Source organism: Phaseolus vulgaris, chromosome 2 (genome assembly GCF_000499845.2).
Source record: "Phaseolus vulgaris cultivar G19833 chromosome 2, P. vulgaris v2.0, whole genome shotgun sequence".
Lineage (NCBI taxonomy): Eukaryota > Viridiplantae > Streptophyta > Magnoliopsida > Fabales > Fabaceae > Phaseolus > Phaseolus vulgaris.
This window is the reverse complement of record NC_023758.2, coordinates 40,111,433-40,183,521: the sequence shown is the minus strand read 5'-3', so window position 1 is coordinate 40,183,521 and position 72,089 is coordinate 40,111,433. Positions and strand designations below refer to the sequence as shown.

The 72,089-nt window shown below is 29.6% G+C and overlaps 4 protein-coding genes and 1 non-coding gene across 9 annotated transcripts; 1 reads left to right on the top strand and 4 right to left on the bottom strand.

Annotated features, from left to right (window-relative positions):
- Positions 1-14,412: 14,412 nt before the first annotated feature.
- LOC137812056 (non-classical arabinogalactan protein 31) lies at positions 14,413-16,276 on the bottom strand. Of its 2 annotated transcripts, XM_068613944.1 has the most exons (3): positions 15,895-16,276; positions 15,682-15,864; positions 14,413-14,872 (listed from the first exon to the last, which is right to left on the bottom strand). In XM_068613944.1, the coding sequence occupies exons 1-3, from the start codon at positions 16,274-16,276 to the stop codon at positions 14,574-14,576; spliced, it is 864 nt and encodes a 287-aa protein (XP_068470045.1). In that variant the 3' UTR covers positions 14,413-14,573. The 2 variants fall into 2 exon arrangements, with proteins under 2 accessions (XP_068470045.1, XP_068470044.1); XM_068613943.1 differs by having other exon boundaries at positions 15,682-16,276.
- Positions 16,277-31,683: 15,407 nt separating this feature from the next.
- On the bottom strand, positions 31,684-32,818 carry LOC137809768 (transcription factor bHLH162-like). The gene is made up of 3 exons (XM_068610852.1): positions 32,607-32,818; positions 32,170-32,496; positions 31,684-31,952 (listed from the first exon to the last, which is right to left on the bottom strand). The coding sequence occupies exons 1-3, from the start codon at positions 32,724-32,726 to the stop codon at positions 31,884-31,886; spliced, it is 516 nt and encodes a 171-aa protein (XP_068466953.1). The 5' UTR covers positions 32,727-32,818; the 3' UTR covers positions 31,684-31,883.
- Positions 32,819-48,407: 15,589 nt separating this feature from the next.
- LOC137812049 (serine/threonine/tyrosine-protein kinase HT1-like) lies at positions 48,408-53,032 on the bottom strand. Of its 3 annotated transcripts, none has more exons than XM_068613928.1 (4): positions 52,624-53,032; positions 51,008-52,200; positions 50,055-50,510; positions 48,408-49,020 (listed from the first exon to the last, which is right to left on the bottom strand). In XM_068613928.1, the coding sequence occupies exons 2-4, from the start codon at positions 51,788-51,790 to the stop codon at positions 48,748-48,750; spliced, it is 1,512 nt and encodes a 503-aa protein (XP_068470029.1). In that variant the 5' UTR covers positions 51,791-52,200; positions 52,624-53,032; the 3' UTR covers positions 48,408-48,747. The 3 variants fall into 3 exon arrangements, with proteins under 3 accessions (XP_068470029.1, XP_068470028.1, XP_068470030.1); XM_068613927.1 differs by having other exon boundaries at positions 51,008-52,232; positions 52,624-52,853; XM_068613929.1 differs by lacking the exon at positions 52,624-53,032 and adding an exon at positions 52,288-52,446.
- A 2,507-nt stretch (positions 53,033-55,539) lies between these two features.
- On the bottom strand, positions 55,540-55,610 carry TRNAG-GCC (transfer RNA glycine (anticodon GCC)). The gene has a single exon. It is a non-coding gene; the product is annotated as a tRNA-Gly (tRNA).
- A 10,123-nt stretch (positions 55,611-65,733) lies between these two features.
- Positions 65,734-71,777, top strand: LOC137812048 (probable hexosyltransferase MUCI70). Of its 2 annotated transcripts, none has more exons than XM_068613925.1 (10): positions 65,734-65,877; positions 65,986-66,590; positions 66,993-67,223; positions 67,414-67,627; positions 67,797-67,906; positions 67,985-68,184; positions 68,535-68,638; positions 70,379-70,566; positions 70,673-70,872; positions 71,319-71,777. In XM_068613925.1, the coding sequence occupies exons 2-10, from the start codon at positions 66,365-66,367 to the stop codon at positions 71,544-71,546; spliced, it is 1,701 nt and encodes a 566-aa protein (XP_068470026.1). In that variant the 5' UTR covers positions 65,734-65,877; positions 65,986-66,364; the 3' UTR covers positions 71,547-71,777. The 2 variants fall into 2 exon arrangements, with proteins under 2 accessions (XP_068470026.1, XP_068470027.1); XM_068613926.1 differs by having other exon boundaries at positions 65,759-65,877; positions 66,126-66,590.
- The last annotated feature ends 312 nt before the right edge of the window (positions 71,778-72,089 follow it).

Genomic DNA, 72,089 nt, shown 5'->3' with positions numbered 1-72,089 from the left:
GTGAAGATATTAAGAATTAGTCAAATACTATATTAGTAGGTATGATCAAGTAAATATTAGATTGTCTACCCAGCATCAGATGGTCTAATCAAGTAAACATTAGATTGTTCACTCAACATCAGATGGTCCGATATAATAATGATTATTCTAAGAGTCTCCACAAGTTGAGAATATATGTTAAACATGCCCAACTTGAAACAAATATTATTGAATTATAAAGGAGTAAAAGCTTTGATGAGCATATAAGCTTTTTGAAGATTGAAGCGATATAGAAAAGTTTTATCAAGTCAACATCTAGTTTTTCCAAATTGGCAGTCAATGTCAATATACTTGGTACGTTCACGAAAGACTTGATTAGAAGCAATGTGTGTAATGTCTTTTTATTTGATTTTTTATTTATTATTTATTATATATATATGTGTGTGTAAATTTATATAAGCTTATGTAAATTTATTTAAAACGCATCACTTAATTTATTATTAAATATTTACATATTTTAAGTACATATTGTAAAACATGTGCATACAAGATTGGATTTGAAGTTGTCCAATTCATCCCACATAACATGAAGTTTAGTGAAAAATTCAACAATAATAAAATCACCTTGTATTAATGAAGAGGATTCAATTTGAAGATAAGAAATTCTCAATAGATTGCCTTGAAAGTATCTGGACTTCATATTTTCTCAACTTCATCCATCCATAAGATGCTTTGACAAATTGAGTCTGAAACACGGTGAATGAAACAAAATATCACCATATTATTACATTGCTTACGAGAATGATAAGAAGAATCTATCTTATTGGGTTCTTTCCTAGTTCCATCAATGAATTCAAACTATTTTTTAGTGCTCAAAGTTATAATCATAAAATGACTCAAAGAATCATAATTGGTTAGGTCAAACACCAAAGAGACAAGAGTAATGTTGATATTCTCACTAGGATGAAGGTAAAGATAATCATGAACCCAAAGATTCTCTAATTTTTCTTTATTCATGAAGAAAAACAAGAAAGAAGAAGAAAACAAACATAAAACAAAGAGGTGAAAAATAGATATGCACAACAACAAAAACTCTTAAAAAAATTTCAAATACCATCTTAAAATTTTGTTTGAATTACAAATTGATTTCAAAAACAAATATCATGTTAACCATTATTAAAAAAAAGAATAAAGCAAAAATATGAAACATCTAGATTGTTTATCCTAAAACACACTAATCTCTACCTAATATTAGAGAGAGTTTGATAAAATAATAATTATTTTGAGAAAATAATAATAATAAAATTGTGATTAAGTTTACAATTTTATTCTGTATGTATTTTTTTTTAAATAAGAAAATTTATATAAAAAATAATTAAAAAAATTGATGAGCTTCTAAAATAAAAAATATTTAAGTTTAAGATATGAGATTTAGCATTTAATTCAGAAAATGTCATACATCTCTATATGGAAGAATACTTGTGACCATCATTAATGTGATTGAATTAGATCATCATCATTATACAATTTACACCTATCTAACTAAGCAATCCTGTTATAGATCAATGATAGTAGTATCAATTCAAGTATCATTTATAACTCAGGTCACTGATGTTCATATCCACAATAAAAAATTCCTATTAAGAGGCACTCATAAAAGCTAAGCTAAGGTCTTTTACACACATAAATTCTTAGTTACATTTATAATATCAATCATTTTACCATATTATATCCACCTGATATAAAATGTCGGATTTCATGAAAAAAATAATTAAATACCTTTATTTATATATATATATATATATTATTATATGAATTGTATGATAATGAATATCATAAATCAATATAAAAGATCTTATGAAATAGTTAAAGTTTATCACCATGTTATTTTCTGTATCCTGCGTTAAATAATCAATGTAGGTATTTTCTTCCCTCAAACTTTGTACACTTCTATACCATGGTTGCATCCTTATTCTTTTCTCTCACTCTTCCCAAGCTATCAATGTGTTTTTCTTTCCCTTTCTTCTGACCTCTATATTATGGATCTCTTCCCCAATTCCAAAAATTCTTTTCTTTTTCTCTGTGTTCTTCTTAATATGTTGGTTTGTTTTATATGTCAAATAACAAAGGCCCAAGATCCAAAAATCAAATTGCATTCATTCTCTACCCCAAAATGAACTGTATTTGAATATTCATTACCTCAATCAAAATTCAAAAATGTATTTGGTTTTAACTGTATTTCCAGATTTAGAGAGATGACAAACTAAGTTGAGATTTTTGTACGGTAATATGCTGCATTGTGGTGATCACCTTATAAGTGAAGAAGGTTGAAACACAGAATATGAAGGTCAAGTTAATGTCAATTAATTTCACTTAGTAACTTTTAAAAAATAATTGAACCACCGTACATATAATTTATTTTAAAACTATTTATTTTTTATCAATAATTAATGAATAAATAAATTAAAATAAGAAAATATCAAAAATATTTTAACCTTTATACTAATCAAAAAAATCTTATCATCTAAAATACATTAGACTTTTTTTTAACATTTCATCTCATCTAAACATAATATTCCTACTACCTATCATGAATAGGACACCTACTTGCAAGAGTAGATATTAGTTAACTGCATAACAAACTCTTGAAAACTAATTTCTATTGTCACTTTATATTAGACAACAATAAATATCAATTAATTAAATATTTTAACTGATTCAAAAAGTTTATAAATATAATTATAAAAATGTTTAATTTAACTTTTAATATTTGTTTACTTAAATATTTATATATATTAAAATTTCTAATCAAATGGTATTTATAAGTAGATAACTATTTCATTTTCGTATTCAACAACCGATAGCTTTTAAAGAAAAGATCAATCACTGGAATAACTCAAACTTCTCGTAATTAAAATAAAAAAATTATAAACCAATTTTGATTTGTTTAATGCATATAGTATGTTATGTTGACACTAACAGTTGTCGCTTAGAAAATGAAGATTTGAGATTATGATTATATTAAAAAATTATTTATCTGATAGTTGTAAATGTTAGGTTCCTTTATTTTAAAGTACTCATTTCTTGTATAAATGCTGCTGACCAGATCTTATTTAAAGAAGCTTTTAAATTAAAAATTAAAATATTCGTATCGTCAAATTTGAAGTACATTTTAAAATTATCCTCTAGAAGAGTTGATATTTTTGAAAGTTGAATTTATTTAAAACCTGACATACAATGTATATACATTGATTTAGATTTATAAAGAAGATAAAAAAAATGAATAAAAAATGGTAGAAGTGATAAGCACGCGCGAAGAACAGAAGGTGGGAGTTGAAGTGAAGGTTCCAATCCAAGTGGTAATGGTTGGATTGTTGATAGATAAAATTATGGTGAAACATGAATAAGGAGGGTTCTTGTGTTGTGACAAAGAAAACAGAAAGAGTCAAAAACAGTTTAATATATGCCATTGACTTTCTCTCACCCTTTGCCATAGCTTACCCAATCACATACATTAATATACTAAATAAGAATCTACCAAATTAATATTTAACAAATTCAATGAAATTTATTTTTTTTATCTAAAATGCTCCAAAGCTTCAAGTTGTATGTAATTATGAAAATTTTAAAAAACAAATATGTTCCATTTTGTTCATGATCTAACAAATTGGTCCTTAGACTTAACAAATTGATCACATACTTAGCAAATCCATCCACTAACCTAACTCCATATACCTATCCCTATTGGTATATATTTAGATAAAAGGTTATGTGATTCCTAATGATTTTACTGAGCTCTCATGAATAATAATACATAGGATTTTTTAAAAGAAAGAAAACACTTCTAAATCTGTAATACTACATTTACCCCTGACAACAACTGCTGATATATATATGTCCCACTGACTCACTGCAAACATACATGCATACATATTATCACAGGTTGTTCAGTGTAAAAATTTATTTGGTACCATGTCAGCTAAAGATTCTTGGAATTTATTGTCCCCACCCTCTTCTATGAATTGTAGATCATAATTTAGTTGCTAAAGTTTCTAGACAAAGCTACATCTGGTTTTGTCTGCTAAAGATGAAAAATGTTATGAATTAGGATATAAATTTCACTTTTTCCTAATCAACATTCATAAAGATCAGATTACACAAATCTTTTGGTTCATCCTTCCATGTTAATCTCTCCCAGAGGAGAGGTTCCAATTTGTGCTTAAATGTTAAAATCTTAATGCTGCTACCATTCACTTTCATAGTCTTGCAACAGTATTAGAAGTATTTTTCTTTTCACCATTCTTCATCTTTAAGATGAAACAATTCACTATTTCTTAAACTTAAAGGGGGCAAATTCCATTACTAGTATCTCATCAAGAGTTTAGTTTGGGGTGTGCAAAACAAAATGTTTAGAAATGTGGAACAAAAAGAAAATTGATCAATGGTGGGGTTATTAAAATATGACTGTAGCAGAGACATAAATTTTTCTGAAGTTCAAATCCCAAGTTTGGTTAAATCATTAATGGGCTTGAGGGTGGTGGGGTGTTGAGAGTTTGAGGACATTCTTTTGAAATACCTTTGCTTTTCTACAAGTCAGAGACAATGATGCCCTCATTGAAGTTGATACTTAATTCCCAAATCCAGAATCCTAAGCTACATTTGGTTGCAAGAAAAAGTGAAAGTGAGTGGTGAATCCAATTCCCCCATTTTACATTAAAATAAAAGCTAAAGACTACAAATGCTGCAAAATGATGGAAGGAAAAGGAAGGGACCACACCACAACACAACATAGCAGAGTCTAAGTGCAACATTTAGCACAATATCGAGGTGCTCTAATCATAGAATAAAAGAGTCAATTTATGTTTGGACAGTGCTACATGTAGCCACAAAACACGTTTTACCACAATATTGAAGCCAATGAATTGACAAGTTCGCACGCATTATCAAAACGTAAAGTTCTTTATTGCTGCACATGGTCGTACTTTTCATACTACATTTATATGTTGAAATTTCAAGTCTAAGGAGTAAGGATAACAAACAATGTTAATGGATAAACTAGAAAACTTGTTGGACATGTTGTAGGGCATTACCAACTTTGTCAACATCCACTATTAATGTAACAATATAAAGTCAAAACATTGAATATTACACTTTTTGAATCACAACTCAATCATTCCCAATACAAACTCTTTCAAAGACTAATTGCCTAACACATAAACCATAATCAATTCATTTAAATTGAACTATGCCACTATGCTACACCCAAAACTCACTTTAAATTAAGAAAAGTTTTGAATATTTTAAACCCTAAAAATAAGAGTTAAAAGGCAAACCAAACACTTGAAATTATGTTTAGTTATTATTTCTAGTGAGAAAATTCGATCCTTGAAATTGGAAGGATAGATATGTTTAATAATTGAAGTATATTAAACAACCTCATAAATTTTCGACATATGTTCATTTTTTAAAATCTTTTTATAAGATCACTACTAAAAAATTATTAAATAAAAATCAATTTTAGAGATTAAAAATAATTAGTTGTTATATTGACTAATTAGATACTATTTTAAAGATTAAAAATATCATTGGTTTCTAAATTAGTTTATATTATTTATAAATAGTTTCTAATTTAGTATTTAATTAACTATCAAGATTTTAACTATCAATTATTTATATTCTAAATTTGGTAAAAAAACTTTGATAGCTAATTAAATATCAATTTAAAAACTATTTATCAATAATATAAATTAATTTAAAAATCAATAAATTTTTTAGTATCTGAAATAGTATTTAATTTAGTAAATATAGTAATTAATTATTTTTTGTCTTTAAAATTAGTTTTTATTTAATAATTTTTTCAAGTTTTTATTTAATAATTTTTTTTAGTGAATAGAATTCTTGGATGTGATTTATAATCCCTATTACTTGGTTTTGCTGTGACAAAAAGCAATAATCCTAGGAATTGGTAGGAAATATAATTGGACATAACAAAACTCTACTTGTGTTTTAGGGATTCATTTACAAAATTAAATTAAGTTATATATGTTAAAAAAGTACATTTTTTAAACTTAATTAGAGTTTAAGATGAATTTTATTTACAACTAGAGAAAATAAATTTGTTAAACATATCAGTACATTGTTGAATAGAAATTTAAAACTGATTTGAGGGTTCTAACTAAAATCCAAACCAAACATATCCTATATTTAAATGAACTTGTAATATGTTTCTCTTTTCTGTTATAACTTTCCTAAACTTTAAAAGAAAAAAAAATCCTTTATCACTTTTTAAATTGCTCCAAATTACATCTTTCACATTATAAAGGTTATGAGATGTGAAAGAATATTTCTATCAATTAAAAAGGTGTAATTTAGAGTAAAGGGTGTCAAGTACAGTACGATTGTTATTTAAAAAATTACCGTACATGCATGCAGTAATTGATGAGAGGGTTACTCTTCCTTGTTTTAAGCTTGAACCCAAGTTTTTATTTTTTTTGCTATAAGAACTGTGCTCAGATAATAAACAGTGTTTTTTTCCAGCAATAATACGAGAGACATGTTTCGAATTTCAAGGGATATAGGCAATGATTCCCTGAAAGACAATCATAAAGGATTTCTCCATCCCTAGGTAAAATAACCTTTATCATATCATATTGCATCCACATGTACATATATATATATGTATATGTACATATATATATGTACATATATATATATATAAATACAATATTTATATGTACCTATTTATATATTAAAAAATTATTAAATAAAAATTAATTTTAAATATTAAAATAATTAATTATTATATTATTTAAATTAAAAATTAATATCTAATTTAATCAATATAATTAATTATTTTTTGTTTTTAAAATTAATTACTATTTAGTAATTTTCTTATCATATATTATAAAAAATCTAAAAATAAAGGAGCAGATTATTAATCACGTTTTGAAATCTCCAGGGGCTCTTGTGTCAAATTTTCCAGGTTTCATCTTGATATTCATTACTGAACAAAAAAGCATAGGGCCTTTACTTCCTCCACCCCATTATTACCAACTGGCACTCCCTACAAGTAGAAAAAAATAAATATATATCACTGCACCACGCTGCCAAAGAAGAACAGAAAACTTGTTCGGAAAGCTATCATATTCTCTGAAAAGCTCGTTTCAAAATATATTTTATGTATATATTCCAGAAGGTTCAGTATATATTTCAGAAAAATTATTCTTAAAATCATGTTCCAGAAAGTTTGATCTGAAAATTCTATTTCTAAAAATTCGTTCTAAAATGTGTTTAATGTATTTTAGAAAGTATGTTGTAGAAATTCTATTATGGAAACCATGTTTCAGAAATTTTATTGGTATATTTTCAAACAGATAATTCAAAAATCACTTTTATAAAATGCAAAATTATCATTTTAAAAATTATAGGGTGCAAAGAAAAATTTGAAGCCGAAAGAACACATGTTTTGTTCATTTACGGACACTTTACACTATGCTCAATGGCAGTTTCTTCCTGCATGTCTATATTTTTCTTCTTGCACCTCCACAATGTTTTGTAAAGACAAAACTGTCTTTATATAAAAAAACTGTACATTTACTTTTTTTTATTCCAAATTATGAAATCCAAAATTTTTTGGATTGGCATTTCTGGTGAAATTTCAAATTGGCATGTACGGTAACCTCCTGGATTGGTGTTTCTGGTAACCTTCTAAAATGGTGTTACCGGTAGTACATAAATGACAATGTTAAAAAATATGCATTCTGGATCTGCCAATCCGTAAGTCAAAATATGCATTACGGATTCCAAAATCCATAATTGAAAAAAAATCATTCCGGATCCACCAATCCATAATTGAAATTAGACTTCCGAATTCAGCAATTGAGAAATCAACAATTTATGCAAACTTTGCTTTTTGGAACACCCCCTCATCCGGAAAGCAACATGATTCACTTTCAGATTGATGAATCCGTAGCACACTCTTAGATTCAATTTCAAATAAAATGTGAAGGTCAGTTTCGGGATTTACAAAATTATGAGGGTGCAGGAAGAAATATGTAGGGGTACAGGGAGAAACTGCCAAGCTCAATTTGCTTCCATATAAAAGGCCTGATCCTATCCGGGCCTTCTGAGGCTCAAACTAAACGAAGGCAAATTCTTCCTGCACCATATCAATTTTAACCTTCAACATATCAATTTTAACCTCCACCAAATCAATTTTTTAAATTTCCAAAATTACCCTTATTCCAAATTAAAAAATACAAAATAATAATTATAATTGAGAAATAAATAAAAAACATGCTGGAAAAAAAATTCTGAACACAAAACTAAAAATACATTCTGGATTAAAAAATTTCAGAATTCAAAAATATGTTTCGAAAATTGAAATCCAAAATATTTCAGATAGAAGTTTCAAAAATAATTTTTCCATTTTTGTGTAAGGTTATTTTCGTCATTTAAGAGAAGTATTTTTGTCATTTTCTAAAATGATTGGGTGCATGCTGAAATTGATATGGTGGAGGGAGAAATTGCCCTAAACGAAATAGGGAGTTTGTTGATAATGGGCGTGATCGGCCCAATATGCATAAATAAGTCTATTTCTTTTTTACAATTTTAAATATTTTAGTCAACTTTTTTTTTTTTAATAGCTAAATAAGTCGTAGGTAGGTGGAATGGTTCAAATAAGGGTGTGAGAATCACTATTTATATCTATTTATAAATTATGAAATATTCTGTTTTAATTGACGTTTACATATCAATTTTAACGTATTTTTTTATAATAAAATATATATAAGCATCATTAAACCTCTCATATTAACAACAGTATTTGCTGGAAAAGCATGCAAATGGTATCTACATGGTATCTACATGATGATAATGATAAACCACGTTTAAAATTAAGGTTATGTTATGAGGCTCAAGGTCATACATGTAGTAGAAAAGCTAATAATTTGAATGGTAACTTCCATATAATAGAAGTTATCTTAATTCAAAACTAATTCTGAGTTACGAGGTGTTCTAAGAATACTCGATACAAAATAATGGATTTGATTAATCTAATCTAAAACATATCATGCAAGAAAAAAAATCAATGCATAAACTAAACTAAAAGAAGTTATGTGGAGACTTATACCAAGTTCAAGCAGAAATGCTATGCATAAATGTAATTTATATTTTCATTTAAACATGAAGGTCATTTATTGGCATGGATGTGTCTGATTTAATTCACTTTATAATGTGTAAATGGCAACAATGGAATATTTCTTATAAGTATGAAACATCATTTGAAAAAGGGAAAAATTAATGTTATAGTAATGCCACGTAAAATTAAGAAGACAACTTAAAAAAATGTGTTCTTAAAAGATTTTATGATCCCTTGATTGTAGTACTCAAAATTTCTTCTCTCATTCAATATTTTTTCCTTGAGTTTTTTACATTTTTTTACCTTCTTGATTCTTTTCTTCTTTTTTTTCACGTACCACTTCACTATACCTGAGTAGTTGGATAATCTAGATTCTATATTTTCTATTGTAAGCGACGCTTTTTGTGTTAGGGTAAAAAAAAAATCACTCTTAAAAGAAGTTAATTTCAAAAATATTACTGTATTTTGAATGATAATGCCTGACCATAAAACACTTTAAATATGGATTATGATTTTGATATTTTGTACTAATATGTATTAAAAATTATTTTGTTGCATATACCTCGTCTTTTGAAATTTTCTTCAAACGGTAGGTTTAGTAGATAGGTAAGAAAAGAAGATATAAAAATAAAAATTAAATTAAATGAGAAAAGATAAAATAAATGTTTTACTAAAAAGTTAAAAAAAAAAAGTATTATCAAATCTCAACTATTAAAATTTTACTTAATTAGAATAAGTTATACTAATAAACTAATAACTCGTTTTTATCTTTATTTAACCATTAACAAAGAGTGATAAAAAAATTACATGTTCCAGATTCACAAATCAGACACATTGATGACTTCATTTGAGTGAGTGAAAAATTAATGATTTGAGAAGAGATTAAGGAAAAAACAAGGTAGTTTGAAATAATATAAATAAAGTTGTAAATGAAGAAGATTTATCAAAGTTTCGCATTAAGATAATTAAAAATTTATGTGATTTAGTTATTTGTAATTAAAATATTATATATAGTGGTGTTGTGTAAAAAAATAGAAATTTTATCAAATTGTTGGAACATAAAAAAAATTAAAAAGATTTTTAATTTAATTATATTTTTTAATATTAATTATAATTAAAAAAAATTAAAAAATTAATATTAGTAACTGTATAAAATATTTGCAAAAATATAAAAGGTAGTAAATTTTAATAAATTAAAGTAATTTTTTTCACAAAATACATATGTAGCGAATTTAATTGATAAAATTTGTATTTTTGCTATATAAATTAATTAAAAATTAAATATGAAATTACTTATTTGTCGATAAAAGTTATTTAGATTAAAATATAATTTTTACTACAATCAAATATATCAATTTAAAAAAAATTATTTTACATTTTAATATATGAAAAAATATTAATAAAAAATAATTAATATTGAAATATTTATAAATATAAAAAAATTAATTAAAATTATTTTGACATTAAATTTAAACAATATTATTATTTTTATGTTTTTTTATAATTATTATATTATTATTAAAAAATTATTATAAATAACTATATTTATTTTTATTATTATTATTCATTTTTATAAATAATATTATTAAATATTTTTATTCCATAAATTTCTTTAAATTTTACTATTTTTTTATTTGTCATATTATATTATATAATTAGTTATTTAGATATAATCGATTTTATGTATATATAACGGATTATATTTTAAGTTTATAACATATAATTACAATTAATTATATTATATATATTTATATATTTATATATTATATAATAATATAAAATTTGAATTAATAATGTAAATAATTTATTTTATATATTCATAAACAATTTATTTATTTAGGAAAAAAAATTTAAAAAATATATATTACATTTGACCATGCAAGAAGGATAATCTGTAAAATATATATAATTCATTATGACTCGTACTTTTGAAAAAAAAAAATTGACTATGTTTTCTGTGTATAACTTAGATCATGGATTATTTTGTTTATGGGTTAACAAATGTTATTAACTTCTAAAGTTATATAATTATTTTGAGCAGAGAAATTGTGTTAAATGATTTTTAAGTGATAAATTATTTTATATGATAGCATAAGTTTTACTAGAATGAAATATCTATCAATTTTTTAATACTTTGATGCAAGTGAGTGTAGGCGTAAAAGAGTAGCAGGCTAAGTAAAAATAAAAAGGGTGGTCCAGCTAAATCGTATGAAGCTCTCTAATCATGATATTTCTTTTTTGTCTGGAAATTTTATAGCAAAGTTTTCAAAAATAATCATTAGGATCTTGACCATCGATTTGGTTTAATAATTAAATATTTAGTTTCATTTTGTAATTTTCTTTTTTATTTTTAAATCCCGAACTACTATAATTTTATCTGTCGAATCTAATATGCAAAGTTTATTTTATAAAATTATAAACATTCATGAAATTAATAAATTTGAATAATCGTTCCTTTATTTAAAATAATAATATCGAAATATACACATAAATCAAATCAAATTAGACTGTATAAAATTGTATATAAAAGATATAGTTAAGTCAATTAGATATATTAGTAACAGGAAAACAAATTACACTCCTTTAAAAGCCGGAAAAACAATCAATCAATTTCCACACATAAAGATAGCAGGTTTCTTTAATCTATTTTCGTTTTAATTTGTACATAATTGGATTTGAAACAAGAGAACGGTTTAAACAATTCTTGTTTTGCATTTTTTTTCTTCTATGCATGAATTCTTTTTTCGTCTTTTGTTACTCTGTCTCTCGGTTTTTTGACTCTAACTCGGATGATACCGATATAAAATACTTGGACACTTTGGTATTCAACCCTCGATGTTCTGGTACTGTGTTTCCTCTACAAACTCCCTTACTCAACTTGTTTTCCTTCTTATATCTTGATAACATGTTTGAAAATAGTTTGTTGAGAAAAGTTATAAAAAAGAAAGTGGTGTAAGGGAGTTTGTAAGTGTAGTGATAAAGGTGTAGAAATGTAGGGATGGGAGAAGGAGTCATTTTCACTAATAATGATTTTGGTTACCTTTGAGTAATCCAAGGATTGATGACAATCCAAGTACCACTACCCTATCCTACCCTACATGCTGTAATTATCACGTCTTTTGGGGACCCTATCCTTACACATGGGCCCATCCAACTTAATGTAAAATACATGTTCATTTTAGTCAAGGAATCACTGTATTTCATTCAGGAACCGATAATGGAAAAACAAGTTGTCGTTTAAAAATAAAATATAAGGTTAATTTTGTACTTATATACATAAGTGATTTTACTATTGTTTCCACGATATGAGTGAGATTATGATATTTCACAATTTATAATTTTCTTCGCCTCCATGTCGTTGCATATCAGCCGAATCAAACAATCTCTCATCATACATTTCCATGTTCGAGTACATTAAATATGTTGAACCAAAAGCAACTTAAACCTAATGGAAGAAAAAAATTTAATTCTCATATAATTTATGTTTTTATTATATTTTCTTGTATCGTGTTCTCACTTTGTTTACGTTATTTTAATTTTTCTTGTTTAAAATTCATTTTTTTTTGTTAACGTTGTTATTATTCGATCGTTGCCTTCACTGCTTCCTCGTTCGTTGTTCGTTATTTCTCTTTTATTTCGTTCTTTTTATCATGAGATCATCCATACCGAATATGATTCTTTCATTTACGTTTCTCTACTATTTTATTATCACTGTTGTCGCTGTCACAACTCCGTTCACGTTCACCATCCAGGTTAATTTTATTATATTGTATTTAACATATAACATATTATGTTTTAAATTAAGTAATTGTTATATGTGAACGTTTTGGTAATGGATTTAGGATTAGACTTTTTATTTTAAATTGCGTAATTGTGATTCTGGAACATAAATAATTAATTTTTATTTTAATAATAAAATATTTATATATTATATTATAATTAATCTTTTAGGCTTTTTAGAAGTTGTCTATATTTAGTTAAAGAATGTCTATTTAATATGATCCAATTAATATGATCCAATATAAATTTTGCTTAAGATCCCGCGGACTATTTATAGTTCTTCGTACGAGAAATTAATAAATAAAAGCATTTTTGTGATAAAAGAAATTGGATTGAATTTTTGTCCACGTCAATAATAACGTTTCTGAATGTACAAAAATTCAAAACGGGCAATGATAATTAACAGGGTAAAGTAGTGACAAAAGTAGGATGAAAAAAGGAAAAAAATTCAAAACGGACAATGATAATTAACAGGGTAAAGTAGTGACAAAAGTAGGATGAAAAAAAGGAAAATAGCGTGTCCCACGTAAATAATTATAAGTTATCTACTCAATCTTACTCTTCTCCAATTCCAAACAAAGGAAACAAGTAATCCTTAACCCTTTCCCTTCCATTCTTCATACATTTTTTTGCATAGGACAAATTATTTAATAGGTATATATGTAAACAAAAGGAAAATAATTGTTTTCTTTAAATTCACTTGCTAGTTTTTTTTTCTTCTAATTCTAGTCTTAGGCCACTCAATCTAATTATTTTTTATAAAAGTCATGTTTCATAACTCCACACATAAATCATTACACCCATTGATATACATATTTTGTCACTTTTAAATAAATACCTGGCGTGATATGACATAATAATTACTAATGATACATGTGAGTTAAAGGAATAAAATTTTCTCCGATTAATCTTGGTTAATGTCCTTCAATAATGAGTAATTGTAATATATCTATATATTATAGTTAAAGTATAAATATATCTAACATTTATTCATTATAAAGCTTGTTTGATAAGTCATTTGAATAGTTTATAAATTACTTTCAACAACTTACAAGTTATACTGAGACATGAAGGAGATTGGAGAAAAAAATTTCAAGAAGCATGGTTGGAAGGAAGAAAAAAATAGTGTACATAACTATTATCTTATGGGATAATTTAATTGGAAAACCTTTTCGTTAAACCTCCCTCAAGTGAGAGATTATTCATTACAAAAATTCATTCAAAAATGGAGGAAGCATTAAGTTTGCACATAAATTTCAGATTCTTTTCTTTCACTTTCCCCCACCTTCCCCTGTCTAAACAAAACAATAAAACGATGTACCAAAAGTATATACAATAACTATTTATAATCTAATGTATAAATATATTATTTTATTTTCAAGTTAGAATATTAATATATGATGTTATGTAAAATGATTTTTCTTTCATTGTTGGAAGTGAAAAATCCCTGCACCGAAAATATAGGAAAAATGAAAGAATGAAGAGCAACAGAAGAATATAGACACAGCAGCATCTTAAGCAAAAGCCATAAACAACATTTCTTTTACACTAAATTAACAATTCATACGAGAACTATCTGTTTCATACCGTCACTTATTGTGTATGATCAGTTCAAACTCAGAACACTACAAACGGAAAACACATAAATATTAAGATACAGGGACACAACAGACCATCAAGAGGCATTTTTGCATTTTGGCTCAAACGCAAGAGGCCCAACAGTGTAGAGCACAAAGGGAAGCTTCTTAGACAAAAATGGCTTCTCTGGCCTGAGAACAGCACCAGTGACACCACTATGGAGATTTGAGGGTTTCAGGCCATACGGTGCACCCACCAAAACTACATTGCACTTGTGAGCTCCGTATGTTGTGATGCTCTTTGGGGCTTCGAAGTAGAAGTAACCGTTCTTGTCACTCTTGCTGGTTTCGACCAGCTTGTACTTCGTGTTGTTGCACTGGAGCTTCACAACGGCACCTGCAATGCAGTTTCAAACCATCAACACACTCATCTCTTGTCGTTTACCAAACGGGGATAACAGTGTCATTCCACAGTAAAAAGTGTCACCATTACTCTAGGGTGAAAAGAGTCACAACAAACAAAGTCATTTTCTCAGAAACTGTGCAGCTTTCGTGAGACGACAAATCAACTTTACCATAAAGTAATTGCTGTTTTGCAATCCTCTCTCTCTCTCTCTCACACACACACAAACCAACAACTGTGCCCAATTCATCATGAATTTATTATGCTTTGATATGCGTAAATAAAAATCACTACACCATGTGGAAAAACACACTCATTTCTCTGGGGTTTTGCTTTCGGAAATTTTCCTTTCCTAAAATCAAGCCACAGCCATGCATTGGAAAAAGGAAAATTGAAAATAGAACATTTTAAGGCGCGTGGATATGACTATTCTCAAACTGAAAACAACATGCATACACAGGAAATATAAATTACAAAAAAGGTCTGGAATTACACAGAAATAAAATCAAATGAAAGTGAGATAAACTTATATTTATCTACCTACCTGTTGGAACTACAAACGGCTCAAACAGCAGAACAAATTAGATAGCCAAAAAAAGGTAGAAGAACAACTAAAAAGACAAGATCTAAAAATATAATACAAAATCTGCAAGACATGTTTTTTAAAGGGAATATTTCCCAAAGAGCAAAAACATGTGCTTGGATAGTATAGCATTAAGTTATCTAAACATGCAGTATCAGTATACAATAAACTTGCAGCAGAAAAGGAAAACAAGGTTAACGAGTAGCTAATGGAGACTAACCAAGCAGTGGTGTGGCCCCCAAGAGGGTGTCAACGCCAGCATACTTGCAGGACTTCACGTAGACAACTCCTTGAACTGCAACAAAGCTTCTACGGAAGGGGTGCACTGGAACAGGAGGGTGGACAGGAACCGGAGGGTGAACTGGAACAGGAGGCTTGACCGGAGGGTGAACTGGAACAGGAGGCTTGACCGGAGGGTGAACTGGAACAGGAGGCTTGACAGGAGGGTGAACTGGAACCGGAGGGTTAAGAGGAGGGTGAATTGGAACCGGAGGCTTAAGAGGGGGGTGAACTGGAACAAGCGGAGGGTTGAGAGGAGGGTGAACAGGAGCAGAAGGGTGATGGTGATGGTGATGGGTTGGAGGGTGAGCAGGGGCTGGAGGGTAATGGGGGTGGGAAGGGGGAGAAGGAGGGTGGAGAGGTGCAGGGGCTGGAGCTGGTGGGTGGTGGTGGTGGTGGTGGGGGTGGGGGTGGTGAGGGGCGTTTGCAGGTGGGTAAGTTGGGGGGTGAAGTGGGGCTGATGGAAGAGTGTGAAGCTCTTCAGAAAACACAGTGACTAAGAGCATGAGCAGCATTAATGCCATGGCTTTGGCCATTGCTCCAAGCAGAGAGAGAGAGAGAAGGGTTAGTATATTGTAAGGGTGGTGACAGGGGTTGATTTATAGGGGCTGATGCCGGGATTCTCTGCGGTTTTTATTGATATGTAAACAAAAATTATGAAAGAAGATTAGGAAAGTGAGTGTTTCCTTATGAATGGTGTGTAGCTTAGCTTGTTAGGTTTGTGGGTTGGGATGAGAGGGGAAACTAGGAAATTCGCTATGTGAGGAAGGTAAAATTCATGTACGGCTTAAATTAATTCATCTCTGACTTTCTCACACAATACCACACTATATGTTACTCATTTATTACAGACTATCAGTATCTTTACCACATTTTATTATATCAGAAGTTAATTTATCAAGACAATAAATATATGAAAAGAGTTTTAAAATACTTTATTTTTAAGTTTTTAATTTATAAGTTATAATTTATATTTGTTAATTGCAGATTATTTTTATTTTATTTTTTTATTTACTGTTATTTATTTTAGTTTTAAAAAGACAATTAATGATTGTATTGTTTTTATTATTTATTTAAATTTTTGTGTAGTTTAAATTAAAAATTTAACATTGCAATTTAAGTAATTAATGTTTTTATGTAACGCTATATGAAAAATATATATTTCTAATCAAAATTATTAAAAAATCCAAAGTACAAAGAAATAGAAAATAGTTTTAAAATATAGATAATATAATTAAAATGATATTTAAATATTTTATTATTAAAGTGAAAATTTATTTAAATAAAAAATTAGTTATTAAGTTTTATATTTAATTATTATAATTGTTTTTCTCTATATTTTTAGTCTCAGCATTTATCATATTGATAATCGAATGTCATTTTGGGTTTCTTGTCAATGCATATTGTTCAGTCAATTTTTTTTATTAAAGTAAAATTAATTTTGTTATTTTTTTTTTCTTTTGAGTTAATTTTGAGTTTTTCTCTTTATTTGGATAGACGTGTCTTGCATGTAGTGTTTATGGCTCTAAGATTAGTCTTTATCAGTTTAAGGTCCTAATAATGTGTTCAAATTATTCATCAGAACTTTGTGGTGTAGGTTAAGTTATACCTGTTTTTTGGGAGATTAAACTCTTTGTGAGTATTCATACATCTAGTCATGTAAGGTAAACTAATTTTATCTTTCAATAAAACTGTAGATTATAGGATCTTGATGTGAAGTGATATGGTCACAAGTTCCAATCTTGCAAGGATGTCATCTTATGAAAATTGTTTGAATTTATATCTTTTGAAAGTATAGAGATGGTATATTTTGATAATTTGGTATTTAAATGTTGTTTCTGATGTTGAAAATCTTCTTGCATGTTGTTTAGCTACGCCTTGAATTGTTTAAAGTTTAAACAATAATAAAAGTTGATTGCTTGAGTTTTGAATTTGAGTTGAATCTTGTTTAGAAATCTTAAGTGTGTGTATATGATTGTTTAGGATTTAGAGTTTATATGTACAAGTCAAAGTTTGAGCAAATTGGTATCCTATTGACCTTTTAGGTTATGTAAAGTACAAATTTAGGTAATGATTTTGGATGAAAAAATGAAAAATGAAATATATATATACTTTTCTTCTATTTTTCTTGCTTCAGCGAAAATACAACATGACCATTGCTCAACGAAAATGGAATAGAAATTGTCTTGCTCTTAGGTTCATTTTCGCTCAAGCAAAATGATATTCGCTCAACTGAAAATAGTATTAAAACTGAACTTTGTATCAACCTTATTTTCCTTAATCGATATCACTTCCACTCAACCAAAAATATTTTTGTTCAAGCTAAATTTTTTAAAATATAAAAGTTGTTTGATGGTTGTTTATTGTTTTAATTAAATTATATATTTGAAACATTGATTTTATATGTTTTTGTGTTTTTTTTAAGATTTTTGTATAGTGTTGAAAATCTAAATTTTTGTGTAATTGAAGGATATGAATGTGTGATATGATCTATGAATCATGTGATCGAGACATGATGTTTTCAAGAGAAGAAAATACTGTGTTAATATTGTTTAGGATCTATATGGAATAAAATATGCATCTAAAAGGAGATATCATGACTCTATTAGTATATTAAAATCATATAAATGAAGATTATGAGGCGAAGAGAGTTGAAGGAGGTTCATATGATTGAGTTTGCAATTTGAAAAATAATTGATTTAGTAGGTCATATGGATTAATCATGTCATATAAAGAGACTTGATCCGTCTGTACGTCATTGTGTGGAGAGTTATCACAAGAGTAGTAATATGATAAATGCAAATTTTTAATTCAAATTCAATACTCAAGTCTCCCGAAAGTAAATTTAGATGTTTATGTATATATATCAATGAATTTCTAGTATTGAATATGAGTTAATTGTGGACATGTGATTGTTTTGCATTCTTAAAGGATGAAGTGTGATGATTCATATATTTGTGATTGTATTTCTTAAAATCTAAAATTATATTAAAAATTTCAAAAATATTTAATTTGTCTTATTTTTGTTTTGAGTTTATTTTAAAATATATTGTGATAATGTGTTATACAAGTGTAAAAGACGTTATCGATTGAAGAATTCCATAGTAAAAAAATAAAAGCTATCTTTTCCTTGTATGAGTTAAAAATTTGATTGAAAGTTAAAGCGAAGTGTAACAGTAGCGGTAGTGGCAATTTGTTTATAAGAATGCGGGAATGGCAGGATGAATACACACATGCATATAAGATATTTGGAATTCTGCACTTCTTTCAAGACCTATATAGAAGTTTCCAAGGCTTCGGTAATAGTATTGCGTTTTATATTACCCACTTCGAACAATGTGGGTCAAGTTTCTCATAATGCATTTATTAGGGATGAAAAATAAATTACTTCTGCCAAAACAAAATCCAACCCACCAAAAAAGTTCAAATTTTGAAGCATGAAAGAGAAGATTCTTTGCATTGGGAAGTGGATTTAAGAGAGTATCAAAGCATTGGTCTCAGAAGAGACTAAGGTTCTTTTGATTAATAAAAATTGAGTAAAAATTGTGAAGAATTTATAAGTGATATGACGAGTATCGTTCAAATTTTTATTTGTTTTTTAATTATAAAAAAAGTAAGTTTATAAATTTATTTGTATGTTAAAAAAAATGTGATTTATTTATTAATATATATTAATTGTTTGTAATTAAAATATTATTTTATTGTATTTTATAAGAATTGATTTCAGAATATATATATATATATTATGTAAAACTATTGGATTTTTTTTTGTTTCAAATAAAATTTTAATATTTGTAATTGTAGAAAAGAAATCATTTCATTCATGGTTTATTTTGTTTCGCTTGATAAATTTGCAAATGTTAACTTATCATTTATGAAATTTTATATTCAAAACATCATCAAAATAATACCAAACCATCATAATAACGTAATGTAACCATCATTGGATCACACTTAACTATCAACTTAGTTTAAAAAAAGTAAAAAGTGACAATATAAAATACACGTGATCCAAAGATTTTCTTCTTATTTCTTTACTCATGTGAATGGAAGAAGATGAAAAAATATATATGAGAATACATAAGAGTACAATTTATAATAATTGATTAATTAAGCTTTTTAACATGTACATTTATACAAATTTAATGTTTGAATTGATAAATTATAGTTGTTCGATATTTTAAGAAAATGTAATAAATTTAAAATTTGTGAGATTAAAATGGTATGTCTTCTTGAATGGGTGTTGAAGTTTAGAGAACGATTGTTTTTGTCTCTACCTTCGATCGGTTACTATACTTCAAAGCTTCCAGAGTATACTTTTAAATTCTTTATTTTAGTGGGTCTTCATTGATGGACTGGATTAGTTCATGTTTAATGTTGTGTTAAACAACCATTAATTATGGATTAATTCTGCTGACTTGGTCAACTCGTGACTCGTTTAACTTTATCAATAATTACTTCAAATTGTGATTAATTTGTATATTATCGTCGAGAAAAATCTACTATTTATTGTGTTAATTAAAATATATTAAAAAATTATAGAACGAAACAAATTGTGTTTAATGATTATACTTTAAACTAAAGTAACAAAAATAATTTTATTTTTTATTATAGACAAAAGTTACTTGTTTCAACTCTAAACTATTTTGATTTCAATATACATTCTTTTGCGGGGACTATAATATATAAGTTATAATTTAGTGAGTATAACCAAAATATTATTTAAGAACTTAAATAAAAATAAAAGTTGAATTTATATAAAATCATTCTTACTTTTCTGCATCTTCTGGACCACTTTTTTTCCGTAATTTTTGATGGAAAAGGACGTTAATATATGGACAAAAACTGTTCTGCTACAAACGGTCTAAAATAAAGCCGTTTCTACGTCTACAAACCATTATCCTGTCCACCCCACAAGAAACGAAACATAAATACAAGTCTTTTGCTCTTATTATTATTATTTTATTTCCTTCAGTTTTGCCTTAGGAAACATCTAAATCTGTATATAAATTAATTATTTTTTTGGATATATTAAATTTTTATATTTAAAACAGTTTCATTTAATCTTTATAAATATCATTTAATGTATTTTGCCTTTAGATAACAACAATTAAAAAGATATAAAAAAATATGACAGTTGTATCCATAGAAAGTAAAATAAAGAATTTAAAAGTATATGGACTAAAAAAAAAACCTAAATGGATAAATAAATCATAAAAATATTATTTTTATAATTTCATATAATTTTGATATATGATATTATGCATTTACACATTCTAGGAAAAAATCATTAAACAAAAAAAATAAAATGTTTTGTCTGTTTTTCGCTAATGTAATTCGGAAGTGGATTGAAATGCTAATGTTATTTATGTTTGTTTTTACTGATTGTCATTAATTTATAACAAAGAAAAATGTGGAGTGTGTCCTTAACTGTACCCAAGTGAGTGAGGTGAAAAGAAGATAAATGATAACTAAAACAATTTTTTTGCACAATGTCTGAAAAATGTAGCATAGTTGATGATGTTTAGTTATATAACTTAATACAGCGTAAAGATAATTAATTATGATACGATTATGTAACATAATAATAATAATAATTAAAATAAATAATATAATATTAATGGTTTTATTATTATTAATAAACTAGTAGTAATTATTTAAATAAACTAAATTTAATATTTAATTAAATTAATTTATAATAATATTAAAAATAGTTATTTTATAAATATATCAATTTCTATTTTTAATTTATTATATAATCAAATAATTCATATTTTTCTTTCTTTGGTTTTACTTTTCATTTTTTCTCAATATCAAGAAATAATACTTTTTTTTCCTTTTCTATTTTTTCACTCATCAATTTAAATTACAGATGCAAAGCGGATCAACCTACTAGTCTGTCCTCATCTAGGCAGGACGGATTAATTTTTGAGTCCCTAAACTTGTTCATCTTTATTTTTAGTACTTTTAGAAAAGAATTTCATGGTTTTAGTTTATTTTTTGTACTTTTAAAAATGAATCTCACATTTTTAGAATTAAAATTGGTGGTGATCAATGTTTTATATCAAATTTTATTTACATTAATTTTTTTATAAATCATTTGATTCATTACAAGTATTGTTGATATTTACTTTATTTTGTTAGACATTAAACCTTCATTTACTAGAATATAGAGTTTGATTCAATTTAATTGCTCTTCCTTACAATTTTATTGTCAAAAAAATAATATTAATGACTACAATCAAGTAAATAGATAAAAACACAAAAAAATAAAAAAATAACAAAAATCATAGAAAGTCAATGACATCAAATAATACCTTGTTTTTTTAATAGTCATGTTAAACTTAAGTGGTTTTGATTCATTTCAACATCATATATAAGGCATTAGACATTAACTCCAATACGTTTAATTTCTATTTTTCCTTTTAACTTTTAGTATGATATTGCTCAATTTCCAACTCCAACTTTGGAAATAGTATTCTTATAAAGTTTCTTCGAAAAACTCTCAATCCTACATCATGCTTGTATAATATCTATAAGTCAACTTTTCAAATTGGTGTTGGTAGCTCATAAGTTGTTATGATAAATTCACCATTTAAAGATTGATCTTAGCTACCCTTAACTTATTTTTGTGGTTGAGTTTTGTATATACTTTGCACATAAGGCGACGCACAACTACAATATATACTTCATCTAAATATTTTGAGTATAACTTTTACCATCATGAACAACCCAACCATTCATTTTAACAAGATTAGACATTTATCTTTGTTTAAAACTTATGTGAACTCAAATAATTTCATAGATCCTTGAGTTATTTATAAGAGGGATATATACGTTTAAGATTTGTATCTTACATAATATTATCATTGAATAATGTTGATAAGTTATGATCATAATAAAACTTATAAAATAAAATTAAATATATGATCTTTTACAATAGAGATGATGTTAAAAGAATTTCGATATTACTTTATTAATTATTAAAAACAATGCAAAGTAATAAGTATAACAATTAAGACACTTCTCTTTAATTAAGCGGTTTGCATGAAAGCTTGCCCTTTATCGATACACGCGAATAAAATTAGAAAAATAAGCCAAAATTAGTCATGTAAAAGCTATTGAAGCCTATATATAAGCTGGTGAGATGAAAGTGGCATAAATGGGTAAAATTGATTGTTGCAATTTTGATAATCAGAATCTGAACAGGTTGACTTCCGATATTGCTGTGGGAATGTAATCAAAGTTATCCAAAGACTAAGTTAATGAAGGGAAGCATAATAAAAAGAAATCAGTGACACAAAATTTTAGGCTAAAACCTTCACGTGAAGCAATCAATGTTATTTTTGTAGATGTATTGTTTAATCTTCTCAAGTAAACACATTACACTTGGAATGCATTGAATCAATTCAGGTTGATCCCTAAGCTATTTGTAAACTAGAGAATTGAAAAGTTGGACTAGCCCAAATGTTTGCATGGGCTGATTCTTCCTGGGCCTATTGTTTGCAATTACTCACGCAAGGATTCTGCTTCCGGTATCTCATTTTTCTTTTGCATTTTTATGGATGTGGGAAAACTCAAAATTACACCTGGGTTTCGTCTTCCTCTTCTGTGTTTTCACATTTCTGGTTTTGTGTGAAATGTCTTGTATTATTCAATCTCAAACGATTTATTATTATGTAATCTAGAAGTTTATCTTGGATTACGTTGTTCCAATAAGACTTTCATATTCACAATCCATAATTTCTTTTTTTCCAATTTTTTGTTCAAAATTTTGATCATATGTAATTAAAGAGTGTATTCTATTATATTGTTTTAAATGGTAAACTAATAATGTTATTGTAAAAAGTAGTTGATGTGAATCTTAAGAAAGTGAAGTTTACGCTTAATTCAATTCAACCTCTATAAGTTGAGAGGTTTGTACTACTAAAGATAATGTCAACTCTTCAACATGCTTTTCATGCTAAAGATTAGACATCTCAAATGTGAGATTAAAGAGAAATCTCTCACTAGATATTACCGGACAAAATCATTATTAGATTTAATTAGACTTAATTACAGGAATATAATCACTATTAATGAGTCTATAATTAGACTTAATTATAGGAATATAATCACTATTAATGGGTCTATAATTAGTCTTAATTACATATGTTATGTTAGAAAAAGAATCTGTACGGTTCTAATGCTATGGTTATATATATGTATCATTGCTATAGATGAAAGACAGATTGAATAAAACAGAAAATATTCTTTCATGGTATCAGAGCACAAAACTCTGATACCCGACAAACACAAAGCACAACCATGGCAGATGCACCAGAAAAGAATAATGCCAACAAAGCAGAGCACGAAGGAGGAGGTGCTAAGAAGACCTACTCGCCATATGATCTCAACGCGAGTGACAATCCCGGAAACATAATCACGCAAGTCCAATTGCGCGGAGAACATTACGACGAATGGGCAAGAGCAGTAAAGATTTCGCTTCGTGCCCGGAGAAAATGAGGCTTCATTGATGGAACACATATCCAACCAGAGGATGAGGCACCCGACCTTGAAGATTGGTGGACCGTGCAGTCCATGATTGTCTCTTGGATTCTAAACACCATTGAACCAAGCTTACGATCCACAGTAGCATATGCTGAGACTGCACATAACTTGTGGGAAGACATTAAAGAAAGATTCTCGGTCGTGAATGGACCTAGAATTCAACAACTAAGGTCGGACTTGTCGAGATGCAAGCAGGAGGGAATGGTGGTGGCAACTTACTTTGGAAAATTGAAGGTCCTTTGGGATGAGCTTGCTAACCGTGACAAAATTCTATCTTGTACGTGTGGTGGATGCAAGTGTGGGATTGGTGCTCAGTTGGAAAAACAAAGGGAGGAGGAGAAGGTTCATCAACTCCTTATGGGGTTGGATGACGCAAGCTATGGGACAGTAAGATCAAACATTCTGGCCTCATACCCATTGCCGTCTCTGAACCGCGTATATGCTATGTTGGTACAAGAAGAAAGAGTGAGAATGATGGCCAAATCAACGGAAGAAAGGGGATTGGTCGTGGGTCTCACGATGCAGGCCAACTACAAAAAAAAAGGGTGTGGAGATATGGTAGAAAAATTAATGACGTGCAGTCATTGCGGTAAAAATGGTCACGACATGAAGGGATGCTTCCAATTGATCGGATATCCCGAATGGTGGGGTGACAGACCAAAAAGTGAAGGCAAATGGAACGGCAGGGGACGCCAAGGGATGCGAAACAAAGGTAACCCGACACGTGCAAATGTGGCACACGCTAGTGGAAGCAACAGTCAAGCCAACAATACGACAAGAAACTTGAGATGGCAGGTCTGACCAATGAACAATGGAAGGTACTGGTTGATATGATCAGCAAACAAAAATCAAATGAATCAGAGAAAATGACTGGTAAGAGCATTTGGGATTTGTGGATTATTGACAGTGGGGCATCAAACCATATGACCGGGTCACTGGAAAATTTGAGTGAAAAGGAAACTATACAAGGGTGCCCCGTAGGGTTACCCGATGGTGAACGTGTTCTAGCTTGCGAACAGGGAACATTGACTCTTGAAGAAGGACTTGAATTGAAAAATGTCCTTTATGTTCCCAAATTAAAATGCAATTTACTTTCAGTACCTCAATTGACGGATGAAGAAAATTGTGTTGTAACATTTACTGATAAATTGTGTATTATACAGGATCGCACTTCGAGGACGCTGATTGGAGCAGGTGAACGGAAAGATGGGCTTTATTGGTATCGTGGGGTACGGATGACTCAAGCATGTCATGTCAAGATGGAAAATCAACTAGCACTTTGGCACCAAAGATTAGGACATCCGTCATTTAAGATTGTGCAAATGCTTCCTGATATAAGTGGGAAATGTACTCGTGATGAGTTGAATAAAGTTTGTGATGTTTGTGAAAAATCGAAACAAACGAGAGATAAGTTTTTCTTAAGTGCGCATCAAGCTTTGAATATTTTTGATTTAATTCATTGTGACTTATGGGGTCCTTATAAAACTCTTTCATCCTGTGGTGCTTCATATTTTTTGACAATTGTGGATGATTGTTCACGGGCAGTTTGGATCTATTTGTTAAAAGAAAAAACAGAGGTATCAGTGACTCTAAAAAAAAATTTCACACTCGTTGAGAGGCAATACAACAAATGTGTTAAAATGGTTCTCTCTGACAATGGAACCGAATTCATGTGTCTAAAACAATATTTCATTCAACAAGGTATCCTTCACCAAACTTCCTGTGTCGGGACCCCGCAACAAAATGGACGCGTCGAACGCAAGCATCGGCATATTCTGAATGTTGCTCGGTCATTACGGTTTCAAGGCAATCTTCCCATTAAATTTTGGGGGGAATGCGTTTTGACTGCAGGCTACTTAATCAATCTCACACCATCCTCCATTCTAAAAGGAAAAACCCCTTATGAAGTGATCCATGGATGTGTACCCAGTTACGCGCACTTACGAGTATTTGGTTCTTTATGTTATGCTCATAATCAAAATAGACAGCGGGATAAATTTGATAGTCGTAGCCGAAAATGTGTGTTTGTCGGGTATCCATATGGCCAAAAAGGATGGAAATTATTTGATTTGGAAACAGAAACTTTCTTTGTCTCTCGAGATGTACATTTTTTCGAAAATAAATTTCCATATTTTGAAGCCAAAAAGATGGACACTGCACCACCATTGCAAAACCCAATTATTGCCAACTCTTTAGAAACTGGAACGGACCCACATTTTCTTCATGAAGTTGCCTCCTCAAACCTAGATGAATGCATCGTCAACCAACCCATTGCATCTCCCATCCCAGCCAAGGAGGATGCTACCCTCACAGATGACTTCGACCACACTATCAACGACTCCGATCCGTGTATAGAAGCCTCGACGCTACCCGCGGATCCACCGCCGCGTCTGACGGAGACGGCACCGTCGATTTCTTCACCACCGCTGACGACCGCGGTTCCCCTTGGGCGAAGGCATCGCGCGAAGCTGCCTTCCGTACGGTTACGCGATTTTGTCGCAGCCACCACGATACCGTCAAGCTCCTCTGTTCCGTCACCTCCTTCAACAGAATCCTCAGGTGTTTCGTATCCTATACATGATTTTGTGAATTGTGATTTCTTTTCTAAACATCATCAAAGTTTTCTTGCCTCTTTACACACCGAGCAGGAACCCCTGTTCTTTTCTCAAGCGGTCCGAGAACCCCGGTGGCGTGATGCTATGGCACAGGAGATTCATGCTCTCGAACTCAATGACACCTAGAAACTCACCGCTCTCCTCCTGGAAAGAAGGCACTTGGGTGTAAATGGATTTATAAAATCAAATACAACTCGGATGGAACAATTGAAAGATTCAAGGCTCGATTGGTAGTTCTTGGCAATCATCAAGTGGAGGGTTTGGATTACAACGAGACGTTTTCTCCTGTCGTAAAGACGGTAACCATTCGCACAACTCTAGCAGTAGCAGCCGCAAAAGATTGGGAGCTTCATCAGATGGACGTTCACAATGCGTTTCTCCATGGTGATCGTGATGATGAAGTTTATATGAAACTCCCTCCTGGCTTCCAAGAATCTCAACCAGGGGCAGTGTGCAAGCTTCAAAAGTCTCTATATGGCCTCCGACAGGCCCCTAGGTGTTGGTTTGCTAAACTATCTTCTTCTCTCACTCGTTACGGCTTCCAACAATCCCCGAAGGATCATTCCCTGTTTACTCTCAATAATAATGACATACAGTTGGTTGTGCTAGTCTACGTTGATGATCTTGTGATTGCAGGGAATAATGGTACTGCCATCCAATGTTTTAAAGGCTACTTAAATCAATGCTTTCATATGAAAGATTTAGGCTGCCTCAAGTACTTCCTGGGGGTTGAAGTTGCTCGCTCCCCCAACGGAATCTTCATTTGTCAGAGAAAATATGCCTTAGATATCATTACTGAAGTTAGATTGTTGGGTGCGAAGCCCGCCACTACACCATGTGAAGAAAATCACAAATTGAGCTCCGCTATTGGTTCTTTTCTTTCTGACCCGGCTACTTATCGTAGACTTGTTGGGAGGTTAATTTATCTGTGTTTCACTCGACCTGACCTTGCCTACAGTGTCCAAGCTTTATCTCAATTTATGCAAAATCCACGCTCCGAGCATTGGCAAGCTGCTCTTCGTGTTGTTCGATATTTAAAGGGGCATCCTGGACAAGGAATACTCCTACCTCGAGAGAACAACTTACAACTCTTTGGGTGGTGTGATTCTGATTGGGCAAGTTGTCCACTGAGACGGAAATCTCTCACCGGATGGTTTATTCAACTCGGCACTTCCCCAATCTCTTGGAAAACCCAGAAACAACAAACGGTTTCTGCCTCCTCTGCTGAGGCTGAATATCGATCAATGGCTAAGACCACCCGAGAATTAAAGTGGATTAAAGACATTCTCGCTTCTCTACATGTTCCTCATCCTGACCCAATTCGTCTTTATTGTGATAGTCAAGCAGCACTTCACATTGCTAAAAACCCGGTCTTCCACGAACGCATCAAACACATTGAAGTTGACTGCTACCTTGTTCGAGATGAAATCATTCACAAGCGCCTTCTTCCATCCTATGTGCCCACACATACACAACTAGCTGACCTTTTCACCAAAGCTCTCGGTGCTAAAAAGTTTGGAGCCATCTTGGTCAAGTTGGGCATTCAAGACTTATATGCTCCAACTTGAGGGGATATTACCGGACAAAATCATTATTAGACTTAATTAGACTTAATTACAGGAATATAATCACTATTAATGAGTATATAATTAGACTTAATTATAGGAATATAATCACTATTAATGGGTCTATAATTAGTCTTAATTACATATGTTATGTTAGAAAAAGAATCTGTACGGTTCTGTACGGTTCTAATGCTATGGTTATATATATGTATCATTGCTATAGATGAAAGACAGATTGAATAAAACAGAAAATATTCTTTCACTAGACGAGGTCCAACAATCTTGATTAGGATATATTTTAATAAAAAAGTGAAATTTAAGTTTAATTCAACCTTACACAATTGACTTATAAGTTGAGGTCTTTTTTTTTCTTCTTGAATGTTATGTTAGAAAATTATGTAAATTATTTTTGTAATGTGACTCATATGAAATAGATGTTGGACTTTGGATTTGAATATGATTTAATAAAATAAAAGATTCATTGGTTAATGTGAGAAGTTATATATATATTTTTTATATTACCTAATGAAACCCTAATCTATGGAGATTGAGAAAGAATAAAAATAGAGTTTTGTCTCTGCAAAAAAGGTTGTCTCACTGTTGGTCATCAATAAAGGGAGTGACAAGAACATAATTGGCAAGAGATAGATTGAGAAAATGAGATTAAAGAAAATGCTCACATAGGGACTTCCATGGATCAAGATAAGTGTATATCTCTATTATAATTGAATATGATGAGTGAGAATCATAGTTTGTAAGATCGTTAAGATGATGATGTGCATGATTGTTTATTACTATAAGTTTTTTATTTTACTTGTTAGGCTTTACAAATAAGTTGATGTAAGATCTTCAACAAACTAAATAAATTTTTCAATCGTGAAAAATAGCATTTACTTCCCAACAACTAAATATGCTTTTAGAAGAAATTGCTGCCACACATTCTAATGGTTCTCATACTTCATAAGTTTATGATGTTCAACTTAAGATAACCTATATGTGTAACAAAAAAATTGAAAAATATTACAATGTACATGGTTATCATGTGAGACAATGTATTAATCCCATGAAGATGTGGATTATCAACTCTAGAGTCACATATCATATGATCTTTGGTCCCACGGATTTCTGTCATCCAACTTCACTGTGTAGGAATTGTCTTGCTATAGGAGCAACACATCAGATGCACCATCAAATCAGGAAATAAAAACAAATTTTCATATTGACCAATCTAAAAATGAAAAAATGTATTATGAATTATAAAAATACATAACTTATATTGTTGGTTTTAATCTTATAATATTTATATTATTTGTTTATTTTTTGACAAAATTAAAGTTTTAATTCTCTCTAATTCCAGAACCATGATTTTATTTTATTTATTTGGTTTTAATTTTAGTCTTCAAATTTTATAATACTTGTGATTTTGAAACAAGTTAAGAATACTTATGATTTTGAAACAAATTTTTAACTTTGTATACATTTATTTTTATATTTTAATTAACTAATGCTCACAATAACAATTCATCTAGTTGGCTGAAACATTTGTTTCCTTCTAATTTGTAACTCAATGATAAAACCAATTTTCTTATTTAAGCTTAAGTAGTTTTTATCTTCTTTACAAGTTCAAGGGCCTTGGAAAAATCCAGAAATAGAAAGTTGGAATTTGAAGTGTTCAGTGCGTTTTGTCTACTATATTGAAGTTGTTGGATATGAGATTTGAAAAAAAAACTAGGGTATAAATAGTCAAGTGTCGAGTTTTTATGGCAACTGCTATTAAAGACGTTGTCTATGAATACAAGTCCTAGAATAGTGTCTCTGTCTTTTGTTTGTTAAATTTGTTTCACTGTAATACCTTGTGAAGCTATCTTCAATATTAGTAATTGCAGAGTTTGTAATCTTTATAGGAACCTGTTGTTTGGAGAAGTTGAATGAGTGTCATAAACAAAGTATTGTTATTCTTGATGATTTATATATTTAATAATCGTTAATGTGCTAGATCATTAAGATCTTATTTAGAAATTTAAGCGTGAAAATTGCTTTTGTTATGCAAGAAATTTATTATGGAATTGGAAAAATAAATATATCAAAATAATTAGAAAAACATACATTTCTTTATGACGGTTAAGGTTAAAATATTATTGGAAGTGTTATTCTTTATGTCAGTATAACATTGGTATCATAAGTAACTTATGTTATAACAGCTAAAATTTCATCTATTATATAAAGTCTCACTTTCTATAACGGGTAGAAAATAACGTGATGACAGATATGAATGTTTTTTCTGTGACAATTTTTATAAATCTGACATCCAAATTAGAGTTTTTATGACAGTTCATACAATTATAAATCTAAACTTTCTATATCTGTATCTATGATGATTCAAGAGCTGATATAAAATGTTAATTTTAATCGTTATTAAAAGTTTTTTCTGCATTAGTGAGACTAAAAAAACCACTTCTATATTTGTGTATTTTTCTTGATTAAATCTTAAAAACTAAAAATATTTTAGAAAAAAATGAATTCTCATGTCATTGTTTCAGATATTTTGTATTGTAGTTCACACATTTTCAATGCTCAAATGACCATTTGCATTGATTTTTTCCTCGCAATGCTAAAAGACTTATTTGCGCTAATTTCTATATTTTTATTCATGTTGGATTTTCTTGAGACCAATTTAATTTTGTCGATAAGTAAAACATAGGAACCATGTGACCTTAATGAAAAATATTTACTATGACTGAACACACAAGGGAAAATATATGTTTATACATGTCTAGGGTTGACCTATTATACATTATACAGATTAAAATTAATATGAACACATATATAAACTAAAATGGTAAGAAATCTATAAAAAACAAAACTGTAGTCATATATAGTAAATGTTTCCTATTGTAAATGTTTCCATCAATAATTTATCTACTTGAATTGATAAAACAGTGAGATTTTTTTAACAGATGCTACATTTTCCAGAAGAAAAATTTGGCATGCAAAAACCCTCTAACTGGTTTAATATCAGAAAGATAGCTGGATAAAAAACACTGATTCATGAATTAATATGCATACATATATCTTCTCTGGATTCATTACTGTGAACGACCATTCCTTCGTCATTCGCCTTTTTTTTTTTCTCTTTCCCAAACATACTCAGTGTTCTTCGAATCACATCGAACATTAAACAAACAAAACGAGTAAAATTCTAACTATAAAACAAACAAAACAACCTTTGTCATCAGATTTTGCAACATCAATATACACACATACAAGCGTACGTGCTGTGTGCCCAACAGAGACGCATAAACTGAATCTTAATATTGAAAGCAAACAAGACAGCGATTGTGAATGTGCTTACTAGGTAAAACAATGGTATCCTATTCAAATAATTCAATTTAGATTTCCACCAACAACTAATGCTACCGTCCATTGACATAATTCTTCAGTTTCTCCGATATCCTAAAAGCTCCATTGGCAGATTCATCTACCTGAAAAATGCAAACAAGTTGCATGTTTAATGTAGCATAATTTTGATGAATTGAAATATAAGTAAAATTTAGCTAATTCACCTTATTAAATGGTATTCTTACAAAAAAACTCTTTAGTTAATTTAAATGTAAGTTCAATCTTGAATATGATAAATGATTGTTTAGAAAATACAATTTTTGAATAGGGCAGAGGGGTTATGGAGAATTCATAGCTCACCTGACAGTGTATTGTATGGAAAACTGCATTTTCAACAACTGTATAACTGGCATTAACTATGTCTGATCCTTCTTCTTGAAGAATACGAATGGTCTCATTGAAAATGAATTGGCAATCCAACCCAGTTACTAGAACAACCTCCAAGGTTGAACCCATTTGTTGGATCTTAAATTCTGAAGATTTCACCCCCATATTCATGCTATCATTTCTTGACCTTTCAATGTCTGTTAGGTTGCTTTTTTTCTCCTTCATTTTCTCCAACTTAATCTGTAAATTCTTTATGTAGTCTGTGGCTTCACCTATCTGATCTGGCCGTGAAATTCTCTCCTGCAAAGATTCAAATGAAATTGAGACGTTTGTGAGCATATAGGAGCATTTGGTTGTGTAATTAAGCAGTGAAGGGGAGAGATTTATGAAGAGAAAAAAGAGGGTCATACCCTTGAGCTTTGATGAGGCAGTACTGAGTTGAGCTTGGAGAAAAGATCCTTCATTTGGCTTCTTCTATCCCTCTCAACGAATTTTCTATCACTTTTTGATGAACTAGGGTTGTTCTCCATGAATATGTCCCTTAAGGATGCAACAACCTCTAGAGCTAAGAATACTCATGATTTCATGAAGCTAAAGGCACTACCAGATAAGGGTTGCAACGTACTTTGGAGTTTCTAGTGACTTTAAGAAAAGCAAATTACAATGATTAGATGCTACTGTTAAAGGTTCTGTGATATGGGATGTGGTGGGGCTACTATTTTGTCGTATTTTAGGTTTAAGCTATTTGTCTTTTGATGTTTCTACTTAATAGGTGTATATATATTTCCTTTGGATTTCTCTATTTATTAAACACTAGTTTAACTCTAGATATAAATGCCTTAATCAAAATCAAGATTTGTTAATATTCATTCTCGATAATATTAAGGAAATTAATATACAAACATAGCAACAATATATACGAGTATAACTTATTAAATAATAAACTAATTCATTTTTAGTACTAGATATTTTAGGTTTATACATTTAAGATTTCATTAAAATGTGATCTTTAATTATAATGAAAAATGAAATTACTTAATTATAATCTATATACTTAAAGTGAGCTATTTGTGAATTCTTTTAATTTGACTTGTTAATTACTTATTTATTTATTTTTTAAATTAACAAAGTCAACCTATGTTGAATTAGGTTTGATTGTTTAAATGGGCTAAACCCAATTTTAATAGTACATTGATGGAGAATTTTAGGAGATAATTAAATATCGTAAAGAACTTAAAATATTTGATCATAAAATAGGTTCATTTGGTGAGTAAATTGAAAAGAAATAATAGTTTTTATTTAAATTTCATCTTAAAAATATAATAATTCAGATTTTTTTTTAATACCTTTCCTCTTTTTATTTTATTTTATTTTATCTATGTTGTTTCTTGTCTTACACTATTCTTAGTATGCATCATTAAGATATTGTCACTAGGTTGAGACTCAAATGTCATCGACTTGGCCAGTGTCGAGACATTAACAACTTGACATTGTTATTTTGATTGATTCTGATAATAATTTTTTTATATTGATGTTGATAGCGGTTATTTTTCAATTGATATTAATAAGATTTTTCTTTCTTAATATCAAAAGTGTTTTCTAAATTACCTCAAACATTAATTTCTTTCATTTTCATTACATTAAGTAGAGTTGTTTTTAGTTATTTCTTGATAATTGTTAAGCAAAATTAGTTTTTGTCAATACTAGACAATGTTTTCTTTACCAATATTGAGAGTGTTACTTTCTGTTGATGTTAACTAATTCTTTTATTGAAAATGAGACTAGTTATTGAACAATCAAGTAAAAAAAATTCCAGTCGAAATTAATAGGGATTATTTTTAATTTATATAATTTTGAATTATTTTTCCATCAAGGTTAAGGTTATTTTCATTAAATTATTTTCCACACTATAAAAAATCATTAAATAAAAATTTATTTTAGAGATAAAAAATAAGTAGTTACTATATTGACAAAATTAAATAATATTTTAGAGACTAAAAAAATTATTATTATCTAAAATACTTTTTATTATTAATAAAATTTATAAACTAGTTTCTAAATTGGTATCTAATTACTTATTAAGGTTTTAACTACAAACTTCATAATATAAAGTAATTGGTTCTTGCAAATGTGTTTTAGCTTTTATAGCATGTTAAATTTCAATGAGAAAAAAATTATTACCAATTATTAGTAAATTAATCAATGTTTTTTATTTTAAACTTCAATGATTTAAGATAAAAATAAAATAAAAAGTTGAAGTTAATTAGGGGTGACAGATAAACTCGTTCTTATAAGTATTCTCTAAACTTGTCTCAATTTTAATGAAATTTTTTCATAATGATTCAGTATAGGTATGAGTATGGATAATACTCTATTTTTTTAAAAATTGGATATAAGTATAATGATGAACATATCGTCCTCATCCGCATATCCATCCCATCCTCATGTTCATCTCGTTTTATATTATTAAAACACTTATATTTTAGGTAACCAAAATGATTTATCTTACTTAGTTTTGATCTTTAGATTTTGTTTTATTAAAAAGAAATATTCTTTTCCTCTTTTATTTTGCAAATTTTCATTTTTTCTCTCAACTATTCTACTTATTCAATATCCACAAAATTTAACTCAAATCTTCATGGTAGTACTTTCTCGCTTATCAAAATCTTGTTTACACAATTTTTTTATTTGTGTAGTTTCATTTAAATAATGTATTGCATTTAAGAAACACAAACTTCAATTTCATTAATTCAAATAGTTTCTTCTTTTTTAAATATTTTTATTAAATTCTAAAGTTTGTAGCTAAATTTTTTATAGTTAATTAGATATTAATTTTAGAAATTATTTATTAATAATCAAAATTATTTTAAATACCAATAATTTTTTTAGTCTCTAAGATAATATCTAATTTAGTTAATATAATAATTAATTATTTTTTATCTCTAAATTATTCTCTATTTAATGATTTTATTGTAGTGTTATTATTGAAAATCTCATTTTTCTAACAACACAACAACTATAAAACTAACAACAATTATAAAACTATTGTTAAAGAAGATTTTTAGTTATTACTAATACTTTCCCTGTGTCCAAATATTGCTATAAAGAAGATTTTGTTTAGATATCTTAATTAATGTTTTCAACTTAATCATAAAATAACTAGAAATATTACTTTGTATATCAACTCGATGGAAAAATATTAGGTTAATGCTAAATAGAAATGAAAAATATTTAAAACACATCTGGTTGTACATACTCTCCCATTAATAGAAATTTATTAAAAATAAAATAAAAATTTAAAACTAGCTTTTTATTACAATAATTCTTTCTTCTAAAATCATAATATTCAATAAATTTTAACCCATAGAAAAATATATAATTGTTGGTTCTCATCCTATATACTTTATTCATATTAATATCTGTGTGTCATAAAAGTGACATTAATTCTTTTTAGACAATGTTTGTTTTCTTATTATTTTAATTAAAAAACAAAAATGTCACCAGTAAGTAGAGTGAGCTCATCCTGTTCCGTTACAATTTGAACCCTCAACAACCAAAAGTTTCCACAGTAAGTTCTTTGCACTCTCCATTACTATTTCCACCACCCACTCCTCCATCTCCAACTTCACACATATAATCCCTATGATCTAAGCATCATTATGATATAAAGTGTAACAACGTAATCATCAAAATCACTTTAATTAAAGATGTTCATCCTCAAGACTTTTTTGCACCTCTTCAACAACCACACTATTGCAAAAATTAAACTTACAAAGAGTAAAAACCCAATATCTCATTAAATTTATAAATAAAAATCAAGGTAGAAAAGGGATGAAGAATGTTTTCACTTCCTCTCAAGTAAAAGGGATGATATCTTAATTCAAGGTAGAAAATTCTTCTACGTTAATTTTTTTTTGAAAAAAAACTTACCTTTGGTCTAAAAGAGATGAATTTCGAATATGTAACTTCTTCAATATACCAAATTCTTAAAATATATCGAAAAAAAAAACACTTTAAGATTTTGAAGAAAATAATATCATAGTTAATTTGATTAATGTTTAATAAGATGAGAAAAGGGAATAGAGTATCGATTATTTAATGATCAAAATTTAAATTTGAAACCAATTAAATAAGAGACACAACACTAATAGTTTCCAATCATTGACAATTCATCTGAAACCAAAATACTAAGCATAACAATAGGTCAAATTTAAGATATGCAAGTTTGAGAAATGGAGTGACTTCCACCTAATGATTACAAATAATTTACATTCGTGATTGTTGTTTAAATTCATCTAAACTTTGACCAGGTAATACCCGATTTGATTAAGTATAGATATGAATATTGATAAATAATAAAATTTTAATTAGATATAAAAATGAAGATAAGTATCTATATATTTATTTGTTCCACTCATTCTAATTTAAATTACTAAATCATCATTTATTAGATAATCTAAAAGACTTATTTGTATTATTATTTTACTTTTAGTTTCATCTTATTTAAAAAAAAAATCATTACTCTATTTATTTTCTCTCTCAATGATTAACTATTTGATATTCATCAACTTCACTATATCTCTAAAGTATTTTTCATCTCATCATAACCTCGATTATTTAGTGTTATTTGTTTCAAAACATTTCATTTCATTGAATTTTTTTCTAGAACATATTTGATCATTTCTACTCCTTGTTAATATTTTTATTATCTATTTTTGTCCTATGAAAATGTTTAACTTTCAATTTTATTTTTTAATTATTTAATTAATAAGTAGAATAATATAGGATTGGTAAGATATCCTCTATTCAACACAAACAAGAATAAGACACAAATTTTATACTTAATAAGAAAAAGTATATACAATTTTTTTACTTAAAAAATGAAAATATATACATAAACTCACGCTACTCGTATTCCTCCGTATTTCAAGTATTCAAGATGTGTGCGTAAAACAATAACACATAAATGACAAGCACTTAACATGTGTTTCGATCAAGGCAAACATGAAACATATTATTTTGCCATTTATTTTAAACGTGGAAGAACTAAAACGTTGAAATAGTGAACCAAGCAAAGGAAATCAATTATGAAGAGTCACTACCTATTATCAAAGAGGCATAATCTATTATCAAAAGAGACATAGTCGATTAACTAGATTACATAATCGATTATTATGACCCATAATCAATTATATAGTTGGTTTCAAAGCATAATCAGTTATGCATCTCACATAATCAAATTATAACAGTATGGTGTAGATAGAACATAATGAGAGATAGACATAAAAAAATACATGCAACTTGCTAGAGATAGAAACGTCATTTATTGAAAGATGTTCCACTAGTGTTATGCTCCGGATTAGGTGTGAAATATTGTGAACTAACACTACAAGAAAATCATGGAATAGAAACCAATTTTTAGAAACCAAAATAATTAGTTACAATAGAAACTAAAATAGAGACCATTTTAGAAACTAAAAACAAAATTGGTTTCTAAATTAGTTTATATTATTTTCTATTATTGTTAAATAGTTTCTAAATTGGTATCTAATTAGCAACTAAGGTTTTAACTACCAATTATTTAGTTTCTAAATTTGGTAGCAAAAACCTTGGTTGCTAATTAGATACCAATTTAGAAACTATTTAACAATAATAAAAAATAATAGAAACTAATTTAGAAACCAAATTTCTTTTTAATTTCTAAAATGGTCTCTAATTTAGTTACTATTGCAACTAATTATTTTGGTATCTAAAAATGAGTTTCTATTTCATGATTTTCTTGTAGTGTAGTAGTAGACCAAAATAAATAAAATTAAAATATATAAATTAAATGCAACACCTAACACTTATGCTAAAATTATCATTTATAGGTAGATATGTGTGGATATTTAATGATATTATTTAAAAATCCATTTTTAATTATTCTCTTAATTGATTACCCTTTATGATATTTATTTTATTGATAACATTTCTCAACTTACTTTCTTTTACCACTTCTCCAAATTTCATGCTTTTATTTTAAATAAAAAGTACATTTAATAATACTTTTCATACAAAAAAATTGTATAAAAGTATAAAAAATAATCTATAAATGTTCTTTAAATTTAAGAATTTAATTGTAATTTTTGCCAAAATTAGAATGAAAATTGCATAAAAAAATCTACACACAAGATTTTTTTGAATTCAAGTCTGTTCATACTGAATAAAACTTCATTGTACTAAAATGAAAATACATAGGAGTTTATACAAATTTTGAGTTCAAGTCAAGTTTATATAAATGGTTTCACAAATTTATGGTGATATTTAGGAGTTGTAGTAATGATTAAATATTGTGAAGTCAATGTTAATAAAAGTTTTGAGATGTTTTATTAAAGAATTGATCAAAAATTTGATGACTTTCATATTGTTGTTTTTTCCACCTAATTATTTTAATTTAACTCTGTTTTTACACCTAATTATTTTAATTTAACTATGTTTCCATTATAATGTATTGTATGGTTATATATTTAATATCATTATGGCGTTGAACTTTTATAACAATTTTAGTTGATTTTTTACAAAACTTACAATTTTACTTATATCTTTTACAATTATTTCTATGTGAATATTTTACGATTATCAATTACATTCATCACATCACTTATAAATATTCCTAATTTTCTTTCATTTTCATTCACTTTCCATTCTCTTTCTCTTGATCCAAATAATCGGATTTTTCACTTTCTTCCCCATCTCTTCAAATCCAAACAAATTACAAAAATCTTATTCAACTTTTTGACCCAAAAGAAAAGAAAAAAGTGGGGTATTCTCAAAGTTATAGTGTAACTTTTTTTGGGGGGGTGTTTGTGAAGATTTTGCATGCAGAAGTGCACGCATCTCATGATATCCCCATGTGAATGAGAAGGAACGGTCTTTATATAAAAGTGGCTTTACTCACTCCAAAAACAACATTGGAAAACGACTCTTCGCAGAATTGGAATGTTATGTTGTTGATTTCAAACACAAGAGGCCATTTATTGCTACTCACTTTTGCCTCTTTAACTTTCATCATTCCTTGTTTTTAGCATATGGCTAGATAAGAAACATTACTACAAACATCATCCCAACTAATAATTCAATTACCTTTCTGGATTTTTTTCAATCCTTTCACATCTCATTTTCTTCACTTTAATAAGCCACAAAGGTCTTATATTCAGCTCCAATAATTATTGGATACTAAAAAAGAACACTACCACTTTATATCCACTACTTTTTTACCTTTTTCTCTCTTATTTTTTATAATTAAAAATATTTTTTTTTTAATTATTACATTGTCTTATCACCAGTTGTCAAGTAATTGTTTTAAAATACATGGGTGTCAAAATATTGCTTTTTCTAAAAAACATATTTATTTTCTTCTCTTATCACCAAGATCCAATATATCTTGAAAAGGGTTCTTAACCTTGGGCCCGTTGAAGGTCCATTGAAGATCTAGGGGTTTAACAACTTCTTTCGGATTCATTGTTATTTTAATTGTGGTGGTTTCTTCTACACATTCATAATTTCTTGTGACATTCCATATTTTTTTAAATATCAAAAGTATTTTTTTTATTGATGTTTTTATATTTTGGAATGAGTAATTCAGAAAAAAATTATATTACAGAATCGGAAAGATATTTTTAAATTAAGAATATTTTTTGAATTCTATAATTCATAATAATTTTTTTTTAAATTACATTCAGAAATGAAATCTGGATATTTATGAATTATAGAATTTGAAAATAGAATTTGAAATGTATTTCTAAATCCAAAAATAATTTTTAAATTTTTTAATTCATAATATTTTAAAAAATATATATTTTAGACTGTAGAATTCAGAGAAATACATTTCGAGTTCTACAAGTTGAGAGGTGTAAATTGAAGAAAAAAAAATTGAATTGTAAAATTCAAAATGTAATTTTTTTAAGAATAAAATAATCTTTTAATTTAATTTATAGAATGTGAGAAGAAGTTATGGAGTTGTAAGAAGAAAAAACCTTTAATTGTAATCAGAATCTGAACACAAGAATTCTTTTTATGTGATTTGGTTACTGAAATAAATGGATGACAAAAAAAATTGAGTTGGGATGTGTACCGCCCTGGTAGTCGGAAGTGATGACGTGACATCCAGCTACAGTATAGGCGTGTTGACAAGGCGCCAGGTTGGCAGAAGGGAAGGAAGTCGGGGGGCTCGTGAAGTCGCCAGTTATTAAGTTGGCGTGTTCCGATCTCCAGCATCCCAGAATCGGCGATCACCGGGTTAAAGATGAAGTCGCCAGATGTAAACTCAGGCGACCTAGTGATTGGAGATCGCCAGAGCAAGCACATCGCCAGAGATGAAGGTGGTGCAGATTATGAAGGCGGCCGACGAGACCACAGGGAAGGTGTACGAAGGCACCCTAACTCGCCAATTCCAGTAGAGATCGCACTCCCAAGTTAGCTATGTACTGGGCAGCACCATGCATAAATAACTTAGCCAAAAAGAGAGTCAGAAGCAGCGCCCAAGCCAAGGAGGCTCCAGATGAAGGCACGTGTACGACTGGATGCGAGCCACGTGTCCAAGTCTGTAACTGTCAGGAGAGAGAAAGTAACCAGGTATATAAGAGTTCTCAACGAACTTTCTGAGGTACGCGCGTTCAGATTATACTCTTTACGCTTGCGAGTTATAGAGCACACTGTGAGAGAGAATTTGCACGGTTCCTGTTCTCTTAGTATTTGGTGATTCGGTCACTGACTTGGGCGTTGGAGTGCGATCGGCCGCAGCGGCGCCGCTCTGTTCCTTTGCAGGTTCTTGAGGTGGATCTCGAAGAAGAACGGAAGTTTGAAGCGGTGCGCACGACGATCCTTTGACGAGGCAGTTTCCAGCGTTCCGGTCAACAGGCAGGATCAGGATGGGATCAAGTAATAGCATGTCTAATATGGTATTCTATATGTGATTTTCAAGGTTGAAGTTGAAACTCCAAGTTCTAGCTTCATCATAAACTCATTTCATGAAAAAAAAAGTTATAAAGTGGTCCTAAACAATGGTTTCTACAAATCTACGAGTCTCATTTTAGATTTTAAATTTAAAATAAAAGTATTTAATAATATAATTACGTGTTATAAAAAGTAATCAAGATTATACATATGATGATTGGACTCACCTAATAATTTATCCACTTAACATGACTTTTCTAAGTTCCAAACATGTGTTAATCCACTTTTTTTTTAAACATTCTTTCCAGTTGAATGCATCGTTAATAAATTATTCAAATTTAGTTCTGTACAGAAGTTTTATATTTTATGTGCATATCTATCACATTCTTTTATTTACATTATAAAATAGTCGAAAATTAACTACAACTTGTAAATTTAAATAACACCTAACTGAAATAGTTCGTCAAATTATAATTATTGAATCAAAATATCTATTAATAAATGTAAAGTTAAATAACTAAATATTAAAAGTCTTATTGTATCCTGATTATTAATTTAATTATATCTTAAAAGTAATTATTTTATTCAATATTTTAACAAAATTAAGATATGAGATAAAATTATATATATATATATTTTTATTTTTATTTTTTTTCTTTCTTATTTTGGAAAGAAACATGTGTTTTATTTAATTACAATCTTTATTTTCTTTATCTTGTTACTTTATTTATATAATTTACACTACAATAAATTTATTAAATAACAACTAAATTTAGAGACAAAAATAATTAATTATTATTAATAAAAATTTATAAAATGATTTCTAAGTTGGTATCTAAATTTGTTACTAAGGTTTTAGCTACTAAAATATTAATAGATAAAACTTGGTAGTTAATGGTTAGATACCAATTTAAAAACTGCTTATAAAGTTGTATGAGTAATAAAAACTATTTTAGATACCAATGATTTTTTTAGTTCTCTAACATAGTCTTAAATTTAATTCAATAGTAACTAATTATTTTGATCTCTAAAATTAGTTGCAATGTGTGATGATTTTTTTTGTAGTGTTATAACAAAATATTGATTGAATTGGTGTAAATTTGGAATGTATGTAAAAAATAATATTACTTGTTCTTTCAAAATGACTCATGCCTCTTACAAATGTTAATGTTCATAATCATCTCTTCTTAAAAATAATTAAAATTGACATTTTTGAAAAAAAATTTGTGATAATTGCAGAAAATTATTTTGAAAGATTTAGTGCTTATATATTTAAATTGATATTTTCCATTTTTATCATGTATAAAAAAATTGAACATTAATAAAAATAATATATATATTATCTTTACAATTTTATCAATATATTATATTTTATTTTATATTAAAAATATTTGATTATAATTTTATAGTGACTAATAGCTTTAATGAGTCTAGTCATGGTTAATAAAAAAATAGGTTAAATCTCCAACAATAATTTTAAAAAATCCTTATTTTTTTAATAGTATTATTATTATTATTATTTTATATATGACTGTATAAAATTAAAAAAAATTAGAAGAAAAAATATTTATTTATAATCAAATAAAATTAATAAATATTAACATTATGAAATACATATATATATATATATATTAAATAACAAGAAAAGGTTAACTAGGAAATACTCCATAATTAATGATAATCATTAAATAAGATTCAATGAGGTTAGAAACGCATGAGAAATATAATTTTAAAATCATAAAATAATCAAATAAATAAATAAATAAAATGAAGTTATAAGTATATTAATAAACAAATATAATTATAAAAGTATCAAATAAATAACTAAGATAGTGTCACGAACGTGACTCAGCAGAAATGGTTGTAAATAAATAAGTATATAAATACAATAAAACTAAATAGCATAAATAATAAAAATATTTATAAATTAAAAAAATAAGTAAATAGAATTGTACCTGTATAGGTTGAGGGGTGACTAGGCGTACAATTGCTGGCGTGTCAGTGATCTTCAGATTCCTTTAAGTCTCATTCCTTCAATGTTGATGCTCGGTTGGTCAGGAGTTACCTGCAAATTGCACTTTGACTATCAAGTAAGTATTCTATTTTAAGTGTGTTCTGGTAGAATATGAAAAACGTACCTTACTCATTCACAAATGGCTCTACTTATAGCATAACTTTATGGGTCTTGACCTTGATGGACCGAACATCAATTATTAACTTATATGTACATTGGTTCCTTGATATCAGGAATGTGTATCTTTCAGTTATTTAGTTATTTCCGCATATTTCGGGATGCACATTGACTCATTCAACGCTACTTGTAATTGTCGCTACTTATGGTATTTCCTATGTTCTTTGACTCAGACGGTCGGTAAACGAGACCGAGATTGACTTGTTCGGTACCAACCAATACACTTGTCCCCTAGGCTTGAAGAAGTTAATTTCTGAAGAGCCGAAGATGACTGTTGGAGTTCCTGATGTCAGATGTGATGGTTGGACGCATTAAATGTGTATTAGTGATTTGACGTTTGCCTTTTGGAATTAAGCTGCCTATTTGATGGACACCGTTTAATCTAAGAAATCCAACGGTTAGGATGAAGTGTCGTTTCATAGGCCGAATGACCTGAGCCATTGGATGAAGATGAATCTAACGGTATCGAGTGATGTATGTGATAACCTCTCTCCTCGACAATTTTCTATAAATAGCACTCCATTTGAACTAAGTGAGGTTTACTTCTTCCTTATTGCTATAGGGTTTACCTAGTGTTCTTCAACTTTGTCCTTCAAGGCTTAACATCCTTCCGTCGTATGGCCGTAGTTGCGATGGTACTAACAATGCTTGGACGTATCGGCATTTCGCAGGGTTTGTGACTGTTTTAAGGTCAGGATGAGTTTGGCTTGTAACGCTTCGTCTAAAATTCTTCCCGTAGGAACTGTGAAGGGTGTATAGTTATGGAGTCGGGGGTTGCGAATTTCTCTAAATCGGTCGGATCGTTTTGGTCCGGGTCGATTACCTTTATCTTTTTCTTTCTCGCTTTCCTTATCGGTGGTTTCAGTTTGGTGTGCCTTTGGTAATGGACATGTTCTTCAATCTGCATGAACTTCGTGGCTCAGGTTCTTAGTTCGTTCATGTCTTTGGCCGATCTCTTGATAAGCTTTCTGTAAATCGAACGGATGACCCCAACTAGGTGATGAATGGCTATTTCAGGCATCAAGTTTTTGATACCCATACATACCTTGCTAAATCTGTTCATAAACGTCTGTAGGAATTCACCTTTTTCTTGCTTCACATTGAGGAGGGATAAGGACGATGTGTGATGCGATCAGTTGGTGGCATATTGTGTGATGAATTTCATTGTCAGGTCTTTGAAATTCTCCACGGAATTGGTAGAAATTTTGGTGAACCAATCGAGTGGTCCTTCTTGGAGAGAGGTAGGGAACACTTTACATCACAGTGCTTTGTCAGTTGTGTATAAGGTCATCTGTGTTTTAAAGACATTCAGGTGCTCATCTGGGTCGGTGGAACCATCATAAGGTTTGATGGTTAACCCTTTCCACATTGGAGGGAGTAGAGCATTGATTATCTCATCTGTGAATGGGTGTCCTCTCTGGTCTTCCTCCTCGGTTGGGGCAAAATTGTTTTTAGAGCTCTGGTGAGTCTGGGGATTTGGGTGAGTTGACAGACCTAGTGATATGGCTCTGGGTTGATTGGTTTTAGGGTGAGGTGTCCGGGATTGCTCTTCCTGCTCGGGACTTCCGATTCATAGTAACAAGTTCTCATTTTTCCTTTTCAGCAGGAGTATTTCTTCGTCTTGTCGGCATCGATCTTCCTCATGTCGACGTCGATCCTCTTTGTTCTTCTGTTGGTCAGCAATACTTTTCTACCGCAACTCCTCCATTTGTGCTTGGAGGGCATGGATCAGGGCCATTTGTTCTTCTGCCATCCGGTCAAGGTTGACGTTGTTCCTTGTCGGCACCATTGTTGTTTGCGACGTGCTGCTGGAAATTGCACTGTCTTGACCCCACAGTGGGAGCCAATTATACCTGTGAGGACTGTGAGGGACCCAGACAATACTTATGCTTGTTGATGAGTGGTTGATGTAATCTTCTTGTCTCCTTCCTTTAATGTTGGCACTCGGTCGACTGGGGAGAGCATCTGCGATTGTACTTCAACGCTCAAGTCAGTGCTCTATCTAGGGTGTCTTATAGTGGGATCTAAAAACGTACCTTACTCCTTTGTCCTGTCCCCCTTTTATACAAATGTCTCCTTTTTTCCCATTTGTTCCGTTGGGAATTTTTCTCATATCTTTTGGGCTGCATCTTGACTCATTCAATGCTAATGATTACTACTAATGATACTCGTTAACTATTTAGTGCTAATGATAGCTACTAATGATAACCGTTATTTATTCAATGCTAGTGGTACTACTAATGATAACCGTTATTTATTGTGTTCTTTATGATGTTATTTACCTTAGACGATCGTTACTAGCTCGTCCAATACCGACCGATACACTTGCCTCTAAGCTCGAAAAGATTAATTTCTAAATAGTCGAAAACAATTGATGGAGTTTCCGAGATGAGATGTAACCGTTGAAAGCGTTTAATTCTTAGCAGAACGTGACTTTTGAAGAAAAAACCGCCATTCTGGTATACATTCGAATAACAATACACTACTCGACTAATACTTAATCTCAAAGCAACCTCAAACCATAAACTTGACATTTCTGAAAGTTTCTAAAGATTTTAAGTATTTCTTTTCGATATTCATCAACCATGCTATTTTAAATTTATAACAACAAATATACAATTACAAATTCACCAACTCTTTTTTGCAATAATCTCTTAGAAAATCATCTCCAACAACTCCACTAAATCAGGCAAGCTTCCAAAAGTTCAATCCTATACTGGTAAAACTTTCCCTTAACAAATACCCAAAAGAAAAGAAGAAGAAAGGACTAAAACTTATATAGGATTGAGTACACTCACCAAAACCAAATTTTGATTGTTTCAAAATACTCTACACTAGTGAATAAACATGTGTATCAATTATCTTGAAATATAACATTAAAATTATAAATAATGTAATAGTTAAAACCCACGGGTAATATAAAAGATGCAAAGATAAAATTAATCTTTTTTTTTCTTACATAAAATATGATAAAATTCTACTTTATGAATGGATGAAGAGAAATAAAAGAATACAATAAAATCTTATTTTATGTTAAAAGTTAATAAATATTTCAAGATAGATGATAAATAAATATATAAAATTAGAATTAAAAAATATTACAAATTATTCCAAATTCCAGTTAGTAAAAAAAGTTTAGAAAAGTTTTTTCTTTCCATTTTACATTTGTAAAGATATAATCATATGCTCGTTTATATTCGAAGATATGTAACTTTTTTTGCTTAATAAAGTAATTACAAAGATTTGAATTTAGAACACCTTTCTATAATAATAAAAAGAATATTTTTTCTATTTTAAAAGTATACATTTCTGCTATCAATCAAGTAAATTATAAGACTCTTATATTGAAGTACAAATTAAAAAAACTTAGAGAAAATTTAAAATAATTCATAAAAATTAAATTAAGATATTATAAAATAACTTTTACAACAAAGATGCTTTCAAATTTAAAAATATTCTTCCATTATATTTGATGTCTGTCCTAAGATTTATAGGTAAAAACTAATACATATAATAATTTTTTTGATCCTAATAAAATAATTATAAAATTTCGTATTTTACTCTTATATGACAAATTGAAAGTAAATTTAATAAAGATTAGGTAGTAATTAATATTATATTAAACTTAAAAAAAAACTACAAATAGAAGAAACTGATAGAATAATTGTTAACACATTTATTATTTGTTAAAATTTATAAAACTGAGTGTGTATTTCTAACTTTTCATGAGTTATTGACTACCAAGAAAACAGTAGAAAGGAAAAGAAGCATAAAATTATGTTGCTTACGTAAACTTAACTTTGATTCATTGATGCCAACAAAACACTGCTTAAATGATAGTTATAATTAAATGCAAGAACACTCTGCAACTACTTTTGGGTCACTAGTGGCATCTTCATCCTCTGTATTAACAAACAAACAATGAAAATGATCATGAGAACCCTGAGAACAAGTTGCCAAAGAGCCCAAAAACTACTCACTCTTGTCCTATTTGGAACAGAAAAAACCCAATGAAAGAGAATCCAGTTTCAAAAAGAAGCTATATATCACGGGGTCTACTGCAATAACGTTTCAATAATTTATAACGTGATAATGCTTATCCTTGCAAATGCATGGCCACCTAACCGAGGGCATAGGTCACCAAAAACATTGCATTTTGACAAAACAAAAGATTAGTCGAATTACATCAGCAACATCAAATTTTAATATACAACTAGCATGCTTGCTTAGTCACACTGCTACATGCTCCTAAACAAACAAACAAACGTAGCCTTTCTTTACCTAACAATTGTCATACTCATTTGAAGGCCTTAGCATAGCCAACTGATCCAATAGAATTTAGCTAGTCACATGCAATCCTTCAGATTCATTGAACATACTTAAGTCCTGTGTAGTAAAAGTGCTAAAAGCTATAATTTGACAACACAAACATAAACCTCATCCTACAGTGTGTCATTTATGGGTAAAGTGTTGTGAATGTGACTCATTTACGTCCTCAACAAACAGCAACCAAATAATAAAGTTTATGATATTTAAGCTTTCAATGAGGAATAACATATTGTACAAGTATTTAGTTAGTTAGTTGAAGCCACAGGTAGTCGAAGGTAGAATATATTGCATAAACCCCAAAAGCAAACAGTTTTATCGTCACATGCATTCCAAAACGTACTACCTGTGCATTAAGTCACTGAATGAATAATGAGACGTTTTTAGATGGGAAAAAGTGATCATCAATAAAAAGTGTTGATCCATATCAGCTACTTAAAACCCTGTTACTTACTTTAATACCCTTGAATCTCAACAAATATCTTGTATGACTGTTTGATACACCATCATGTCTTGCATCCATGTCATTACTTTTTCTCATGTTCACCCTTTTCCATTAGCAATTGAATGTTGCTACAGTTCCAGAGTTTTGCCATTTCACATCATTAAGTTGAATGGTAGCCTACTTTAGATTCAATTTTATGACCCAGAAGAGTAAAACAGAATTACAAAGAAAGCAAAATAAGTAATTATGAGCTACACTCTCACCAGTTGAGTGTGCAAGGTTCATTGCATTAGTCAAGAAAATGACACAAAAATATAGAATTAAAACTTTCACATTACAGAAACTAAAAATACAGTACCTTTTATAACAAATATAGAAGAAATTGTGCCCCCACTCCCCAAAAAAGAAAACTTTTAACCTATTGCAATTACTTAATTGTAATTGGTGGTATACACAACAATAAAAATAGAAGATGTCTCCACTTCAATGTACAAGCCTACAAATCAATTTACTCTCACATGAACACCATAAGAGGACTACAGCTAGAGAACCTAAAAAACAAACCTTTGGTTTTTCTTTTGGGTATAGCAAACCATTCAATATTAATTACAATGAACCCGGTATACTACAAAAAGACATAGCCCACTTCGGAGACTCATGTAAATTTGGGTTTAGGCACAGGACCATTGTTTTGATGCACAGGACCAAGCTTTTGAATCCAATGGAGAAGCCCTTTCTTATGATCTTGACAACAAGGGTTTTGCACCAGAGTCAGGGTTCCTTCACGAGCAAGCGAAGATTCAAATTGTTCTAATACCTTAGCAACCTGCCAGAACTCAGGCCTCTTGTCCGGATTCAAAGACCAACATTGCTCGATTAAAGCTCGCATTGCAGCTGGACAGTCTGAAGGAATAACTGGCCTTGAATTCTGAATACAAAATCACAAAAAGTATTACAAATTACAATTTCATTGTAAACCGTGTCATTAGAGTTTTCACTAGCAAATATTTCCCACAATTAACCTATATATGATGATCCTAAGAATTCAACAAGCCCCATTCTTGGAAATCTTATCAACTACTGTGCCACATCACTTGATGAAACAGATATATCATATAACGATTTCATATAAACTAATGCATGCCATGCCACATCTTTTTTCCTCTCATTTAGCAAGCAATACAGTCAAGAATGGATGAAAATAATTTCTATTACTTTAGCCATTGTTTTCAAAGCAAAGGAGGTACCTAAGCAACATATCAAAAATACATTTGGTTTAGCTATAAATTACAGAGTACTACTCATCAGACGGGTTATGTGTGAACAATTTATACAGTAGCAATATGATTGATTTCCTCGGCCAGGAGAATGATGCCTCCTTTGGCAATCATCACTCAACATTGAAATAAAAACTAAAATAAAGCAAGTAAATATGAGAAAAAAATGGCTGAAAATCGAAAGAGTGGATAAATCATGATATAAGTAAAGTGGAGGAAGCTTTGAAAAAAAGAAAATTGTCCTTTTCCTCACAATCAGAAACTTCGAAAGCACCAACGTTTCCCTGGCGAACAAGGCAAAAAATGCCTGCTACATGTGAGAGGTCAGTCACTTTCATAAAATACACTCAAAGATTGCAAAACATAGTATGCATTGTCTATCTGTAAGCAATGTGTGTCATTAATTGAACACAATTATAGTTGGCATTACTCTTATGTGCCAGTGGCCTTGAGCAACCAACAACACCGAAAGATAAGAAACCATAGAAGAAGTGCGATTTAGTAGGATAAATGAGGCTTTGGAACTTTTTCTACCATTGACAGGATTTCAATGCATAGAGCACAAAAGCAATACAAAACTTTACAAGGAATAAAGTTACTGGCAATGAAGAATGATGTTACAAGTATTAGTAGATTGTTATATCTGCATTACAGATCCATATGACTTAACTGCAAAGGAACATACCTTGTTTACTACTGCAAAAGCAGCCTGGATGGGAGTCATATCCTCATATGGGATAGTTCCAGTAACCATTTCCCACAAGATAAGCCCGAAACTATATACATCAACCTTTCTCCCATAGGATTTTCGTTTGATCATCTCAGGTGCCATCCAGCGGTAGGTACCAGGGTCATCAGCAAACAAGTCACAGTAAGCTTCCTCACAAGCAATGCCAAAATCAGCAATTTTGAGGTGAAAGTCTTCATTAATAAGGACATTCTCTGGCTTAAGGTCTCGGTGAATGACACCTTGAGAGTGTATGTATTCCATCCCACGAGCAATATCCAGAGCAAAAGCAATTAGCTTCTCCAGAGGAATAGTTTTTGTCTCCAACTTATGCAAATATGACCTCAAGGAACCTTCTGATAGATATTCTGTGATAACACAATACACAGGCGGCTTTCTGCATGCTGCTACGAACTGTGTAATCAGATCAAGATAAATGAGATAAGTGTATAAGTACCAGACTCTAATCACATTAAATTCTCTCAACATTGTATGAGTTTGCAATCAGACTAAAGGATTTATAATTTATAATGCAGTATTCTTACTTTCACGGGTGATTATTTAAACATAACTAAAAGGTCTAGTCCAGTAATTAGCAGCACAAAATAAGGGCTATGTCCGCTTTGTATTCAACAAGAAAAACAGACCGCATCAGAACAAAAGCAAGGACAAAACTTAGAAAAAGTTAATCAGGTGCGTGCAGTGCTGTTCTTCACTAAAAGTATGATGTATGCTGCGCTTCTTGTTCCACCTTATCCTCCTTTTAAAAGGTTTTAAAGTTGAGGTGTAAAAAATAATACACATGCATATCTTCTTTTCATCAGAAAACAACAACAGAACCACAAGCTTTTAAAATGAAGTAAATAAAAGTTTGTAAACAAAACAAGGTAAAGGATTGGATTATAGATTACCTTTATAACATTTCGATGGTGGAGACGAGATAAAAGTGTCACTTCTCTAATGAATTGTTTCTCTAATCGATCAGCTAATATTCCATTTTCGTCATCATCTGGTACCCTGATAATTTTTACAGCCACAGCTTCATCCTCATACATGCCATGGTAAAGCCTGCTGTGAGCCCCATGAGCAAACCTAACACCAACAAAGAGCTTAGAGAGATCAACATTCCATTCCTCAGCTGTTTCCACAGCAGTCACCTTTCCTCCTCCATGTTCAAAATACTTTGTCCATCCTGAATCCTTGCGCTGTTTGGACTTGTCGCTTAATTTCATTGAAGCAAGGTGTCTAATTGGACTGCTGTAAGGGGATTTGGTCATTGGACTGTTGTAAGGGGATTTAATCATTGGACTGCTGTAAGGGGATTTAGAACTGGATACATGAGAATCCTTGTTCAGTAACTTCCCCATGATTCTCTTATCATGCTCCTTCCTCCTTGGACCAGGTGTGGAGAACCTCTTCCGCTCATGTCTAGCTTCCTTGAAGGTTTCAGAGAGAGAGGTTTCAGGCAAAGGGGACAAAGATCTCTGCTTGCTCATTATGGGCTTTTTCAGAACCTGCGAGGAGGGTTTGGAAACAAAAGTTACATCTGGCCTTGATTTCGCACTGGAACTGTGCTGTGACCTTGGCTGAATGCTGAAAGACCCTAATCTGGAACTGGAATAATCCAACCGGTGACATACTGTGTGGGAGAATTTCGTCCTCCTTAGCCAAGAATTGCTGCCATCATCATCCATCTTATCCCAACCCCTTCTTCAAAAAAAAAAAACTAGAAACACCTTCAAGTTACTAAATCACACTTTATCCACAACTGAGAACAAGTCTCAAAGCCAAAAGGGTGGTCCCTTAAACAACCTTCTCAGACTAACTAGATTTACTCAAACTCGTCAACAACATCTGAGGGATTGAACCATGAAAAATTAAAAGCTTCCCACATGGAATGAGAAAACCACTCAAAGGAATCAGAACCCAGGAACAATGAGTTGATCTGAGATGAAAGATCCAATTCCATTCGGTGATGGAAGCCCCCCCAAGAGAAAAAAATCTCAATTAAAAGCCAACAAACATGCAGTGCTGTAGGGGTAACAGAAACTCCAATGAATAAAAAACTTGACCTTCCGTAACCTCCACAGCTGACACCTTTAACCTGCAAAGTCAAACCCCACCTTCCGTAAATGCCTGCAAATCCCACATAGATACCAGAATAAACTAATCAACCCAAAAAAAAACTCACTTTAATTCAAATCAGCAGAAACCATGAGTTAAAGATTGTTAATACTGTTTCTGCTGCTGCTTATTATTTTTTTACGTTGATAATGCAGAAACAACCATCATTATACGTCCCCATTGACTACACTAATCAATAACAATAATACTCATTATTTTAAGGAGTGACAAGCCAATTAAACTATTATTATATTTAGAAGACCCGGATACAGAAACAAAAGAAATTACATCACGGCAAGCCAAATGGTAGAAAAGAAATAAAAGTTTAATTTTTTCTTTTAAAAGAAGCATCCCCAAATACCAAGAAGGAAAGGGTGTGAGTAGAATGCTAAAATTGCATTACCTCAAGAACAGAAAAAATTAAATCAGCGTGCTGCAAAGGGTGTGCTTGTTTTTGCTATAAGAACTCGTTGAGCTTATAATATGGTGGGAAAGACAGAAAAATCCTGCACCTAATAAATACCACTTTCCACGGAGAGAGAGAGAGAGAGAGAGAGAGAGAGAGAAATGGAGAGAAGAAGAAAAGTGTTGTTGTATTTTTTTGTAATTAGCTTGAGAATACAATTTTAGAATGGTCAAGTCAATAGGAATGTGAAACACTTCGTATCACATACGCAGGAAATAGAGACCGTGGATTGTCCAATTTGGAACATGATGTTTTGGACTAGAAACGGTTATGATGAGTTTTGCTCCTCTGGTGGGGTGAATGGAAACCGTGTAGGGTAGAGACGGGGATGGGTGTGCTCATCGTTACTTGCAAGACAGTTATTACGCCCACTTTATGTTTTATATTCCTTCCTTTCTGCGTATTAAATATTTATTATCACTCATTATATTTCCCAACATTCAAATAATAATAATAATCAAAATCACTCTTTTCCATAATTTTCTTTTAACTTTTTTTATTTTTACAATAATTATAATAATAAATACTTAAATTAAAAGTTAAATATATTTTTTTTTATTTTTTAATCCAATTTTTAAAGATCATAATACTTGTTTACCAAACAATAAATAAATGTTTGACCATTTTTAATAATTTTAGTTATTGGTAAAATATACGCTCACCGTAATTAATGATTTACCTAAGTTGCATTTGCACCTTTTCTTTTCTTAGAAGAACAAGAACTTGCGTACGCATTAGTTTATGTAATAATTTTAGTTTTTTAAGAATAATTTTTCTTAATACTTGTATGTAAGGAATATATTATGTGAATAATTGTTACAATTTAATCATAAACTGTGCTCTATATTTATTAATTTTGTAAAAATTATTTTGAAAAGTTATATAAATAGTAATATTTTATTGGCTGATATTATAACAAATTATACTGTCGGTGTGCACAAAATGAAATTCGTATGCTAATTGCTAAAAAAATTAAAAGCTAATCAATCAGATAAAAGCGAGGAAAGGAAGAAAATAAAAGTCACAAGAGAGAACAAATAGGAAGTTTGGGTTTTTTTTTTTGCTAATATAGTTTTAAAGTTTTTGCTTGGTAATGTAACTGTTATAAACTCTCTTGTTTACTAAAATAAAATAAAATACATCTACAGTATATTCAATTTTGTTTTTCTAAAGTAGATTACATAGTTTTTAATTAGAATTGTCAAAAAAACCAACAATTTAATCTAACTTAGAGTAGCTATTATAAAGTAACTAGTAAAATTCTGTCAATTTATTTCCAAATGAATTTTAGGATCCGTTTTTTTTAAAAAAAAAATAGATATAAAAATTTAATTATTTTAAATTTGTAAATATTGTTATTTGGTCAGTTTTAAAATTTTCCGAACTCGTCCATAATACTAAATATAATTTCTACATGTAAACATTATTTCATAATTTTTCTTCGTTTTTTGTCATTTATCATATGTTTCTTTCTCTCACTTCTTTTCTTCCACGATTCTACGTAAAATCTACTCCAAAATTGATGAAAGTTTATATTTTTCCAAAAATATAATAATAAGTGCAGCACTGCTTTATCAATATTTTAAAATTTGTTATTTGTTTCACACAAAAAAAAAAAAAGTGAGTGAATGGAGGAATCCATGTGTCACTATCGGGAAGAATAAGGTACGGATTCCAATTTTATTTATGTTTATTTATTATTCTTATTAATATATTATTATTATTTCCCAAATGAATACTTGAACGCAACTACACCACTCGGCTTAGGTACGGTTCCTTTCGTGGTACGATACGGTTCCTAAAGTTAACCATTTGGCCTTTACACTAAAGTTTCGCACCTAAAGTACGAACCAACACCACTTGTTGTACCTTGTTTACCCCAAAAACAACAAATGGAAAACAACTTGTTTTTTTTTCACCCTTACCCATTTGTTTCATTGTTAATGGCCTCTCATGTTCCTTAGCTATTAGCAAAAAAACAAAATAAAAATCCAATTATAAATTGTATTATTGACTTAAGCTAGAAAAGACAAATACATGGGGACATGGGGTGACCATGCTTTCACTTATTGTCAATGAAAAATTTAAAAACCATGCAATATTCAAATATTATTTCACACTGACCAAACAAAACATCCTTATAGTACGGTCTTTGAATGATTAATATTAAATTTTTGAGTTACAATGATAAAATTGTAATTGAAAATAAAAAGGCAAGGAGACATGAAAGAACTTAGAACTAAGATTTTTATCTCTGGGTCTAACATTTTTCTCGTGACATGGATAAGAAGGATTGCTATTTTTGCATTTTGTTTGAAGAATATGAAGAATTTGACTATGAATGATAGGAGAGAGAAAGATTGAAATTCTATGGCCAACAATTGAAGGACGAAGACTCACGCCTCACATCAAACAAACACAAGATGGGAACGGAATGTGAATTTCGCATTTGACTCCCTTTTATTCTTCATCTTTTACCAAATATACCTTCTTTTTCACAACATTTCTCTTATAATCTTCTTAAACATTTACGAATTAAATTGTATATACATAAGCTAATTTTAATTTATTAAAAGTTAAAAAAAATCATCCAAATACATACCTTATATATAAGAAATACTCACTGTTCAATCGAAAATAGATAACAAAAAAATCAACACTGTACTTGTGCCTTCTTTCCGTCAGTAGTGACGCATTATGACGTAGTCTAATTTTGTATAAAGTCTACCAACTCATTAAAGTTGGTATATTTTATGCTATTTTTTATAACTTGGAAAACAGTCAATAAACGTTTTTAATTTAATTTATTTTAAAAAATATAAAATTAAGATAATCAAGCAAAAAATAAAAAATTGCACCAGCCGGGAATCGAACCCGGGTCTGTACCGTGGCAGGGTACTATTCTACCACTAGACCACTGGTGCTTGATGCTTCTCATGATATAAATAACTATATAGTACCAAATAACGTTCTTTTGCTTCACTTTTTCTTAAGTCACCTAATTAAGCAAAAGACTCAAAGAACAAGATGCATACAAAACAACTATTCACATTATTGTGGGGTCCACATTATTCTTTGACTTATCTAGCCGGTACATAATGTGCCTCTTGGTTTGATGAAAGGGAAGCAAAAATCTTTTAAAGGAAAGTTTAAGCATGTATTTTAAAGTGTGTAAACAAACAGATCTTAAATTAGTACATTATTGTTATGAATTATTAATAATTGACTAAATTATATTTAATCTTTCAAATGTTGTTTTGAATTGAAGTAATACTGTAGTATTTTTAAAATTCTATACATTTGTTTTGTTTATTTAAGAAAATTACATTAACTCGCTTTTTTTTATACTACGCAAACATTTTATTAAGAACATTACATTTAAATTTACTACACAGATATTTTATTAAGAGCATCTAACTTGAATTTCTAAAAGTATAAGAAGTGTACATAATATAAATAAAATTATTATCCTCATAGTTTATTTACAAGTGAAAAAAAATAATAATATTCCAAACACTTCTCACAAATATCGTATTTGATATCCATTATTGTTAAGGTTCATAAAATATATTGTAATCTTATAATCAAATTCAAAATTAGATGTTTTGATGTTGTTCAACCATCATTGTCTAGTAACTTCACATAAAATTAACTTAGTGTCTTGATAAATCTCATGAAACTATAGGATCTCGCTTAAGGGTTCTTAATATTCCAAATGGACGTATGATTCTAGTAAGAAGTGTTTCAATACAAGTAGATATGGATCTTGTAAGTGGAGTCGTTCATGCTATCTGCAAAGGTAACTAAGGAGAACATGTCTATATATGTGTTGTTATTTTCAAAAAAATAAGGAATAAAAGAAGTAAAGCAAGAAAGGTTTTAATATGTTTTACATAAACAACAAAGGAATTAACACACTAGCGTAAAAGCCTAAAACGTTAAAACACTCTTATTCGAAGAGGATGAGAAATAATATGTCTAGTTCAACAAGTTTTACCACTAAATGGCTCAATCATACTCAAAAGAAGAGTTTCATAATGGTTCAAAAAGAAACACTAACTATATATTTAACACATGTAAATTGAATATTGTTTTTGAGGAGTTAAGTAAAAGGAAAATATATCTTAAGTCTTAAAATTACTTGTGAAACAAAGTTGATCAAATTTGATTTAATCCTAACTAAAGTTAAAAGTGTTATTTGACATTGGTTAAATAAAGATTATCTTCAAATAATTCAATTACAGTTACATTATAAAATACTAATATAAATAAAATTAGTCTTTCTAAAAAAAATCAAATAAGTTATAATGCAAGTGTAGGTTTTTAAACTAAAGCTAATATCTTTAAAAATAACTTTAATTTCATAAATTCAAATAAAAACCATCTATATATAAATCCACTCTAAAAAAATCTTTCATGGTTAATGATTTTATCATTAATAATTTTATTTTAGTTTAATTTAAACATATCTAAAGAATCATTACTATAAAAATATTATTAATTAAAATAAAACATTAAATAAATACAATTTTAAAAGTTAATATAAAATGTAAGTTATGCATATATATAATAATACTTTTACTTTAAAATACATATTTATTTTGTGTTTATTGTAGATTTGATTCACTTATTTCCAGGGACTATGTATGGATCTATAATAGGCATAGGATTGAGATTAATTAGGCTACGGTTGAACTAACCTATTTAATGTCCTTCCCAAAACATGCACCAAAAACCAACAAAGACCAATCCTCTATGTCAAAGTTTATTCATTATAATTTCTAAAGACATGCTTTATTCACTAATCTTAATCACCAACCCTTATCAGCTCATAAGTGCTCATTAAAGTTAGGTATTGATAGACATAATTATGTGCACTCACTAATGAATCAATAAATTATGTATTCATTCATCCATTTAAGTCATGATATATCACTTTTGTCTATATCTAAGACATTTTTTTTTCTTAACTTGTTTGTTTCTTTCAATACTTTTTTCTTTCTTTATCAAAATACCCTTAATTCCTTTTACCTAAATAAATGAATAAAATTAGTTTTCAATTAATTAAAGTACATTAGAGGATGTTGATTAAGGATAACAAGAGGATGTGTGAGTTTGACTAGTTTTTATTTACAAAATAAAAACTTATATTTATTTGTCCTATTATACATTAAATTATTTTTTATAAAAAAAACATAATATTGTTAAAGATTTAAAATGTCATACATTAAGGAATAAAATTATATAAATCTTAAAATAAAGTATCAAATAACAATAGTATAAATGTCAAGTAATTATAGAAAACAGTAAAAAAATTACATATAATTGAAATTTGATTATAACTACTACGTCTATTGTACTATTGTACCTTTTCACATGCTGATAAAGAAAGGGCCTTAGATATCTGAGTAGTTTTGGTTGAGATATAATGAGTTGAACGGTTGAGAAAGAATGAATTTATTGACTTTAGAATTTTGGTGTCATCTGACTCTTTTATAATTATAGTTGGACGAATAGGTAACTGTCAAATAAGGAAAGTTATCTTAAATTATAATGAATTTATTGATTTGTGTATGATTGTAATTGTTGTTGAATCATTGGATTGAGTATTGAAATTGAATTTGATTGATTTTAGTTTGAACATTCTTAATGGTTATGAGAGTTAAAATGAGGTGTGATGCTTAAAGTGAGTAAAATGATGTGTTTACTGAGTTCAATTATGTGTTTTAAACTTGTTAGGATAATTAAATAGGGAAATTTTAGATTTGGATACATTTTGAACTTTGTTAAAAAAAATATTTTTGCATATCTTGCTTAAGCACTTAAATGAGAGTTATCAACTTGAACATCTTGAACGCAAAACAATATCACTTGGGTAGGGATGATAAAGCGAGACGGATAGTGCGGGCTAGCCTACGACCCATTGCGGAAAACGTGGGGTGAGTTATCTATTCCAACCTGTTGAGATGCTAAGGCCCGCCCCCACTTAACTCGCAGCCTGCGCGGGCCAATTGCAGGGCAAGACAAGCTGGCCTACATGACCCACGTAACTTTAAAATCTATAAATTTCTTTTTGCACCCCCATATTTTGTTCATGCAACCTTATATTTCACATTTCATAATTTTTACTCACATCTTATTATGTATGTGTCGTGAGAATAATATTATGAGACCATTTACCTAATGCATTTAAATAAAAACAATCTAAATTTCTATTTAAAAAATTATTTTTTATTAATTTTTTAAACAAATATTTCTTATACAGACTGGTCCGCGAGCCAACCCTTATGTGAGGCGGACTAGTAAAATCAACCCACATATTCTATGCAGGATGGGTCAAATGCGGGGTGGGCCAATCTACATTGTCATCCCTACACTTGGGTGACTAGATAATAACCACTTAAGCAATATCACTAATTGCTCAAGCTAAAAGCCAAAACTTGATAGAGAGAGACTGTAATGATCATTTCCTCTCTATGAAGCTCATCAGTCTAGTGTAACTAGTCGCATATGCAATGGATCTTTGAGATATTTGGTGAGTTTTTGTTTTGATTTCTAAGTCTTATAGAGCTATATCGCTTAATTGATATCTATGTTGCTCAAGTGACGTGCTTTATTATTCAAACACAACTGATTCTTGGTTTAAGCGAAGAACACAACAAATTGATTTTCTCTCTTTTAGAGGTATATCGCTCAATTATTAAACACTAAAGTTATGACACCTATCACTTAAGCAATACATTATAGCTTGAACGAGGGAGATTTTGTGATCTCTTTTGTTCTAAAATATTGGGAGTTGCTCAAACAACATAGTTTAATTGAAGTGACATTATTAAAAGTCTAATAATTTGTTATGTTCAATTAACTAATGTAAGAATGTGATGTTATGAGTTGGGGCAACATTGTAATGATTGGACTAGCATTGTCATGTTGTGTGAATTCGCATTATATGATATATATTCACTTGAAGTTACTAACATATGTAAAATGATATGCTAATTAATTTATGATTATATCTATTAAGTATACAAATATGTGACTAACTTAAATCTTCATGCTTTCTTGATGATCTAAATCATGTAAATTAAGACATCAAATGATGACAAATTGAAGAAAATTTCTTGCACACTATAACATTTGTAAGTGCATAGACTTTGAATGCAATTAACTTACATTCATAATTTATTTTACAATCTACTTGTAAATCAAAATCTTATTTTAAGTGGTAGTGTCTAACATAACATACCTAAAACGAGTCTTTCAAAACTCACATTTAAAGATATTATAAACAAATTGAATACCACAAAACTTGTGATATATTGAATTTAGATATATTGAGTAATTTTTACAAAATCATATAGTATTCATTTTGTATACATTAATTTTTTGTAAATCCTTATTACATTAGTTTCTTTGTAAATCCTTTTATATATATATATATATATTATAAATATATATAATTAAGTAATTAAGAAATAAGAGATATATCTGAAAATGCACGTAAAAATGACTTAATCCTTATGTCATGGAGTGTTACAATAATAAAATATTTTTCTTCCAAACATATATTTATTATTTATAAATTTGTATCATATTAGATTCGGATGAACGTTCTTATAAAATCCTATGCAAGGGCAGTCAATGAATCAACGTTCCACAAACTTTAGATTAAAAAAACGTACAAAATTGGCTAAATGCATTTTGTTTTTGTGTTTTTTAATGCAAATTGGATTGTGAATTCAATGTCAATAATGTCATGCTGAGTCAACCCGGTCAAACCTATTGAAGTATTTATCATTTTATTGATTGCAAAAAAACCATTGGGTTAGGTTGGTGACAACTTGACATAAATATGCTTAATTATGATAAAGTATATAATTAACAATTAGTATGAAGAATTGACTAATCAAAATGGTTGATTTTTCTTGTTAAAAGAAATAGTTCAATTTTAAAATACCAAAAGTCAGTCAATACGTATACGTGAGGTTATTAACTACGGATCTCTTCCTTTTTTATTTATTAAGTTTTTTTTATTTCTTATTTTTAATATGAATAATTTATTTTTAAGTATACTTTTAATTTAATTAACGTTGAGAAAAAATAGTTGTAATGATAGAAAAATATAATAGTACACATATTTATTATACAACTATTTATGAAAAACCAATTAATATTTTAAAGAATTAAAATTTAGATTAATAATAAAATAAACATTGTATTGTTAAAAAAAAAATTAAAATATAAATAAATATTAGAGTTGCTATAACATTATATTAAATTTTCATATTTAATTATTGTAACTTATATAAATTATAATGTGAATATTATAACAAGTTACATTCAAATATGTCTAATTATAATAATATTATAATTAAATTTTAAAATAATTATAATGAAACTATATTTAATATATATATTATAAAGTAAAGTAAGATCTTGAAAATGAACTTTTTTTAATGAGTGAAACTCTCACTAAAACAATTTTTCATAATATATATTAATGAAGAGGAGAGGTTATTGCAATAATATTCATGTGAGGCACATATGAGATATTAATAATTCTTTAAAAGGAAATTAAGTGCATTTATTATTTATTTAATCTGAACAATTAATTTATAATAAAATAAAAATTAAAACTAAGAGCAAGTGATTCCGGTCATTCTTAATAAATATATATATATATATATATATCAATTTAAATTAATTTATCTCTTGTTTTTACTTGCGTAACTGCTATGATTATATTTTGGTATGCAAATACTCTTACACAGAATTATTAGGATCACATTAAGAGATATTTAAGAAAAGTTTTAATATAATGTGTATTATAAATATAATGGTTTTATAAAAATCCTATGCTGGATAAATCACACATTCATTTTGATACAAGTTTATTAAATGTATGGAAATACAATATAAGACTTTTTTTCAAATAAACATGTCTTTAAAATTAGAAAATAATCATATCGTCAATTTTTTTCTATTTTAAATCAACAAATATTTTATTTTTCATGATTAAAAAATATTACAGATTTTAAGACACACTATAAATTCTGAAAGTGTAAAATGTGAGATTATGATATAGATAGAGGGATTTGATTTTTTTATGGTATTTCGAGAAAAAAAAATTATGCTGAGTTAAGTAAACAAAAAATTATGTTTATTGAGAAAAAAAATTATGCTGAGTTAAGTAAACAAAAAAGAAGAATTGATCCAACTTGTAATTTTGTTGAACATGGAACGAAAATTTATTGATTTTAAGTAAACAAAAAAAAGTAGTAATAGGACTAAATTAATAATAAGACTGTTGGAGATCACACACATCGACTAGAGATTATGACATTTCATTATATATAAGTGGGTGCAATCCTCAATCCTATGAGTTGATTTTATGGCCTTGAGTCAGGCTTAAAGTCCACTTCGTAATAAAGACTAAAAAAATTTTGATTTCTAAATTTGTTAGAATTTTTTTTTTTAGCTAATTCAATTTAAAAACTATTTATCGATAATAGAAACTAATTTAAAAATCAATAATTTTTTTAGTCTTTAAAATAATATTTAATTTAGTCATTATAACAACTAATTTTTTTTTAAATTGATTTTTATTTAATAATATTTTTTAGTGAATACTTAAATAATTTTAAAAAACTTAAAATAAAATGACATTTGGGCGTAATTAAAAGAACAACAAATTACAACAAATGTTAATAACTTTCTATTTTAATTAAATTTTGTACTTTGAAAATAAAATATATACTTCGAGGCTTTTCAGTACACTCCAGTATACGTTTATGTACGTACAAGAAACATGGAAAAAGTGTAAAATATACTCTCTTTTTTTACCATAAATTATTTGAAAATGGATAGTTCTTATTAGTCAACATTTCCATACATACATTAGGGTCGGAAAATACTCAACTTCTACTGAACGGTCATAGCCAATGAACAAGGTATTTCGTTTTGTCTACGGTGAAATTATGTAAAAAATTACATTTAAGTTAAAATTCAATGTGAGAATAATAAATATTGTTTAATATATATTTTTGTTTTTAGTTGATGTGCATAACTATAAAGTTATATTAAATTTTTATACTCTATCTAAATTAAAAATTAAAGTATAATTTTATATCGTAGTTATATTAAACATGTTGTGTCTAGATACATTTATTAGATATTTTAATTTTATGTTGGTTATGTCACTTGAATGATCTCCTATCAATTATTTTGACCGATTATATATATATATATATATATATATATATATATTATTGCGTTCAAACCCTTAATTGATAGTTGTTTTGGAGAGAACATAAAGGAAAAATGAAACCAAATCTGCTTAAGGAAGCAAAATATGATGAAGAATACGTTTCACCAATTTGCAAAAGAAACAATGTAATGTTGAAAAAGCAGATAAATATGATGCAACTTGCACAGAAAAGGAATGAAAGGATGATGCACTAACTTAAACCAACCTTTTGGATGATAGATCTTGAAGAGAAAGCCTCATCTCAAAACTACACCCTAATCATTTTATATGCTAACAAGTTTCAAGGAAACCCAAACCCTAAGAGGAAAGATCTCAAAATTGGGAAAATTTTTTTTTTTTCCTTTTCAGCTTAATACTAACAAATTACTCAATGCTGCTGTTTCATCTCTAGATTTTGGATGCTGACAATCACAATATGTTTAGTATCTCCTACAATTATTAATTAATATATTATTTTTTTACCTTTACAAATAATTTCTTCAGAATTATAACAAATTATTAGCGTAATATTTTTAAATGATGTAATATTAATCTTTGTTGAACTCACTAATTATTTCGTTTAGTCTTAATTTGATACCCGCCACTATTCACAATCACATAAAAACAAATCCCTCCAACACCTTAGCAATTGTGACCTGCACTTATCTACTTTTAAAATTTCAAAATTATACTTTATTATGAAATTCAAAAAATACTTTCTGAAAAAATAAATCTATAGTAGATTATTGTGTTTCATAAATTAAATTTTGTAATAAAATTCACAAATCAAAATTTTATTAAAAAAATAAATCTAAAATTCAAAACATATGTTTTGAAAAAAAATAATTAGGAAACAAAATGTGGAAAGACATTTAAAAAGGATTTTTCAGAAGAATTGAAAAAAGTATTTCAGAAATCCAAATCTAAAAACGAATTTCAAAAAATAATTTCTGAAAGTATTTTTATCTTCGCCTTTTATTATTTTAGAACATTTTTATCATTATATCATATGGTGCAAGTTCATATTTACTCAGGTGCATGAACTAATTGCCTCACATAAAAATCTTATGACATAAAATTATTGCACCATACAACAAAGAAAAATATTTATGTCTCAAATTAAAGACAATTACATATTAATGATGTACATTTGATCGTGCCTATTACAATGTAAATGAAGAATAATTATATGGAATACAATTATGTCTTTGAGATAAACCTCTAACAAAACTCACATTTATCAACACTCATAAATAGAAGGACTTTACCTCTCTTTTAAAACATTTTCTTTTAATTTTATTATCAATTTATTAAAAGAAACATTACTTTAACAACTATTGAGATATGTATGATTTATCAATACAATTTTAAGATATGTATGATTTATGAATACAATTTTAAAATAACTCTATTTTAATATATTTTTTAATTATAATCTAATGTAAAATTCTCAATATTTAAAAAAATTCTAATTTTTTTTATTAATAGTAAGTATTTTTTTTAAATCACCTTCTCCAGCCATTGAAAGAACTACTATTTCATTTCATCACAGTCCTTGAAAAAAAATGTCATAAAAATTGCTTAAAAACAATCACTAGGAAGAAAAAGTGTGGTTTAAAAAAAATGAAGAAAGAGTAATAACCCTAAAATAAAGAGGGAGAGAGGAATAAAAAGAAGAAAGGATGAAAACGAAAAATACTTAATAAAGTAAACGATGAAATAACTAATAAAAGCTTTAATTAAAAAAGAAATATTACACTTAAAGTGAAAACTTTCACGAGTTAAATGTCTTAATGCAAATTTCAAAAACACATGTTATCCTTAATAAAAAAATATAATAAGAGGACAGAAACACATAGTTATTGATCACCTTGTAAAAGTTTATGGCCATCCTTAACTTTTGAAACAAAAACAACAATTCATATAGAAACTATAATTCGTGAATTAAAAAAATTGTTTATGAATCATACACTCACTCATCCACTTATAATTACCACAATGCAACACTTCAAAATGAAAGACAAATGATCTTAACAACTTTTTTTTATAGACATCTATTATTACAAAGTGTATTTTAAGTCTAACTCAACCTCATAAAACTGGTTCATTAGGTGAAATTTGCACCTATTTATATACTATAAAATACTCTAATTTTTAGTCAATGTGAGATATCCGACACAACCCTCATGCCGAGACTGTCAACTCGTGTGTGAAACTATATATTGATGATCAACATTTGTCGCACTTCAAATTTTTGTGAAAAATTTAAAACCAAAATCACCCACTAAAATTCTATGAACAAGATAAACTTTTTCATACTTGAAAAATGGTTTCTGTCATGCCTATTATGAAGGTGTTCAAACATGTCTACAATGATGATAAAATAATCATATGCAGTGATTAAGAAAGGCTATCAGGATCCATATCCATCAATATCTATAACAAGAGTGGAGATAATCTCTCTGCAATGGTCTTCTCTGCATTATCATCAATCTTCCAAATTGTAGGCACAGAATATTTTCTGAAAACACCATAAAGTTCCTTGTATTAATACAAACATCAATGAGTTGATGAATCACCATGTTAATAGGGAGAGGCAGAGCATCATGACTGTCCAGAAATTGGACAAATGGAATACCGACAAACAAATTAAAAAAATATTATTAAGTTGAGATTTCAGATGCATTTTTGTTTAGTTAATCGAACTATAATAGCATTGAGTTAATGATAATAATTAAGAATAATAGCACTGTGGAGTTAACGACAATAATTGATTATAGTTAGCAGATGTCAAAATATGAGGAGGGATAGTGCCAGTTTTGCATTCCACGTCATAATTTGTGAGGCACGAGTGTCTGAAAGAGGCAAATATTGTGCAGACCAGCTTTCAGAGTTCACAATTTTTCAGGTTTCTATTTTTTTAAAAAAGATTATTCCCCAATAAGGTAATTTTCTCTCTTATAAATAATATTCAATGGAAATTTTCTCCGACTCTGAGATCATCTTCCTTACTTTCGGATCAGCGGAAAAATAAACAATAATTTCTTTTACAGTTTGAACTTTGCGATCCCGGATTTCTTCCTAGTGTCGGATTTCAGAAAACCCTACAGGACCAATCAGAAACCCTAGATTCGTCTCCATTTTTGGAAGATTTTTTCAGTGTAATATGAACGTATTTCAGTTGATTTTTCAGGAGGCGCGAGTTTCATTTGGCTCTGTTCTTTGTGTTATTTCGGGATCTTGAATACCCACAAAGGGAAATCAATTTTGATTTATTGTTATTGTTTATTTGTTTTTCCCATTGTTGAGTTGGAAGTGAGAGTGGGATTGGTGTGAGTGCATTGGGAATTGGTGACGTTGGGTTTTGTTATGTTGATGAATGCGTGATCTGGGTGGAGAGAAAGAGAAGGGTGAGGAATGAGTGGGGCATAAATGTCTGCTCCATTGGGAATTGGAATTCGTTCTGGAAGTTATGGGTCTTTGGATAAACAGGTACAGAACGGCTCTGCACGCAAGGCTTCAAAGATGCTCAAGGAGAAGGAGAAGGAGAGGTTATTCCTTTGGATCTGCAAGTTCGCTGGTCGCAAGAAGGTCGGAATGCTCTTCCTCTGTCTCATCTCTGCCGCAGTTTTCATCTGGGTTTTGTATGTTGGAAAAGGTTCTCTCACTCTCTCCTTTTTCCTTCCATTTATTTATTTATGGTTGCTGTGGTAAATTGTAATTATGTGTTTATTACTATTTAAGCACCTAGTTGTTGGTCTAGTGGAAGGTAATAGTTTCCGCAATGCAACGAAGCTTAGTTCGATCACCTGCTGAAAAAAATGTCCGTATTTAGTATCTGATACTATCTTGAACAGAATTACTGGTCGGATACCTGTGGGGAGGGGGATTTCAATTTTATCATTAATGTTTTATGTGGTGATATGCCATTGTTACCTAGTTCTTTTGTTTGGCTCAACTGGGTATACTAGAATGTGCTGTGAGTTGTGATTTCATATGTCGTTTGAATTTGACCTTATTCAGAACATAGCATGATGGTGGTCGTGTGGCTTGCTTTCAGGTGAAGATTCTCAGGAAGGAAACACAGTACCAAGCATTAGTGATAATGCAAGCATGTCTACAAGTGATTCTACATCTGAGATCTCTACGACAAAGGCAATGGGCTTAACTACAAAATTGAGCTCTCCACCCCCTGGCTATTTTTTGGGCTACTATCTTCCTCCAGGGCATCCGTGTAATAGCTTTACACTTCCTCCCCCGCCTGCGGATAAAAAGCGTACTGGGCCACGTCGTAAGTTCCAGTTTACTAATTTGATGCCTAAATATTTTTGTACACCTTTTGACACTTAATAATTTGATAGTTCTTCCCATCATCCCTGTATAGATAAATTAGTTGTTCGAAAATTTGTGATTGATATATTTTTGACTGCTTATCTTTTATGGTATTTCTCCTGAATATCCGGGCTTGATTTATGTTTTAGCATGCCCGGTGTGTTACCTTCCTGTGGAAGAAGCCATTGGACTGATGCCAAAATTTCCCTCACCATCACCGGTCCTTAGGAATTTAACATATGTCTATGAGGAAAATTTAAGTAGAGATGGAGAATTTGGTGGTTCTGAATTTGGTGGATATCCTACTTTGAAGCAGAGAAATGATTCTTTTGATATACGAGAGTCAATGAGTGTACACTGTGGGTATGTTTTACTTTTTGTTGAATTTTTCCCTTATAATTTACATCTATACCTACCAAAGAATGTTCTTTTGTGGTTATAGTTTTTTGTGCTAGTAATAAAACATTCTTGTTCCTTTTCACTGACATGGATCCACTCTCCATCTTCTATGATGAATGTGTATACCAATCAGATTTTTAAGAGGAATTAAACCTGGCCACAAAACAGGATTTGACATTGATGAAGCTGACCTTTCTGAAATGGAGCAGTGTAACGGAGTGGTTGTTGCATCAGCCATATTTGGTCTGTATTACGTGATTTCTGAATTTATTCACTTGTTTATAAGCTTATAATTGATTGTAAATGAAATTTATTGTTCAGGAAACTTTGACGAGATAAACGAGCCAAAAAATGTCAGTGACTATTCAAGGAAGACCGTGTGCTTCCTTATGTTCGTAGATGAAGAAACAGAAAAATATCTGGGCAGTTCTGGCAGGCTGGGAAGCAGCAAGAAGATTGGTTTATGGAGAATTATTGTTGCTCGGAATCTTCCTTACGCAGATGCAAGACGGACAGGAAAGGTCAGAATTACATTTTACTAGTACCATCATGTGTGAAATAGAAATTAGTACATGGGTTGTTAACCATTATTGTTTCTGATTTTTTTTTTTAAATAGCTATGTGGTTCAGTATGATCTGGTCATTGCTGTTGGAAAGTAATATTGTTTGGCTGTGGTTTCACCTCTGGTTAATCTACCTTCTGAGGCTTAATACTGCCATACTTATTTGCATACACACAAAGGGAAGGGTAGATGCATAGATCAATAGACCTCCTAGTATAGGCTAGATCTTGTGTATGAATTGAATAAAACCAAAATTTTGCATAGGCATTTATGTTTCTCGTCCCTAAATTTTATTACTTTTTCCACAGATTCCAAAGCTTCTGTTGCATAGAATGGTTCCAAATGCTCGCTATTCTATATGGCTTGATGGGAAGCTTGAGCTTGTTGTGGATCCATATCAAATTCTTGAAAGGTATAGTCCGGGGAGTCTCTTTGATATTGTATATAATATACCACTATGCCTATTCATTGTATATGTGAAAGTGATGTAAGTATCCCTCCTATGATTAATTTTATAAATAGTTTAGCATGTAGGTTTCTGTTCTGTTCAATTCTCTTTTAGATATGTATCCCTCCTATTTTATCTTTTAATGCTTATAACCTGTTTTCAAACCAGACCACCGTGGGACTAGGTGATATGAGTTTGATCAGTATGCATCTCTTGCTTTTAACTAGAGTGCTACCCATAGTTTTGCTGTGGTCACAATTTATCTCTCTAAGTCCATAGACAGACATTCTCTTCACAATCCAGTATGGTTTGTCCTCAAAGATGTAAGGTGCAACTCACATATATCTCCTTATTATGTACTTGTTGCTCCAAAAATACGTTTCTTGGATTTTATAGCTTAACACGAAAATCCTGGAAATCCAAGCAGGGAATTTCTTTCCTGCCCAAGGTAACATCTTAATCTATGTAGACAGAAAGTTCCTTCAGATTGTCCATAGATGACGTGTAATGGTTGCCAATACTCAAGCTGTAGATTTTTTACTATTGTATGTTGCTTGCCAATAATAAAATAGTGTTTTTCAGAGCATAGCAGTGGAAACTAAGGTTAACTTAATCATCAACTAGATTAAATTCTATTCTAGTCGCACTTTCAATTCCCCTATGGACTGCTTGTGTAACTTTCTATACCCAACACAAGCCCTACACAGTATGTTCATTGTACTTGGGACTCAACATTTTCAGCAGCATGGGTCCAGTCCAGACACACCTGATGCACCAATCCAACCTATGTGCCCTTTCTTTTTATTGAGAAAGTCGGGAAAAAAATGGAGAATACGAAGTTCTTTAAGAATAACCTAAAGAGAAACAAAATAAAAGAAACAGAAGCTTGATACTACACATGAGCCAGAAGTCCTTTAAGAATAACCCTAAAGAGAAACAAAATAAAAGAAACAGAAGCTTGATACTACACATGAGCCATTTTCCTTCTTCACAAACTTCTCATGTAGTCTGCATGATATACCTGCTAGCAGATCCCAAAATACCATCCATGACTGCTCAGTGTAAAATTGTTTGTTTTGGGGTGACAGAGGTACGGTAACAGATACTAGAATCCCATGATTACTGGCTATAAAATCAATACATGTTTCCTGTACATAATTTTGGATCAGAAGTCTTGATCTCTGCCTTTGCATTGTATAAATTAGGATAATTATTGTCATGTGGCGTAGGTATTTCTTCAAATTGATATTTCTGACATTAGTGCTCATAGATAGCTGGCGTAAAAGGAGTTGTCAGTTATGGAAATTATCCTTTAAATTGAATTTGTCTCTGAAGTATACGAGTAAGGGTATATCCACTCTGCACAAAATTGTTGGTTTTGCAATTGGTTTTGTATAATTCTTCTCTTACCACAGCTCCGTGCCGAGTTTAGATTCCATTTTGAGTTGCTAGCCAAGGTGTTATAATATGTTTCTGGATGAACAAAATACTGATATATACTGTATTTGTTCTATGAAAATCAAGCCTGAGCTTTTACTAGATTTATATGTATGTTAATGTGGAGTGTTGACCAAAATGTAATTAATTTGGGGTCATATTTCATACTTATATTATATTCTTTCTGACTTTTTACAACCTATATTTAGCTTTTCTTTTTCCATCATACATTTTTTGACACCTAAACTACCCTTCACCCTTGTTTAGGTTTTTGTGGAGAAAGAATGCTACTTTTGCAATATCAAAGCATTATAGACGTTTTGATGTATTGGTTGAGGCTGAGGCAAATAAAGCTGCTGGAAAGTATGAAAATGCCTCCATTGACTTTCAGATTGAGTTTTACAAGAAAGAGGGATTGACCCCATATACAGAGGCCAAGCTTCCTCTTATAAGTGGTGGGTTAAACTGCCTTTCCTGTATTTATCTGGGATGAGATGCTCCTATTTCATTGTTTTTGTTTTAAACTTTTTACAAACTCCAAACATCATGTCTGAGTTGCAGATGTTCCTGAAGGATGTGTGATAGTACGAGAACATGTTCCTATAAGCAACCTCTTTACTTGTCTTTGGTTCAATGAAGTTGACCGATTTACTTCAAGGGACCAGATTAGTTTCTCAACAGTCAGGGACAAAATTTTGTCGAGGGTAGATTTTCATTTTCACATGTTTTTGGATTGTGAACGACGCAACTTTGTAGTTCAGGTAATTATTCTATCTTGCCAGGATTTCAATATCTTTCTATTGCATTGATTTCCAGAAGGTACATACTGATTCTGATCAGACGAACATTTAGTAATGCAATAAAGATTAACACATGCATGTGCGCGATGCTGAACAGTTAAACCATTTACTGAATGCAATAAAGATGTGCACATGCATGTGCGCAACCTTTAAAAAGCAAATGTATCAAATGATAACATTTTCCATATTGATGATTACTCACAGATGAAATCTTTTTATTTCATTGTTTTTCTTTGTTTCTTTTAATGTTTTCACACCTAGATAAGAAAAAAAGTACTTGATTCATTTATTACATTGCTTGTGATGGATCTGACATATTCCAGCATTAGTTTTTATAATAATAGCAGTGTTTTACTCCACCAAATTTAGTTGTGTTATGAAAATGTACTGCAACCACCTTTTTACAGAAATATCACAGAGATCTATTACTGCGCCTGGCTCCACCTGATACCTTTGGTCACAGTTCACCCCCTCTACCATATCCTCCTCCATTGCCTGTGCTTGAAACATCACCTGAAAAGGGTGCGAACTCACCCATTAGAAGAGGCCCTGGAAGGCGTGGAAGAGAACGAAGAGCTGGTCAGCGGCGCCACCGCAAAGTTGTAGCTGGAAGTAGAGAGATGGAACCAAGTTGACAGTTTTGTTTGGGTGATTATATCATCATTATTATTATTTTATTTTTAAATTCCACTTTCAAAATGTCATTCGTTGCAGTAGTGGAGGGAAAAATGTGCAAGATGAGTGTTGTATTGTTTCCACACAGATGCTCTCATTCTTTTTACTATCCGCAATTGCCCATTTTTTGTTAATTTTTTACTGTATATATGGTAAAATTTTCAATAATTATAGTATGTGTTGCCACTAAATTCCTCATGTGGTAACCCTGTTATTCTGCTACACAGGAAAATATGCTTCCTCTCTGTCATACTAGAAAGAAATATCCAAGACTTGTTCTTTCGTATTTCGTATTAATAGAAGGAAAGTTATGCAAGATACTGTTTCCTTAAGTTTTTGTTGGTCATTATATTCCTGAGTAAATTGTCGTTCCGTTACTTAGTCACTCAAAAATGATAATTTAGTTTCATCAAAGATTAGGTGAATTGTATAGCATTATTTTATACAGCATACTATTCTAATTAGGTTAGCAATAAAACTTTTATCAATTATATGTGCAAAAT

Bases quoted from the DNA above. Each gene is read 5' to 3' on its own strand.
- LOC137812049 (XM_068613928.1), bottom strand. From the start codon at position 51,790: ATGGATGATGATGGCAGCAATTCTTGGCTAAGGAGGACGAAATTCTCC. The intron at 50,511-51,007 runs GTAATCTATAAT...CTGATTACACAG, and splicing joins ACCATCGAAATGTTATAAAG to TTCGTAGCAGCATGCAGAAA. The intron at 49,021-50,054 runs GTATGTTCCTTT...TTTTGTATTCAG, and splicing joins CTTTTGCAGTAGTAAACAAG to AATTCAAGGCCAGTTATTCC.
- LOC137809768 (XM_068610852.1), bottom strand. From the start codon at position 32,726: ATGGAGAACAACCCTAGTTCATCAAAAAGTGATAGAAAATTCGTTGAG. The intron at 32,497-32,606 runs GTATGACCCTCT...GAATCTTTGCAG, and splicing joins TGCCTCATCAAAGCTCAAGG to GAGAGAATTTCACGGCCAGA. The intron at 31,953-32,169 runs GTGAGCTATGAA...TGCATTTTTCAG, and splicing joins TCCATACAATACACTGTCAG to GTAGATGAATCTGCCAATGG.
- LOC137812056 (XM_068613943.1), bottom strand. From the start codon at position 16,276: ATGGCCAAAGCCATGGCATTAATGCTGCTCATGCTCTTAGTCACTGTG. The intron at 14,873-15,681 runs GTTAGTCTCCAT...ACTGCATTGCAG, and splicing joins GGGGGCCACACCACTGCTTG to GTGCCGTTGTGAAGCTCCAG.
- LOC137812048 (XM_068613925.1), top strand. From the start codon at position 66,365: ATGTCTGCTCCATTGGGAATTGGAATTCGTTCTGGAAGTTATGGGTCT. The intron at 66,591-66,992 runs GTTCTCTCACTC...GCTTGCTTTCAG, and splicing joins GGTTTTGTATGTTGGAAAAG to GTGAAGATTCTCAGGAAGGA. The intron at 70,567-70,672 runs GTGGGTTAAACT...TCTGAGTTGCAG, and splicing joins CAAGCTTCCTCTTATAAGTG to ATGTTCCTGAAGGATGTGTG.